Raw genomic sequence first — 55,004 nt, 5'->3', positions numbered from 1 at the left:
ATGCCCTAAATGTATAACATAAGATACATGTTTTGTTCACTAGATCGGTATATCAATAGCATAATTATAGTTCACTGTATTTGACTACCTCTTTTAGACTGAGTTTTACTATGTGTATTAGGGGTAGGGTTGAGATCTCACAAAACATGTTCAACCCCGCCGCATTTAGCGTCTTTCCTAAGTCAGGAGCCTCTGGCATTTGTTAACCTTGTGTGGTTTTTTGCTTTATAATTTTAGTTCATTTATATGTTTTGGAGTTCAATGTGACGTCCCTTTTCACTGAACTAGAACACAATTTTGTTTAGGTGTCATCTGAAGCCCACCTCCGTGTGCGGAACTTTCTTGATGGTGGCCTTCGGCTGTGTTCTGATTTTGATGGGATGTTGTATCTTTGACATATTCCCCATTTCCATTCTCAATTGAAGTGTGTAGATGAGATTAATCGATACATGATCATCTGAACCTAAATCTTATTTTATTGTTTGATTAAGTACCAGAATCGAAGGAAGAAACCATAATATGCTGGTGGTATCAGAGAAATACAAACTTGTAATCCTATAGCGCAGTAGCGGATCCAGAAAAAAAGGGGGGTCAAGTCGATTTGATTTTAAACACATCTTATTCATTAAGATATAAAAAGGATTGAGCAAGGGGTAAAGTGGATGAAACACCAACCTTTTTTGGCGAGTAATTTGACCTATAATGGCAGTTTACTTTTACAAATTGTGTCTTGGATTTAGAGTGGTCTCATTGGCACTCGTACCACATCTTCTTATATCTAATTAATAAGACTGATATCTCATATAGTTTATAACGGATATCTCTTATATTTTACAAGATATGTCATATTATTTTCTTTACAGTGGCAGGTTTAGAGGTGGCCCGCCCCCCCCCCCTTTTTTGGGGAAAATGTTGTTGATAATATAGGGAATTACTGAAGCATGACATGAGCGGGCCCTCTCTTGGCAGTCAGTGGACCCCACTTATGTAAATTTCTGAATCTGCCACTGCTTTATAAGATATCTTATAAATCGTTTTTTCGTCGAGCTTGCGACTTTTGTCGCAGAAATCTCAACATTGGGATAGTGATCCGGCGGCGGAGGTGGCGTTAGCTTACTACTTAAAAGCTTAATATTTCAGAAGGTGGGAGACCTGGAGGCTTCTAATTTGTATATAGATGCCTCATGCTACGAAATTTCCATCTGTCACATGTTCATTGTCCTTGGCCTCATTTTCATGGTTCAGTGAATACTTGAAAAAAAGTTGTATTTTTTTGTAATATTAATTTCTCTTATTATGAGTAATAAGATAACTATATTTGGTATGTGCGTACCTTGCAAGGTCCTCGTGCCAGTCAGACACTTGACCTCGACCTCATTTCATGGATCAGTGAACAAGGTTAAGTTTTTGGTGGTAAAGTACATATCGCAGATATTATAATTCAATTCAATTCAATTCAATATTTTATTTACGTCTCTCCTTATGTATAAAATTACACAATACATTTATAAAAGATACATTTTGTATACATAAGCCAATCTGTACAGATTTATGAGAGACGATAATCACTTAAAAGAATATGTATATGTACATAATAAATATTAAACCTGAATGGTAAAATTATACAACAAAAGTATTTAATTATTATTTACAATATAAAACTTCTCGGCGTCGTTTAAGAATAAAATTACAGGTTTTGGCACATAATCTTATAATATCTTGATTCGAAAATAAAAATACCATTTTCTGACAATCTGTAAAACTATTAAAATGTTCATCAATTTTAAGAGACTCAGTAAAAAGAACTTATAAGCAATAGGTCTAGTATATTTGGTGTATGGAATGATTGTAAGGTGTTCATGTCCAACTGGCAGATGTCATCTGACCCTGACCTCATTTATATGGTTCTTTGTGATTGGATTCTTGAATCAAAGGCTATGGAAGTAAATCCAGACAGAAAATCCGGGTAGATGGAACTCGATAGCAACAGCAATCGTCTAAGGGATGGAAACCCCTACAGAAAAGCTGCCGGTCCTCCGGGCACAGGGGGTTAAGCGTAGGGTTAATCACCCTGCCTTGGAAAAAAATATTGATTACAGAAACGACTACAATAGCCAATACTCTTTCTCGTCACAGACTGGAGGAAGAACATGTTTTTAATCGAAAACAGCAGATGACGCGAAGGCCGATGGAGCTGTTTTCAAACAAACTCACCACCAGAATAGGCACATGGAATGTAAGAACACTATACCAAAGTGGTAAATGTGCACAAGTAACAAAAGAGATGGATAGATACAAGATCGAAATTCTAGGACTAAGTGAAGTTAGATGGAACACATCAGGCATGACAAATTTGAATACAGGCGACACCATCATATATTCCGGAAACACCAAACAAAATGACCCACACGAAAAGGGAGTTGGATTTCTAATAACGAAAAGATCTAAAACAGCTTTGCTGGAGTGGAATCCCATCTCACCAAGAATTATCACAGCACGCTTTAACTCACGTTTCCAAAAAACCACCCTGATACAAGTATACGCCCCAACAAATGGTGCAGATGACTGTGAAAAGGAAGACTTCTACCACTCATTACAAACAACTATAGAAAAAGTGCCAAAAAGAGACCTATTGGTACTTATGGGTGACCTAAATGCTAAGGTTGGATCAGAAAGAAAGGGATGGGATAGAGAAATCGGCCCCCATGGGATAGGAAAAATGAACGAAAACGGTGACTTCTGTGCTACCAACAACCTTGTCATAGGAGGAACACTCTTCAAACACAAGAACTGCCATAAGGTAACCTGGGTGTCACCAGCAGGAAATGCAGAAAACCAAATAGACCACATAACTATTTCTCAGAGATGGAGGTCTTCACTGCAAGATGTAAGGGTAAAAAGGGGAGCAGATGCAGCATCAGACCATCATTTAGTTATAGGGTCAATAAAGATGAAACTTTTAGCCCAAAAAAAATCAGTTGTCAAAAGAAGAAAGTTCAACGTTGGGAAGCTGAAAATACCAAACATAAGAGAAGAATTCCAAATATCTCTTCAAAATAGATTCTCAGCTATAAGTGACCTGGATATAGAGGAAAATGATATCAACAACACATGGGAGCAGACAAAAAATGTAATACTAGAAACATGTGAGGAAACATTAGGATACATGCAGTATAAACGCAAAAACTGGATGTCAGATAATACATGGGTTAAGGTTGAAGAACGGAGAAAAGCCAAAGAAAAAGTCTTAAATGCCACCACAAGACAACAAAAAAGACAAACACAAGACCTTTATAGAGAGAAAGACAAAGAAGTGAAGAAGAACTGTAAACAGGATAAAAGAAACTATGTTGAACAATTAGCACAAGAAGCAGAAATTGCATGTAGCAAAGGAGACATAAAATCTCTCTACAACACAACTAAACAACTAAGTGGAAGAAGATCGAACTCAAATGCTACAGTTAAAGATAAAAATGGCAATGTGATAACAAAAATTGAAGAGCAATTAAAACGATGGAAAGATCATTTTGAAGAAGTGCTAAACAGACCCCCTCCAACAGACCCACCTAACATCGAAGGGAGACAGGTCCTGAATATCAAGACAGGAGATATAACTAAAACAGAGGTAAACACTGCAATAAAACAACTAAAGAATGGGAAAGCAGGAGGGATCGACAACATACCCCCTGAAGCTATAAAGGCAATGGATAACATATGTATTGATAAACTTCACCAAATACTTAACAAAATATGGAATGACGAACATATACCTGATGACTGGCGTAAAGGAATCCTCATTAAAGTACCAAAGAAAGGCGACAAATCAATCTGTAGCAACTGGAGAGGAATTATTTTGCTTTCCATTCCTAGCAAAGTCTTATGTCACATCATCCTAGAGGTTAAAGAAAGAAGTTGATAAGTTACTAAGAGACGAACAGGCCGGTTTCAGACAAGAGAGATCATGCATTGACCAAATTGCCACATTAAGAATCATCATCGAGCAAACCATTGAATGGCAGACATCCCTATACTTAACATTTGTAGATTTCGAGAGGGCCTTTGATAGTATAGACCATCAAGTACTATGGAACATCCTTAGACATTATGGAATACCCGAAAAAATCATAACCGTCATCCAACAGCTCTATGACGGTTTTACATGTCAAGTGAGCCATGCAGAGACTCTGACAGATCCATTTCCTGTATCAACGGGTGTCGGACAAGGATGTTTACTTTCCCCTCTCCTTTTTCTAATAGTGATAGATTGGGTGAGTCGGAAATCGTACAATACTCCATTAGGTATTAAATGGACATTACAGTCATGCCTTGAAGACCTGGACTTTGCAGACGATATCTGCCAGCTTTCCCATCGCCATGAAGACTCACAAAAGCAAGCAACCAACCTTGAAACAACTGCAAAACAAGTAGGACTTTACATAAATGCAAAAAAGACAAAATCTATGAGGGTAAACACAAACCAACTTAACAAAACCAAAGTGAGAGATGCTGAAGTTGAAGATGTCAATGAGTTTACATATCTTGGAAGTGTCATAAGTACATCAGGTGGGACAGATGAAGACATCCAATCAAGAAAAAGAAAAGCTCAACAAGCCTTTGCTATCCTAAAACCAGTCTGGAGGAGCAAAGAGCTCAGAACAAACACCAAAATCAGGATCTTCAATTCAAATGTAAAATCTATTCTTCTTTATGGGTCAGAAACTTGGAGACTGACAGCTGCATCTACAAAAACATTACAAGTTTTCATGAACAGATGCCTAAGAAACATCATTGGAATCAAGTGGCCAAACACAATCAGCAACAAAGAGTTATGGAAAAGGACAAGGCAAGAGCCAATAGAAAGAACGATAACAACACGAAGATGGAAATGGATTGGACACACTCTTCGTAAAAGCAACACAAATGTAACAAGACAGGCACTAGATTGGAATCCTCAGGGCCATCGTAAAAGAGGGCGACCAAAATCCACCTGGCGCAGAGATTTAACATCTGATCTTCAGAAAATTGGGAAAACATGGGGTGAAGCAAAGAAACTGGCAAAGGACAGGAAAAGATGGAAAGCTACAGTGGTCGCCCTATGTCCCCCATGGGACGAAGTGGATTAAGTAAGTAAGTGGTTATAGTTAAGTTTTTGTGTTTTGGTCTGTTTTTCTTGTACTTTATGCAATAGGTTTACTATATTTGTTGTATGGAATGATTGTAAGGTATATATATGTCTAGCTGGCAGATGTCATCTGACCTTGACCTCATAATCACTGTTCAGTGGTCAATTAAAGTTAAGTGTTTGAGATCTAGTCCTTTTTTCTACCACACTATGCAATAGGTCAACTTTATTTGGTGTATGAAAATATATTATGATGTGCATGTCAGTCTCGCAGGTTTTATTCGACCTTAATTGGCCTCATTTTATCGGTCCATTGCTCATCAGTGTTAAGTTTTTGTCACGGTTGGTCTGTTTTTCTTAAACTATAATTGCAATAGGTCAACTATATTTGTTGTATGGAAGAATTGTCAGCTGTTCATGTCTGTCTGGCATGGTTCATCTGACCTTGGCCTCATTTTCTTGGATCATGTTAAGTTTACGTGATAGTTGTAATAAGATTTATATTTAGGACTAGTTATCAACATAATTTCAATGATTAGTAAAGAAGGTGAGACATTTCAGCGTGTGCACTCTTGTTATATCTTATAAAGTGATCATATGCGATATCTTATAAAGTATATAAAATATCTTATAACAGTTTATAAGATATCTTAAATATATCACATATATGCGGATTAATTCTTATATCATATGAGATACTTGAAGTTATATAAGTTGAATATCTGAGTAGAATATCTTGGCAGCAAAACAGTGGCGGATCCAGAGGGGGGTGGAGGGGTTTCCGGGGGGTTGGAGGCTTTCATGAGAAAGGCTAACGAACTGTGGTACATGATGAATGTGTTTTAATAAACTTTGCCTAAAATTTAAGCCAATTTAATAATATCATTAAGTCATGCATCCATTTATGCTCAATATATAAATTTATTTCTGGGTATAATACATGTTGTACAAGTCCCAGATATTGAAGACTTTATTATCTTTATAGTTGGGTGCTAGAAAGAATTTCATTGGCTCATAATGGACACACCTACGGGAAATTTTAGGAAAATTTATCTGAACTCCCATCATTCAAACATATCAAAGATGTCTCGCATCATAATGCTGACATACAATTCCACTTGGACCTAATAACTAACAACAATTGCATTAGAAATGCGTGCAGAAATGCCGAAAACAACTTTAAAACATGACTGATATAAACCTATGCCCATGCGCTGAAAACGTAAATATTTATTTATAAAGAGATCACGTATCTCTTCATAACATAAACTACAATATCACCGAATGACAAACATTATAAATTAAATGGCATTACTCTTACAAACCAGATATGTAGTAAACAAGTTGTTCAAAGTTATACACGAACCCTATTCCAACCTTAGGTCAATTTCTCATGTACAAGACCTGGTTAGCGGGAAGAAGCACGAGACGTGGTCCAAGAAGAACCAATGCTGGCAACGGTCATCAATTTTTGAAAGGAAACGGATTTGTTCTTGTATCCGCAGAACCATGTCTGACTTTGCAGGAAAGGACCAAAATTTTGTTTTCAGACAGGTGAGGTAATTTAAACTCTCAACTTGACATAATTGTCGTACACAGCCGTCACAGGTAAAATTTCTGTCAACAGATTCAAGGGCGACTTTCGATTTGTTTATTTGTAAACAAGTCTGTTGGTAAACGTTTTTTCGTGTATTTTGTTGTTGCTTTGAAACTGTGGCTCTCACGCTCTTACGTATACTGTACTTTTTGTATTATGCTGATTTAACGAAGAGATACACGATAAAAACTACGTTTCCTATAAATATCCTTGTCCGTTCGCCCTCAATATTACGTTCGTCCCTATATCCGTCAGATCATTGGCCATGATTGTAACCCACGTTTGCTCAGATACGTGTAAATCAAATGTGGTTCAACTGCTGGCTAATAATCTGACGGATATTATCAATCAAAGTGTTAAAAATCCAACATGACCAACATCAAATTTGCCAAAATGACAATAAATCAATGATTCGAAAAGAAAGGGGATGGGGGCTAACTGTAACTATAAGCAGCCTTATGCTGCAGAAAATGTAAACAGTCTATGCATTTAAAAAAATATAATATGTATCTGAGACAATATCTGAAAAAGTCTAATTTTTGGCAATAAGAAAAACCCCCAAAAATGTCTTTAGACCCTGTATTTTAATTAATAGCACAAATCGAAGAATGCACATTGAGAATCTAGGAACTGTTCTCTGTAATTCAAACAATTGTTAAATGTGGTAACAATTAGGAGATAACATGTCGACAGTAAACAGGTATTTGCGACAATCAAATCCCCAATTGATGCCGTCGGAGCTTAAAATACAATATTGCTATCTCCATTCTAATGAAACTGACAGAAAAAAACGTTTAAACATGTATTTAAAATCTGTCATATACCGTCTGCGCTTGCTCGTACATTCCATAGCACCAATTGTCAATTGATGCCATGAAAATTAGTGATGTTATCCAATCAAAATGAACGTTATAAACGTTGTTGCATTAGAATGGCAATTTTAAAAATGGTTCAAAAAAAATCCAGTTCTTTCCTGTTACCAAAGTGAATCAATTTTTAAAAGTTTCTCCTGGGAATAAGGAATAATTAAGTTTAAGATACTATTTGTGGTTTACTAGTATATCCTGCAATAGTTTATCAAATGCCAATTATCTATTTAAGCATTTGCATTACAAAAGGTTAAGAAATATACAAAAATATAGTCAGATATATGTCAGTAACATGAAAGAATCTTGAGTAACAGGACAACAGTAACAGGACAGAGTTGGTTGATGGCCAACAGCTGTTTTGCCAGACAAGCTGGGGCCATGAGTTACAGGAAGGATTTTTTTCTCAAAAAATTGCTTTATTTCATAGTTTTTAAAAAAAATACATCATTTCAGATTGGTCACAATTGGAAGATAACAATAAACAATGTCATTTATCCTTGAAACTGTATTTGCATGATGAAAAATTTGCCTAGGTAATGAAAAATTCTAAAATAAATTCCTTTTTGTTACTATCTACTGTACTAGAATTGCACAATGTTCTCTGCTGTTATCAAAAGTAAAAAAACAATTTTTTCATTCAATATACTGTATATTATGTTGAGATTTATTTGATATGATGATCATAACTTAGATTTTTTTGGGGGGAGGGGTGGTTGAACATTTAAATTATAACATTTTATTAGAAGAGATATAAGAAAGAGTGTTTAATTGGCAATAGTTGGTGCATTATATATACTCTAGTTAATACTGAAACTTAAAATTTTCCAAAAAGATGCCTGAATAAAAAAATAATTGCTGGTGAAAGATGGAACATGGAAATTAGACTTTTTCAGATATTGTCTCATCTCCAAAAGATAATTCAGATCCCCTTTGCCACCCCTCTGAATCCAATTCTGAGAACTGGAAGGCTTTCGAACTTCTAGTTGCAATCAACAATAACTTGTTTTCCCAGTGTCCCTTGGGCTACTTACTTGCTTGAAAGTTTTGACCAATGCTATGTACATAGGAATATTCTATGAATAATGTTTCAAAGATGACTTGAGTATAAGCCTTTGGGTCTCTGTGGATCTATATGAAATTGTGCCACAAGGTTCTTTACCAAAAAAAGGAAGGTTGGGATTGATTTTGGAGGTTGGCCTAACCATTTAGGGAAATGGGGTAAAAAAAATATACTTTTATAATACTTTGTATAAATTGCTTATTTTTTGTCAATTTCAACTGTGTTTAATTCATAAATTGCTTATTTTTTGTCAATTTCAACTGTGTTTAATTCAAAGTTTTGAATTCTTAGGGATAAACATGTATTTAGAATTTAGATTGTGACCCATTTTTAAATTGGTCCATATTAAGGTCCAAATGGTCCATAATATTTAAAACTAAGTTTGATTTCAACAAAACTTGAATTATAGATTTTCTTTTGTTCAAATGCTGACTCTTAACATGCAATTGTCTGTCTGTCTGTCTGTCTGTCTGTCTGTCTGTCTGTCTGTCTGTCTGTCAAATTATTGGATGTCATACATTGGTATCACATCGTCCTTGTCTGCGTCGTCCGAAGACATTTGGTTTCTGGACAATAACTGTAGTATATATGTAAATAGAAATCTATGAAATTTAAACACAAGGTTTATAACCAAAAAAGGAAGGTTGGGATTGATTTTGGAGGTTATGGTTTTAACAGTTTAGGAATTAAAAGGGGCCAAAAAAGGGCCCAAATAAGCATTTTTCTAGTTTCCAGACAATAACTTGTGGAACAGTGTATGAATTTATCTGAAATTATGCCTAAAGTTTCCATACAGCAAAGGGATGGTTGTGATTGACTTTGGGTGGTTATGACTCAAACCGTTTAGGAATTCCTGGTAAATGGAGAATTTAAAAGCACTGTAAGGGAGGTAATCCAAACACATTTAAAGTACAATGTTGTGTATGTTTGGATTACCTCCCTAACACTGCTTTTAAATTATGTAAACAGAAATGTTGTATTGTCTTGAGGTGATTAGCTATCAATTTATATTTCAAAGTTACTATTAAAGGAATATTAATTTTAGCCATGATTATGTATGTCATTTTCTATTTTAAGACTTTTATGATGTATTTAAGTTGTAGTTATGGTTGCAAACTCCATTGTAAATTTGAATTGAGATTATGACCATATCTTGATGGAAAGAATTATTTTTTTGGAAAAAAAAGGGGGGAGGTGAAAACAAAATTTGGGAAAAAGAGTGGGGGATGTGTGTGTAAAAAAGAATGTCATACAACAATGAATTTTTTTTTTTGGAGGGGGGGGGGGCAATTTTTTCTTATTTCAGATTTCAGAAATTTTCAAATCATTTAGACAATTCATAGATCTTTTACTACAGTTATTCTTTGTCAGAAACCTGTTATTTGTCAAATACAATGTATTTATAACAATCAAAATTCAGACCTGTATCAAGTGCAAATATTGTGTACATTTTTGCCCAAACTGTTCTGGGTTGGACCTCTGTTGTCGTATCCAGCTGTGCTCAGCCAAGCATTTTATTTATGGGAGATGATCCATGTATGAGGGTTTGGATGGGGTTAAATGATTAAAAGAATAATGCCCTTAAAAAATAAAGATTAGAGAATAACGGGCCAAAAAAATGAAGATTAGAGAAAAAAGGGGTTAATTTTTTGAAGATTAGAGAAAAAAGGGGTTAATTTTTTAAAGATTAGAGAAAAAAGGGGTGAAAAATGTTTACGGAATAATAGACCCCCCCCCATCCAGACCCTCATGTATAGCCAATTACTTAAGAAATAATTCATGGGGGCTGGAATATATCGTGATTTTACAACAGGTTGGCCCTTTATCGGCATAAAGGGCCAACCCGTGGTAAAATCACGATATATTCCACCCCCAGGAATTATTTCGATTCTAATAGGACAAATACGGCAACTGTTTTGGATCAAAGCGCTATATGTAAAGACATTATTTGCTGTTCCCATAAATAAAGGCACCATTACATTGACGTAATAAAACGGAGAAAACAGAATAAGTAACATGCAAAAACTGTGTACAATAACATATTTAAATATATATTTATATGAATCTAAATGATAATTGTACTTATATGTCTTATTTGTATACAAAAATGGCTTATATAACACATTTTAGCATAGTTTGTGTACGTTTCCTTGTTGTGATGATTTTTTGGGTTCAAAAGTGTGTATTTTCCCGTAAAATGCTTATATTCTGACGTCAACATTCTATGACGTCGGGTTACCTCATTCATTGAAAAGCATATGCCGTGGGAGTACGATAGGAACAGCCCAAACAATATATTCATATTTTACCACAGGTGTGTACTCAAAGTGTTTGAAGGAAGTCATGTTAGAATCTTATTTAAGAGAAATCCTTTACAATCATAGTTAGATATAGGAAGATGTGGTGTGAGTGCCAATGAGACAACTCTCCACCCAAATAACAATTTAAAAAAAGTAAACCATTATAGGTCAATGTACGGCCTTCAACACGGAGCCTTGGCTCACACCGAACAACAAGCTATAAAGGGCCCCAAAATTACTAGTGTAAAACCATTCAAACGGCAAAACCAACGGTCTAATCTATTTAAACAAACGAGAAACAAGAAACACGTATAAATTACATAAACAAACGACAACTACTGTACATCAGATTCCTGACTTAGGACAGGTGCAAACATTTGCAGCGGGATTAAACGTTTTAATGGATCCAAACCTTCTCCCTTTTTCTGAAACAATAGCATAACATCACAACATAGAAAAACACACGATAAAATATCAATTGGCAGGCCTAACTCAATCAAAAAACGTAAATTAATACACTATGAACGAATAAATTTGATCGGCGATATCTGAATGCAATAGGTCTGTTTTATGTTCCTTTGGAATTTCAGTCAAAGATGAAGACGTGGATCTTCTACTGGTTACTCAACTTACATACCGGTAGATCTTAGATCTGGATTTGCCAAAAGCTCCATGAACCCTATTTTTAAAAAACATAATATGTTCTATCAGCACTCAAAAGCATTTTATTTATGGGAGAGCTTTTAAGCTACCTTTTTTATGGATGATGTGATCAGTTGTGGTTTCTGAGAATAATTCTAAAGATCTGTTGGAATAAATACAATGAGAATTCCTGATCTTCTGTTATTAAACTATCTTTGGAATTCTCCTACCTGAACATGAGCGTTTCTTATTTGAAATTAAAATTTAAAGACATTGAAAAAAATAGTCAAACTTATTTTCAAATAAAATGATGGCTTACTTTGATATAAATATCGTGGTGGAATCTAATTCTCTAATGATTTTTATCCTTCCTTTTCAAAAAAAATTGTGCTCTTTATATATGTGACACCATAAGACATGGCCACCTTTTGTCTTGATGTCATAATAGGAAATTCAGAAGAAACAAAGAAAATTTGACTACATAATTAAATATTGACCATTTGTTTGAAATATTTCACCAGTGAGAAGAACAAAATAACGAAGTGGTTGCAATTGGGAAATATGAAAATCTTAAAAAATGTAAGAAACTATTATTTTTGATTGAGAACATACATATTTACTTTGTTTGGTGGAGATTGTAAGTTTGATGGCATTCCTTTGGACAACAGTTGTCGTCCATCTGAACTGTTCCTTGTTGAATATGACAAATGTATCAGGTCAATTTTAAGTTCATCATAGCCTTGTGTGCAAAAATGCTGTGTTTACTCCATGAAATTAATTTATAGACAAATCAATGTAAGTGGAAAGTTTAAAGGCTTGGCAAGTCATAGATATATAATTTGACAACTTTTGAAGCAATGATAAAATAGAAAATCAAAATTCAGGAAAGTTTTTTATAAAATGCAAAATACATTTAGCTTGATTTTCTAGAACTTGAAAAAGATTTAAAAACTTTTCCAGATGCACAGGTTTGTCTGTAATGTATGGTAAAACACAATTATTTTTTTAAAAACATTTGACAAATAAACCTTGTAACAAAAGAAATTGAAGTCAATGAATGTGAACTTCCTATGTTGATATTATTTTTTTTTTCTTCAGCTTTTAGACTACAAGTCCTTTACATATTCTTATATCTTGGGAGACCCAGTCACCAAGGAAGCTATCATTATTGATCCAGTTATAGAGATGGTTGAGAGAGATGCAAGAATCATCAAAGATTTAGGACTTGAACTCAAATATGCAGGTAAGATGCAGAGGCAAAAAATTAGTCAAAGAAATCTGCAAATCCATTTCATGTTTTATTTTCATAAATATAAGGGAGCAGTCAAAAAGCAAATACCAGGCCCCACCAATAAATTGGAGTACTTCTCCATTAGTGTTACTAGTTTTTACAGTTTATGAATTATGCCCCTTTATTAACATAAAATTTGCTGAATTTTTCATTTCCCTGAACTAACTTTAGTTGGCCTCTATCAAATAATCTAAAGTTCAAAATTATGTGGCATCACTTTTAGCTTTCCTTAGTTATGCCCCTTTATTAAAGGAAAAATTGCTAAATTTGTCATAGACACTTTCTCCATTTATTGTATAATTGATTGATTGATTGTGGTTTCTTAACGTCCAGTGGCAAATAGTTCATGCATGTCTAAATAATTATGATGTCTGGCAAGGCTATTTTAATTTTTTTCTGGGACGCCTTCCTAGTTCAGGACAAGAAAATATTAGAATTAAAATCAAATGAGTAGGATGAAAGGGATAAATGGACTGCTGCTGAAAAGGAGGGTAGACAGAAATTAAACTTGCAAAAGGCCATCTACTGACCCCTCAAAATTTGTTGCAGGGCTCTTAACATGCAACTCTCTCTACACAAGACAGATTAAACGTCTCTGTTCTAAAGAAAAGGCTACAAATTTGTCAATCCAACACAACCAAACATTACAAAAATGTTACTGACTGTAGGAAAAAGACTCAGAGTAACCATATTTCTTGTACCCAATAAAACTGAAGATGTAAAGTCTAACTCTAAAGAGATGTAGAGTCTAGCTAACAGAGAAAATGTAGTCAAGCTCTGTAAATTTTAACTTCCAGAGCTGTAGATGCACAGTTCAGGGCTTTAGGTCCAAAGGGTCCAAAATTAACCTTAAGTAAAAATGTACTTAGATTTTTGATTATTGGCCCAGTTTTCAAGTTGGTCCAAATCAGGGTCCAAAATTAAACTTTGTTTGATTTCATCAAAAATTGAATAATTGGGGTTCTTTGATATGCCAAATCTAACTGTGTATGTAGATTCTTAATTTTTGGTCCCGTTTTCAAATTGGTCTACATTAAAGTCCAAAGGGTCCAAAATTAAACTAAGATTGATTTTAACAAAAAATGAATTCTTGGGGTTCTTTGATATGCTGAATCTAAACATGTACTTAGATTTTTGATTATGGGCCCATAATATAGTTTTCAAGTTGCTCCAAATCAGGATCCAAAATTATTATATTAAGTATTGTGCAATAGCAAGAAATTTTCAATTGCACAGTATTCAGCAATAGCAAGAAATCTTCAATTGCACTGTATTGTGCAATAGCAAGAAATTTTCAATTGCACAGTATTGCACAATAGCAAGAAATCTTCAATTGCACAGTATTGTGCAATAGCAAGTATTTTCAATTGCACAGTATTGCGCAATAGCAAGAAATATCTAATTGCACAATATTGCGCAATAGCAAGAAATTTTCAATTGGAGTTATCTTTGTCCAGAATAGTAGTTGAATCAACTTAAATCATTGTTTTATACAATATACAATGTATATTCACTTTTACTACCAACTGATAAATTAAAACAATCTTTACCATTCAGTGATAACTAGCACTTTTTTTACATTTTAATATTTTATGATGTATTTAAATGAGTAGTTATTGTTGCAAACTCCATTAGAAATTTGAATTGAGATCAGTTTTGGAATAAGGGAAAAGGGGATGTGAAAAAAAGGGGGGGAGGGGGGCTCAATTTTTCTCATTATTTCAGATTTCATAAATAAAAAGAAAATTTCTTCAAACATTTTTTTGAGAGGATTAATATTCAACAGCATAGTGAATTGCTCAAAGGCAAAAAACAAATTTTAAGTTTATTAGACCATATTCATTCTGTGTCAGAAACCTATGCTGTGTCAACTATTTAATCACAATCCAAATTTAGAGCTGAATCCAGCTTGAATGTTGTGTCCATACTTGCTCCAACCGTTCAGGGGTCAACCTCTACGGTCGTATAAAGCTGCGCCCTGTGGAGCATCTGGTTTTACCAATTTTTATGAATTTTAAAAAAACTGGAAGATCAAGTGAAACTATTTAGAGTGAAAGGGTCACTAAAATAAGAGCTAATAATAATAAATTTAAATGGCTGAATTCAGTAGAGAAACCGAGACATAGCAAAAAAAGTATAAAAATACTGAACTCTGAAGTAAATTACAAAAGGAGATGTGCATAAAAGTTGACAAAACCAAGTACTCAACTATATCAGCGAAGAGAACAAATGGAAAACAACTGTCATATTCTAGAGGGGTCTCGATGACAAGGTGGTCTGATTAGTAAAACTAGCAAGTCAACACTGAGGTTGTGAGTTTGAATCCTGCAGGATACAGGTGCACTTCACTCTAATCTTGATTGACTTGGAGTGTCGATTTTCTTATGGAAGGTTGTGGTTCTCTCTGTGCACTCCAGCTTCCTCAACTAATAAAAACTGTCTGCCACAAATTTCACTATAATGTTGAAAGTGGTATTAATCACCAATCAATCAATCAATCAATCATATTCCTCACGTGGTACAGGTATTTTCCCTCCAAAAAAAATGGTGTGTTAAACCTGATTTTGTAGCTAGCTAAACCTTCCATCATATTGACAACATCGAGAGAGATGCTAAAGACATAATTGGTTTATATGGGAAAATAATTTATATCCAGATCAGGACAAATAAGACAACCAGTAGACTGATATAATAAAACAATAAACAAAAACAATAGAATACTACAGATAGCAACCAAATACAACCAAAGTGACTTAGGACAGGCACATTAAGTGGGTGGCAGTGTTAAATGTGATTTTGAGTACTCATCCTTTCAATATCAACAATAAGTTTTAATGTCATGAATTATAATCTAGTCTTTAATGTTAGAAGATGCACACAGATCCAGGTGAGCAACACTGGTTCATACTACCTTTATAGTTCCTATGTTATATTTCATATTTATTAGATTATTTATAAAACATTTTCTTTAGGAAAATGAAATATTTGTTTTGGAAGTGTAAGTTAATTTTCAGTGTGTGTGTATGAGTTATCAATAAGGTAAAGCCAACTGTACATATAATATTGTGATGTTTTTCCAGTAAATACTCATGTTCATGCAGACCATGTGACAGGATCTGGAGAACTCAAAAAGAAACTTCCAAAGTGTGAAAGTATGATATCTAATGTCAGCAATGCAAAGGCAGATGTGAAGTTATCTGATGGTGACAAGATTGACTTTGGATCTTTTAATTTAGAAGTAAGAAGCACACCTGGTCATACAAATGGTGCGTTTATTTAGAAAGAATCTAACAAATTTAGTTAGAAATATTTAAAGTATGAAATAGTTATAATTTTGGATGAACACAGTTTTCATTGAAGTGTATGCTAAATTTTACAGGGCAAATAATAAATTGTTTGTTTAACAAGAATATGTTGAATAATATGGTTTAAATTATGTATTTTAAGTGTCAGTATGATAATAAGGAATATTTGGTGTAAATTGTTTGAATTATATATAACTTAAGATGGTATAGGTGTTTTTTGCCATCTTGGATTGTAAAATAGCTGAACATATGTCTAGAAATATAATTAGGTCAGCAAATTTCAATACAGGATTACAACTTATTAACAAGAATTTTCTTTAAAATGTACAAACTAATGTGATCATAGGTTATCATTACTCATGTTCTTTCAAAGGTGGAATATTTTTTTTGGACGATCAATGCATTTGAATGGGAGCATATAGTTGGAACTTGGACACCCCCCTTTACTCTGGGTTGGAACCCCCCCCCCTTTTTTTAATGGCTGGATCTGCCCCTGGTCAACAAGACTAAACTATTCTAATGTACTTATTTTCATGGATTTCTTTGGTGTGCCATGAGTAACTGTCAACTAAATTGTGAATTTAAGTATCCTCAACAAAACACAAATTTTCTAAGTTGCCAAAAACTAAGAAATAAAATATTTATAAACAAACAACTCTTCAAAACACAAAAATGTTATGACTGGCAATGACTATAAATGAATCCACAGCAGTAGAACAAATAAGATATGAACCAGTCATAGTTCTTTTAGTCAAAATTTATATAAACTGATTTTTAGAAATATAAGATGATGTGTTATTTCAGAGTGCCAATAAGACAACTTTTCATCCAAGTCACAATTTGTAAAAAGTAAATCAAAGTATGCCTTTAACACGGATCCTTGGCTCACACCAAACAGCAAGCTATAAAGGGCCCCCAAATGACCTGTGTAAAATAATTCAAACAGGAAAACCAACAGTTTAATCTATATAAAAAATGAGAAACACTTTTGAACCACATTAACAAATGACAACCACTGAACGACAGGTTCCTGACTTAGGACAGGTGCAAACAAATGCAGCAGGTTTAAACATTTTAACAGGTGCCAACCTTCACTCTAACCTGAAGTAGTAGTGTAACATTACAACAAAGACACATTACAAAATATCAATTGAAATGGCTAAACTCAATCTAAAAGGCATTTTAAAAAAACCAGTTAACATATACTGAACACTTGTTTTTATTTTATATAATTATATTATATGATTATAAACTGTTGCAGGTTGCTTAACCTTTGTATGGCATGACAAAGGAATGGCTTTCACTGGTGATGCCATTTTAGTAAGAGGTTGTGGGAGAACAGATTTTCAGGAAGGTTTGTACATATTTTAGAAAATATTAGTGTCTGGCAGATGTTTTAGAAATTTCAATATTTTTATCTTACAATTTGAAATAAGCCTTTGCCTGATGTGAATCATTATTATTCTTTTGCTGATGACCAGCAAGTTTAGCATGAAGATGTGTATGAAATGACTGTAAGGTGTACATGTCTGCATGATGGGTTTCATTTACCTTGACCTTGATTTCATTATACATGGTCAATGTTAAGCTTTTGTCTGTTTTTAAATAGAGACCATGAACAATAGATCTGTATTTGTTAAGATTTTGTGGTTTTATTCTTTTTCTCAGATACCTTATTCATGAGCAGTAGGACCTCTATATAAGCTGTACAGAATTGTTAAAAGGTTTACATGTCTTTTCTTGCAGGGTTCATCTGACCTTGACTTCTTGTCCATATTCATTGGTCAATATTATGTTTTCATGATGTATTGAATGATTGCTTGGTTTACATGATGTCTGCCAGGGTTCATCTGACCTTGACCTTGTTTTCATGGTTCTTTGGTCAATCTTCAGTATTTGTAGCAAGGTCTGTTTCTGAGGTGTTATATATAATAAGCAATAGGCAAACCCTATTTGGTGTATGATTTTAAGGTGTACTGTCTTTTGGTAGGGGGTCTCTGCTTTTTAAAAATTGTGAATAAATGTAACAGAAACTCCAAAAATACACCAAATATAAAATTAACAATATGACATACAATAACTTCTGACATCAGGACATGTTTCATTTAACTATCCTGATATCTGATGCAAAAATTTTAAAGAGAACAAACAACATTGGGTAGACTTATTTGAAAATTGAATTAATTTCACTAAATTCTTATGGACTTTTTATTAATCATGATTATTTGAAGAAATAGATAGAAACCCTACATTTTGATGAAAAAATATATTAAACATAAAAAATTGTCATTATAATGTCTTTTTTATTTTAATATTTTAGGAAATTCAGAGACACTCTATGAATCAGTCCATAAAAAGATTTTTAGCCTTCCTTCTAACTTTCGACTGTTTCCTGCACATGATTATACAGGTATTATTATAGACTGAATTGAAAGATCTGCTAAATTGTAGACTGTAGTTGTGTACACTGGTGTTTATATGATTTATCATACACAGTCAGTCTGTCATTCCTTTTGATATCAGGATTCTACTATATATATATATATATATATCACATTACCTTATTTGGATATATAGCTACATATAAGATTGTCTAGATAGGGTTTACAGAAACAGAATAATGGGGAAAATATAGAATAAAGGACCAAAGAAATAAAGAATAGATCCAAAATATAAAGAATTGAGAATTGGTGCTAAGGTATAAAGAATAGAGAAAAATGTCCTAAATTTTAAAAGAATACAGAAATAAAGGACCTCCCTCCCCATCCAGACTGTGAGACCCTCATATACATGTAAAATATGGAATAACAGATATCAGTCATGTCTAAAGTAACTGAAAAAAATATGCCAGCTTTTGTCTCTTTTCTTGTATATAGGGGGTCTGGGTTAGGTCAGCCACTCACTCAAGGTTTTTTGATAACACAAGCCCAAATCAATTCAGAAAGATATCGCGAGAGAAGATATTCTGCCTTAATTTTACAAAATTGATTAATTTCCAAGTATTTTTACACCACACATCATGTATTGGAAGAGATAATATTCTGCATGTCTGTGAGTGGATTATTGGTTTGTTCATTGTCTTTAAACATATTTATATAGATATAAAGAAGATGTTGTATGAGTGCCAATGAGACAACTCTCCATCCAAGTCATAATTTGTAAAAGTAAACCATTATAGGTCAATGTAAGGTCTTCAACACGGAGCATTGGCTCACACTGAACAGCAAGCTGTAAAGGGCCCCAAAAATTACTAGTGTAACAAAAAATGATTTTCTTCAGACAATTCCTTACATCAAATCGTAAATTCATGAAAATTTGAAGTTTTTGCAGTCTTAATCGCAATTCAATTGTTCTGCTTGAACTTCCCTTCTGTTACTTATATATATGCATTGCATTGAATCTTTATGTATAAAGTAAAAGTTCATAATCTTCTGTTCTGTGTTTTGTCAGGACAAACAGTAACTACAGTGGCAGAGGAAAAAACATTGAATCCAAGACTGACTAAATCAAAAACAGAGTTCAAAAACATTATGGAGAATCTCAACCTTCCATATCCAAAACAGATTGGTATGAATATTCATGCTTTATACTTAAATTATTTATTAATTGGTTGGTAGTTCTTTAGTGTCCAGCACTTTAAGGTGGATTATCAGTATATATTTCCTCAGATAGAATTTTTTTGCCAAAATTGAGATCTCACAATGCTATTTACCAGCCTACAAGTCATGCAAAATTCTCCAATTTTGCATAGATTATTCATGAAAAAAAACATTTTTTGGTGAATTATTTAATTTTGGCTGTAACGCGTCTTTTGATTGGCTAACGTTATTTTGTTATTAGCCCATAGACATAATTTAGTCATGTGACCGCGACGCCATCAACGTTTTTTCATGGTTTTCTACTGTTCAAAATGGAATTTAGAATTAAATTATAAGACATGACTGTAATACTTTTTCTGTCTATTCAAAATAACATAAAAAATGTGGTGCACACTGTTAAATAACCCGCTACGCGCGTTATTCAGTGTGCACCAAATTTTTTATGTTATTTCTTCATAGACAGAAAAAATATTACAGTCATTCCTTAAATAACATAATATATGTGAGATAGAATTTTGAAAGAATGTATGAGAAGATAGGTTATTTATATGCTTAAAGAAAAGATAAAAGAAAAATGGTTGTCATCAAATTTGTTTTCATGCTACAAGTGAAAAATTAAAATTTCATTAAGGTGGTATCAAACACCAACACTTGACTAAATTAATTTGGCTCATTTAATTTTTATACGACCGCAAAAATTTTAATTTTTTGGTCGTATATTGCTATCACGTTGGCGTCGTCGTCGTCCTGCGTCGTCTTGCGTCTTGCGTCAACGTTGTCGTTGTCGTCCGAATACTTTTAGTTTTCGCACTCTAACTTTAGTAAAAGTGAATAGAAATCAATGAAATTTTAACACAAGGTTTATGACCACAAAAGGAAGGTTGGGATTGATTTTGGGAGTTTTGGTCCCAACATTTTAGGAATTAGGGGCCAAAAAGGGCCCAAATAAGCATTTTCTTGGTTTTCGCACTATAACTTTAGTTTAAGTGAATAGAAATCTATGAAATTTTGACACAAGGTTTATGACCACAAAAGGAAGGTTGGGATTGATTTTGGGAGGTTTGGTTCCAACAGTTTAGGAATTAAGGGCCAAAAAAGGGCCCAAATAAGCATTATTCTTGGTTTTCGCACAATAACTTTAGTATAAGTAAATAGAAATCAATGAAATTTTTAAACAAAGTTTATGACCACAAAAGGAAGGTTGGGATTGATTTTTGGAGTTGAGGTCACAACAGTTTATGAATAAGGGGCCAAAAAGGGGCCCAAATAAGCATTATTTTTGGTTTTTGCACCATAACTTTAGTATAAGTAAATAGAAATCTATGAAATTTAAACACAAGGTTTATGACCATAAAAGGAAGGTTGGGTTTTATTTTGGGAGTTTTTGGTCCTAACACTTTAGGAATAAGGGGCCCAAAGGGTCCAAAATTGAACTTTGTGTGATTTCATCAAAAATTGAATAATTGGGGTTCTTTGATATGCCGAATCTAACTATGTATGTAGATTCTTAATTTTTGGTCCCGTTTTCAAATTGGTCTACATTAAGGTCCAAAGGGTCCAAAATTAAACTTAGTTTGATTTTAACAAAAATTGAATCCTTGGGGTTCTTTGATATGCTGAATTTAAAAATGTACTTAGATTTTTAATTATTGGCCTAGTTTTCAAGTTGGTCCAAATGGGGGTCCAAAATTAAACTTTGTTTGATTTCATCAAAAATTGAATAAATGGGTTCTTTGATATGCCAAATCTAACTGTGTATGTAGATTCTTAATTTTTGGTCCTGTTTTCAAATTGGTCTACATTAAAGTCCAAAGGGTCCAAAATTAAACTAAGATTGATTTTAACAAAAAATGAATTCTTGGGCTTCTTTGATATGCTGAATCTAAACATGTACTTAGATTTTTGATTATGGGCCCATAATATAGTTTTCAAGTTGCTCCAAATCAGGATCCAAAATTATTATATTAAGTATTGTGCAATAGCAAGAAATTTTCAATTGCACAGTATTCAGCAATAGCAAGAAATCTTCAATTGCACTGTATTGTGCAAAAGCAAGAAATTTTCAATTGCACAGTATTGCACAATAGCAAGAAATCTTCAGTTGCACAGTATTGTGCAATAGCAAGTATTTTCAATTGCACAGTATTGCGCAATAGCAAGAAATATCTAATTGCACAATATTGCGCAATAGCAAGAAATTTTCAATTGGAGTTATCTTTCTTTGTCCAGAATAGTAGTTGAATCAACTTAAATCATTGTTTTATACAATATACAATGTATATTCACTTTTACTACCAACTGATAAATTAAAACAATCTTTACCATTCAGTGATAACTAGCACTTTTTTTACATTTTAATATTTTATGATGTATTTAAATGAGTAGTTATTGTTGCAAACTCCATTAGAAATTTGAATTGAGATCAGTTTTGGAATAAGGGAAAAGGGGATGTGAAAAAAAAGGGGGGGAGGGGGCTCAATTTTTCTCATTATTTCAGATTTCATAAATAAAAAGAAAATTTCTTCAAACATTTTTTTGAAAGGATTAATATTCAACAGCATAGTGAATTGCTCAAAGGCAAAAAACAAATTTTAAGTTTATTAGACCACATCCATAACTTTAGTATAAGTAAATAGAAATCTATGAAATATTAACACAAGGTTTATGACCATAAAAGGAAGGTTGGGTTTGAATTTTGGGAGTTTTGGTCCCAACAGTTTAGGAATAAGGGGCCCAAAGGGTTATAAAATTGAACTTTATGAGATTTCATCAAAAATTGAATCCTTGGGGTTCTTTGATATACTGAATTTAAAAATGTACTTATATTTTTAATTATTGGCCTAGTTTTCAAGTTGGTCCAAATGGGGGTCCAAAATTAGACTTTGTTTGATTTCATCAAAAATTGAATAAATGGGTTCTTTGATATGCCAAATCTAACTGTGTATGTAGATTCTTAATTTTTGGTCCAGTTTTCAAATTGGTCTACACAAAGGTCCAAAGGGTCCAAAATTAAACTAAGTTTGATTTTAACAAAAATTAAATTCTTGGGCTTATTTGATATGCTTTATCTAAATATGTACTTTGATTTTTGATTATGGGCCCAGTTTTCAAGTTGGTCCAAATCAGGATTCCATATCAAGTATTGTGCAATTGCAAGAAATTTTCAATTGCACAGTATTGCACAATAGCAAGAAATATCTAATTGCACAATATTGTGCAATAGCAATTAATTTTCAATTGGAGTTATCTTTCTTTGTATAGAATAGTAGTTGATAATATATGTTGGAAATTTGCCAGACATGACTATGATGTCATTTTCTATTTTTATTTGCCAATTACTTTATGTAAATAACTTCATTGGAAATTTGCCAATATAAAATGTTGCTGATGAAGTTTTTTTTATTGTTTTATACAATAAACAATGTATATTCACTTTTACTACCAACCAATCTTTACCATTCAGTGATAACAAGCACTTTATTTTACATTTTAATATTTTATGATGTATTTAAAAGAGTAGTTATTGTTGCAAACTCCATTAGAAATTTGAATTGATATCAGTTTTGGAAAAAGGGAAACGGGGATGTGAAAAAAAAAGGGGGGGGGGGTTTAAATTTTTCTCATTTCAGATTTCATAAATAAAAAGAAAATTTCTTCAAACATTTTTTTGAGAGGATTAATATTCAACAGCATAGTGAATTGCTCAAAGGCAAAAAAAAACTTTTAAGTTCATTAGACCACATTCATTCTGTGTCAGAAACCTATGCTGTGTCAACTATTTAATTTTAGATTTAAAAAGTTTGAAGAAGAAATCTTTAATTGATTTGTAAAATCTTGACATTTGTTTTGTGTAAAAAAAACCCATGTAATGTCAAAAATTTGATCACAATCCAAATTCTGAGCTGTATCACGCTTGAATGTTTTGTCCATACTTGCCCCAACTGTTCAGGGTTCGACCTCTGCGGTCGTATAAAGCTGCGCCCTGCGGAGCACCTGGTTATAAAATTTTGACAAAATTAAAAAAAATCGTAAAACTAAAAGCACACTTCATCAAAAAAATTTCATCAAATATATATAAAGCAGTTTCGCAAACTAATATTGCCTTATCAAAAGAACGTGATTTAAATGTTCAGCTGTTTATTACAGAGTTATTTTCCTGTTGTGTTATGTTCCACCTTATAGATATAAGAAGATGTGGTATGAGTGCCAATGAGACAACTCTCCATCCAAGTCACAACTTGTAAAAGTAAACCACTATAGGTCAAAGTACGGTCTTCAACACAGAGCTTTGGCTCACACCGAACAGCAAGCTATAAAGGTTCCCCAAAAATGACCAGTGTAAAACCATTGAAACAGGAAAACCAAATGTCATAGGTGGATCCAGGGGGGGGTCTGGGGGGCCCGGGCCCCCTCTTTCGTGGGAAAAATTTGGTTGATTATATAGGGAATCATTGAAGCATGACTGGAGCGGGGGCCCCCCCTTAGGAAAAGTTCTGGATCCGCCACTGAATGTCTAATCTATATCACTTCCTTTTATAGAAATTTTACTATTATTCTTATCTCCCCTCATATGTCTAAGTTGAAAAATTGATTCATGATATTAAACAAAAATAAAAACACAATAAATCATTTATTTTCCTGAATTTAGATTAACAGTCTGATACATGAATTGCCAATATGTCTTAAAAAAGATAAGCAAAGAACTAGACCAATTGTGTTTGATTCATTTAATTCATTTCAAAAGTTTCAAGAGAGCTATACTGCTCAAAATGACACGATCTACTTTTCAATTTCAACCAAATAAAAGAAAGACTTCTTTAATCTATGTAAGGTTATAAGGCATGGTTGCCTATTCGTGACATCACAATGGGAAATTTGGAGCAAAGCAAGAAAATTTTTACCAATGAAGAACTGAAATAAAACAATCCACACATTGATTAAATAAAAATAATTAACAGGTCAGTGAAAGGATAACTAGTGTAAGAATTAGAGAAACAAGGATTATTCAATCATTAAAAAACAGTTATCTATTCAAAAGAGGTTATTATCTGATTAAGTTGTAAGTTACACAACAAAGCTTACACATAGGTCAAAGTCGTTTGAGTCTTTGAGGCATTATTTGTTACCTTTTTATTGGTTTTCTGTATAATATGTATCACTAATGATATTTTAACAGTTTCACAGTTCAATTTAGGTTATGTAAGGTAAAAAAGGTAAACATGCATGTAAACTGCATTTGTATTCCCTTGTATTTAATTTCGCAAAATTAGTGAAAATAATTACACCCCTGAAAAAGATATCTGTATTTATAAATATTATTATTAAATTAAGGAGATGTGGTATGATTGACAATGACACAACTAGTCTAAATGGATGCAGGCAGTTATACTGTATATGTCATTGTAAAGCCATAAAAAATTAGCAAAAGCCATACATTATAATTAGCATAGAGATTGTTCAGGCAAACAGTTCATTTATCTCAAATAAGTTTAGGTTCAGATTGTAACATCAAGAGTAAACTGTGGAGCTTATTTTTTTTCCAGATAAAGCTTTACCTGCAAATATGGTTTGTGGACTGCAAGATCTTCAAAGCTGAACAAGACCATGATTGACTTGCACTTAGTTTTCTGGAGCTTTATGATAACCAAGAGTCTTTGTGAACTATTGCTGTGGCTTGTGTCGTTGACTCTAAGATGATTGGATGGTTTACAGGGCATCCATGTGAAGTTTTGACTTATTATTGTCCCAATAATGTAAAACTATGTTCTCTTGTGAAAGGCTGTCTCCTAGATAATATAAATGTCTTCATCCAATGTACAATGTCAAACACCTTTGTGAAGGCACAGACCATGTTTTGTTTTAATGTAGAAAAAAGTTGATTAAGATATATATTTTATTCATATTATCTGGTGAGATGGATCAGAATTGGCTATTTACTTACTTATCACATGAAAATAGAGCAATATTAGTCCTACTGTTCCCAGGTCTACTGACACTGTGCTTAAACGGCTGTGGATAACTTAAGTTACCCACAGCCCAAGATGGCGGACTCTAAACTCGTTGATATTTAATTCATACAAAATGTACCTTTTGCGACGTTTTTCATGCAGAATGTAAATATTTATAGGATTATTAAATAAAGAAATGACTAACAATTACCATAAATTTGTTAATATAGAGTTCACTAAAGCGCAAGGTCAACTTTAAAAAATGCACAAGATGTCCGTAACTTTTTGATCGAAACTAAGCAGACTGTCCGTAACTTTATTTTTAGATGTGGGTAACTTTTGATTTAAAATTTTAAGAATTATAATTTCAACAATTAGAAGACAATTAACATCATATTTGTAACCTTCGCGGCCATTTATACTACTCATTCACCACCAAATGTGATTTTATTAACGCATCATACTTACACCACAGACGTTTTATGTGGGGTTTGTGGTACTCAATCATGGTTATGGTTTGAACTTTTATTTACTGATGTGCGTCTTATCGACATTTTTCGCTTGTCAGACCAAGGCTTTTCCATACTCTTTAATGTTTTGAGTTTAATTATATGTTTGCGGTTTACCTTCACCTCTGTTTCTTTCTATGTGTATTTTGATGAATACTCTTTGACGCGGCTCGGTATTTATACATCCCACCAGTTAGTTATAGTGTTATGATTTTTTGAATATGTTTCCTAGTATGTTTTTTTTCTCTCTTTATATGTTATCAGGGGTTGTTAGACTATTAAATTACCCTGTTGTCCTACGTAGTTATTTATATTTTTATATACTATGTCGAATTGTTACACTATGTTGACTGCTCTTTTCCTTTTATTGTCACTGACTTTTACCTATTGTGTCTTTTAGTTTTATTCAGTTTAATGAGATTTAATACAACTTGCATACAAATTAAATATGCAGCTAGCTGTAAAACTAGGTTTATTCATTTATACAAAATGTCCTTTTTTTAAGTTTTATCATTTACTGTAAATCTTGGCCAGGGTGCCGCAATATCACCGTGCGCAACGTCCCAGTGTGTCCAGATTGACACCCCTTTTATTTTACTGTCAATGCTGATGGGATTTGTTTTTGTGGGGATGAGAGAAAAGTGTTTTTGGCTTTTTCAAAAAGACGGAAAAATTTTGTGCACTTAAGTCTCGTATAGTCTATCCACTGCATGTCTGGGCAATTTGGTTTCCCCTCCAAAATCCCGGATTCACGCTATCCTTGTCGTTGCTGGCAGAAAATCAGTAAGTGTATACATGCTACATGTATGTGTAAAAAATACTTGTGTAGTCTACTTGTTCAAAAATAAAAACGAACAATGATGTTTCAACAGTTTATCTGCTATGATCGGAAACAACCCTCCGAACTAGGCGATTCGGGTACCCTGACGTTATACAAAATGAGACCCGAGTTTTGCGGATTTATCGTGATTTTTTTCATATTTTTCCCAATTTTGTCTTCCATCGATACAATGAATTATATCATACTAGACATCTGCTTCGTTTTGTGAATATGTATTCCATGCAATCTCTATCATCAGTTTAAACATTACATCCGCGTATGTCGATTCTTTGAAAGTTACGGACATCTCTATTGGTATGATGAAAAAAGTTACGGACAAGTTGTTTTGAAGTTACGGACAGCCTAAGTGTTTTTTAAAATCGTGCTGTGATCGTTTATTTTGTAGAATTTAATCACCGTTCCAGTTTAGGGGTTTCCCTATACGATTAATACAACTTTTAAATTCAGTTGTTTAATTGATGCATTCGTGGTATTGTTATTCTATAGAAAAAGTATCTAACCGACGCAAGGCGGCTCCATCTTGGGCTGTGGGTAACTTAAGTTACATTAGTTACCCACAGCCGTTTAAGCACAGTGACTGATAGGATTTCAAGCAAGAAAAATTATCCTTATTCAATGTGCAATTGTAGTAGTAAAAATTATGAAAATTGCTGTTTTACTTTAGTTTTATTAACAGTTATAGAAAATCAGTAATGGCAACATGTAGGTTGACTAGTTACAGTCATCACAGAATTCATTACTGATCATTTCTGAAAGGAAGCATCCATGGGAGGATACATGTCTTATTAAGAAAAATATGTATGTTTCAGATAAATTGTTTCATTGTACTTCTGAGAACAAAAATCATATTTTTATTCTGCCAAAAATTGTGCAAATATAAATTTTGATCAACATTTTTAGATTCCTTTTTCTTGAGCTGTAGTCATTCTATGATCATTTTAAATTTAAAATAAAATATAATACAACTATTGAAATTGCAGTTCAAATTATCAACATAAATGTATATGGGGTGTACTTCTAAAAGTAAAATCTAATATCCATGGACCATTATTGCTTGCAAACAAACATGGAACCATTACTATAAATAAAATATAAATGGAAAAATGTAATTTTAAGGTTTAAAATTAATGCTCATCTTTTTAGTAAACATTAATCTTATTTAATCCCAATTATGAAGTTTTATTATAAGCAAGGAAAACAAACTCCATATTTTTTAGTAATTGTTGTCATAGTTTTAAGTTACTTGTATTTTCTTTAAAATTAGAGTTTTCTACTCTATTTCAGATATCACATTATACACTTATTGACTGATTATAAGACAAATAGAAAGTTTGTTGTTCCAAAGATATATATTATGTTATGGCTCATGCATTCAACCAATGCTTCCACTATTTCTTTAACCCAGATTATTTGACAGGTTGCCCAAACATCAATAAATATTTTAATATTATTGGTGACATTTTTGAAGTGTTATTCAATTCATAAACATATGCAACTTTAATTAACTCTAAAAATTAAATAACTTTTACCTTCAATAGGTATTTGTGCAATCCATTCCTGGTGTACGCTACAGACTCATTGAAGCCTCTACTTTAAGGTGAGGGATACATAGCTGACCTATTAGAAATTTTCACTTAACTAAGGTATATCAAATTGCAATTCCCAACCATCTTATATTACATTCATCTGAACAAATATAATACATGATACTTTAATTATTTTGTTTTTAATCTTAACATAATAAATATTTACTTTTTTAACTATTTGTTGTTTCTCAAGACAAAAAGAATCTGTTATACAAGTGCACATGAACTCATTTTTTTTCTTTTGCTATCATATAATATTGTAAAGTTGTTAATTGTCATCCCAAAACATTTTTTTCCAGACAATAACTTGAGTATCTTGCTTTCTATGAAATTGTACCACAAGGTTTCCTATCACAATAAGAAGGCTTGACTTGATTTTGAGGGTTATTGATTAAGAATAAGAGTACAATATCACAAAACACAGATCAAGTATGAATTTAGGTGGTGTTACTTTTACCTTTCTATGGATATGCCCCTTTCCAAATGGATAAAATCCTGAATATTTTTGTTTCCGTTATCTAATGAAAGTTTGTTTAAACCAATTAATAGGAATCTATTACACAATGCTTATTAACACAAAACACAGATTGAGATAAAAAAGAAGATATGGTATGATTGCCAATGAGACAACTCTTCACAAATAACCAAATGACACAGAAATGAACAACTATAGGTCACTGTACTGCCTTTGACAATGAGCAAAGCCCATACCGCATAATTAGCTATAAAAGGCCTGGAAATGACAAATGTAAAACAATTCAAATGAGAAAACTAACGGCCTTATTTGTGTACGAAAAATGAATGAAAAACATATATGTAACATATCAAAAAACGACAACCACTGAATTACAGGCTCCTGACTTGGGACAGGCACATACATACAGAATATGGGGAGTTAAACCTGAGTTAGATTTCTGGTGGTCTCACTTAAGCCGTTCTAGAGCAATGTCAATATATAACTATGGACACATATACCAATTTATATATCATTTTTTATGCACCTTTCATAGTGGAGGGGGCATTGAGTTTTTACCTTTGTCCATCTGTATCTACGTTTGTCTGTCCTTACATCTCAAAGTTGTTTTCCGTTCTCTAACTTTAGTTTGCCTTAACCATTACCAAAATAAACAGACCCAGTTTGAATTTTGGGGATGTCACTTCTAATGTTCTAGAGTTACCACAGAACTCAGATCAAGTACAAATTTGGGTAGAGTCACTTTTACTGTTCTTCAGTTTATGTCCCTTTATAACTTTATATGATATGTCAGAGGACACATTCACCATTTATTTTTAGCCTAGACCAGGCATCTCACTTTTATTTATTTTAAACATTTGTTCATGACATTGCCTTTTATAGCTTGCTATAGTAGATTGTATGATGACCAATAGTAGCTTACACCACAAATATTTGGTATGTGATGTATAGTTGTGTCATTGGCAGTTATACCACAACTCTTTGTTCCAGTTCACCTGAGGCAAAGCAAGACAAGAATTAAACTTAAGGTCAAGATACAGTTAATGGGCTATGTCACAGATTTTGGTTAAATTTTGTAAACATCTGCTCGTTGAACTATAACTGAAAATCTAAAAATAATGCTTTTATCTCTTTTAATTTCTGAAATATTACTTATTAAATTCTTTCAAAATAGATTAATATTTTTTATAGAAAGCACATACAATCAGCGAAACATGTTCTTAAATTTGTATTCAAATCATAAAAACTCAAATTTCTAGTCAAGATATATATGGTTCATTCAAATGTTTAATCTAAACTTGTATTTAGATATTGGATTTTTTGGTCCAGTTTTCAAGTTGGTTCAAATCAGGGTCCCAAATGAAACTGTTTGATTTTAATAAAATTTAAATATTTATTTAGAGATGTATATATACAAGTGTGGATGGTAATGAATGGTAATCAGATCATCGTTTCTATAGTTCTATATCTTTTATTTTTTTACCATTTCATTCTATTCTCTATTCTTCTGCCAATTGATCTGTATTATAATTGTCCTAAGCATGCATGTAATGTTAGCCCCTGGACCTTAAACAACCATGCCACAGTCAGCTCTTTATTCTGTTATTTATATTTATTGGTCCCATTATTCATTTAAACCCCATCAGAGACTCTGTCATGAAGTCAGACAAAGACATTAAACAGTCTTCATATGCAAGTTTCAAAAACTACTTTAATTTGTCGATTTTTTTCCCCCTTTGGTATGATTTATGTTATTACTAAATATATACCAAATGCCAGCTTATTAGTTAAATTCTTTTGGTTTTAAACTATATTTTTTTTAATAAAATATAGTGTATTGCTCGGGTCCAGGACCGTTAGTACATGGAGGTAAACGGTCTCACATTTTGCGTCACGAGGGGTAGAGACATGCATGTATTAAAAAAGAAAAGTGTTTGCATATAATTCGGCCTTTATCTGATTCTGTGTAATTCAAACACACCTACTGTGTTATGATGACATATTACAAACTTGAGGTTTTCATTAATTTTGGTCCATATTTTAGTCTTTTAAGTGATGTGCATTTTAATGTTAGAAATAGAGAAATAGCCTCCAAGAAAACAAATAATGGAATATGAAAGACAGCTAGGTTACATGTTATTTATTTTTGTTTTATACGCTTAAAGCACAAAACTGGAAAAACACATTTTTGAATGCAAAAGGGTGAACCCGATTCATTATAGGATTTTTTTTTAAATAAAGTTGCACTGGAAAGAAATTCAAGAAAAAAATCATCAAATGTATTGTCGCGGTTTTATCCTTAAACTTGCATATATGAAGCCTCAAAATCTGCAACACGGAACATTTGGGAGTGGTGTTTGAGAAAACAGATCGCCGAAAATGTCTGCGTCTGCTTGCTGAAAAAAGATTATGGTTCTGTTCCTTCCATGCAATATACACTGAAATGCAGTCAACTTTAGCGTTTGATAGTTCATTGATACCATTCTGGCGTATCACAAACCAACAACTTGTATCGTCTCATTTCATTGGCCGAAAGATTCAAATACAACAACAATCGTAGTGTGCACGTGAATTGACACAGGTGACTGACTATGGAATGTACTATGTTACTATCGGAACGTAAAAACAAGAATTTGACAATGTATAGTTTACAAATCTTTGGTCAAAAGAATTAAATAAATGTTTCGTGAATTTCAAATAGTTGTGTCGAAATATTATACTGCAGCAACATAATTATCTTGTACCGCATTGTGCATAAGCCGCTTTTATACGGATGATTAAGGAACCACTTTTAATTTCTATCAATGTCGTAGTTACTTATAATAAAGATCTCATAATACTGATCCATTACAATAATTACAATAATTTATGATGGGTTACACATTCCTCTTTTAGTGTTTTCAATATCAATAATGCGGTCATTTTTATAAATTTCCTGTTTACAAAACTTTGAATTTTTCTAAAAACTAAGAATTTTCCTATCCCAGGCATAGATTACCTTAGCCGTATTTGACACAACTTTTTAGAATTTTGGATCCTCAATGCTCTCCAACGTTTTCCTTGTTTGGCTTTATAAATATTTTGATAAGAGCGTCACTGATGAGTCTTATGTAGACGAAACGCGCGTCTGGCGTACACAATTAGAATCCTGGTACCTTTGATAACTATTCATGCTATAAAACGAACATACAGAACGTTACACAGTAGCTAAGCGTTTGGTCATTCAGAAATTACGTATCATAAACGGAGCAAATTGTCCCCGAAATATAGTAACAAAACAATAATAATCGTATCATTTGTACACGTGAATGAAGACGAAGTATGCAATGTACTATCATGGTCATCACGAAATTAAAATGAATTCAGTGAAGGCATGTTGGTGTAAAAAGGATGGAAATGTTACATCGGCGAAGATTTTTTTCTTTTGTATGTGTGGAACTAAAAAAAAAAAAAAATACTTGTGAGAAATGTCGTAGTTTATAAGGAACAATATAAATATTGGCTGAACACTTATCTTTTAATTTCATACTGTAAGAATAGTGATTTGCATAACATTGTTGAACTATCCGCCAAAGTGGCGTGTAGTATGCATGCGTATTTAAAATGAAATACAAAATCATACATGTAAGATAAACTGATAAACGAAATATTAAGAAATTATTAATAAGGATGACTGAATGCATGTACAAGAAGGTACCCATCTCTTTATCAATACATTTAATGAATAAACACGCTGAAACGAGTGACTGGTGAAAAATAATGTTTATTCAATTATTGAACCAATGCATGTATTTATCATAAACTTAGTCTTCATTGCACAATGTTATCATTTTTTAAGCAAATATATCGTATAATCGTCAATTTGTTTTTCTATATGTCTGTTATAATGTGAAAATATGGCGGCTAATTATTTGTCGTGTTTTAAAGCCGAAGTTTACCGATTGTCACCTTATAGTGAACAATCAACAAAGAAGCATGGATATTGAGCACGTGTATAGCATGTACAATCAGATAATAGTTTATTTCAATGAGAGATCCATGCGTATTGCGATCACGGGATTTTTACGAGACGAGTCACGCTAAGGTCACTTTGCATACGGAAAATATGTCAGCGAATTTCTTCCTGGAAGCAAGCAATTAAAAAAAGTAAACTTTATCTAAATGTGGACAAATCATAGAATTTTCTTCAGAAAAAATATATGTACATAGGTTTTATAGTGAAAACTATCCATTTAGTTATAAAAAAAGTTGGTTACTTATTCCCTATTCCCTATTCGTTACCTATTCCCTATTCGTTACCTATTCCCTATTCCCTATTCGTTACCTATTCGTTACCTATACCTATTCCCTATTCCCTATTCGTTACCTATTCGTTACTAACTCCCTATTCCCTATTCGTTACCTATTCCCTATTCCCTATTCGTTACCTATTCGTTACTAACTCCCTATTCCCTATTCGTTACTAATTCCCTATTCCCTATTCGTTACTAATTCCCTATTCCCTATTCGTTACCTATTCCCTATTCGTTACCTATTCCCTATTCGTTACTAACTCCCTATTCCCTATTTGTTACTAATTCCCTATTCGTTACTAACTCCCTATTCCCTATTTGTTACTAATTCCCTATTCCCTATTTGTTACCTATTCGTTACTAATTCCCTATTCCCTATTCGTTACCTATTCGTTACCTATTCCCTATTCCATATTCGTTACCTATTCGTTACCTATTCGTTACTAATTCCCTATTCCCTATTCGTAACCTATTAGTTACTAATTTCCCATTCCCTATTCGTTACCTATTCATTACCTATTCCCTATTCGTTACCTATTCCCTATTACCTATTCGTTACCTATTCCCTATTCGTTACTAACTCCCTATTCGTTACCTATTCGTAACTAATTCCCTATTCCCTATTCGTTACCTATTCGTTACTAATTCCCTATTCCCGATTCGTTACTAACTCCCTATTCCCTACTCGTTACCTATTCGTTACTAATTCCCTATTCCCTATTTGTTACCTATTCGTTATTAATTCCCTATTCCCTATTCGTTACCTATTCCCTATTCCCTATTCGTTACCTTTTCCCTATTCCCTATTCGTTACTTATTCGTTACTAATTCCCTATTCCCTATTCGTTACCTATTTGTTACTAATTCCCTATTCCCTATTCGGTACCTATTCGTTATTAAATTCCTATTCCCTATTCGTAACCTATTGGTTACCTATTCCCTATTCCCTATTCGTTACCTATTCCCTATTCCCTATTCGTTACCTATTCGTTACATATTCCCTATTCCCTATTCGTTACCTATTCGTTACTAATTCCCTATTCCCTATTCGTTACCTTTTCGTTACTAATTCCCTATTCCCTATTCGTTACCTATTCGTTACTAATTTCCTCTTCCCTATTCATTACCTATTTGTTACTTATTCCCTATTCCCTATTCGTTACCTTTTCCCTATTCCCTATTCGTTACTTATTCGTTACTAATTCCCTATTCCCTATTCGTTACCTATTCGTTACTAATTCCCTATTCGTTACCTATTTGTTACTAATTTCCTATTCCCTATTCGTTACCTATTCCCTATTCCCTATTCGTTACCTATTCCCTATTCCCCATTCGTTACCTATTCGTTACTTACTGCCTATTCCCTATTTGTTACCTATTGGTTACTAATTTCCTATTCCCTATTCGTTACCTATTCCTTATTCCCTATTCGTTACCTATTCGTTACCTATTCCCTATTCCCTATTCGTTACCTATTCGTTACTAACTGCCTATTCCCTATTCGTTACCTATTCGTTACCTATTCGTTACTAATTCCCTATTCCCTATTCGTTACCTATTCGTTACTAATTCCCTATTCCCTATTCGTTACCTATTCGTTACTAATTCCCTATTCCCTATTCGTTACCTATTCCCTATTCCCTATTCGTTAGTAATTCCCTATTCCCTATTTGTTACCTATTCGTTACTTATTTCCCATTCCCTATTCGTTACCTATTCGTTACCTATTCCCTATTCGTTACCTATTCCCTATTCGTTACCTATTCGTTACTAATTCCCTATTCCCTATTCGTTACCTATTCGTTACTAATTCCCTATTCCCTATTCGTTACCTATTCGTTACTAATTCCCTATTCCCTATTCGTTACCTATTCGTTACTAATTCCCTATTCCCTATTCGTTACCTATTCGTTACTAATTCCCTATTCCCTATTCGTTACCTATTCGTTACTAATTCCCTATTCCCTATTCGTTACCTATTTGTTACTAATTCCCTATTCCCTATTCGTTACCTATTCGTTACTAATTCCCTATTCCCTATTTGTTACCTATTCGTTATAACCTATTCCCTATTCGTTACCTATTCGTTACTAACTACCTATTCCCTATTCGTTACCTATTCATTACTAATTCCCTATTTTCCCTATTCGTTACCTATTCGTTTTTAATTCCCTATTCCCTATTCGTTACCTATTCGTTATAACCTATTCCCTATTCGTTACCTATTCGTTACTAACTCCCTATTCCCTATTCGTTACTTATTCGTTACTAATTCCCTATTCCCTATTCGTTACCTATTCGTTACTAATTCCCTATTCCCTATTCGTTACTAATTTCCTATTCCCTATTCGTTACCTATTCGTTTCCTATTCCCTATTCCCTATTCGTTACCTATTCGTTACCTATTCCCTATTCGTTACCTTTTCGTTACCTATTCGTTACTTATTCCTTATTACCTATTCGTTACCTATTCGTTACTAATTTCCTTTTCCCTATTCGTTACCTATTCGTTACTAATTTCCTTTTCCCTATTCGTTACCTATTCCCTATTCCCTATTCGTTACCTATTCGTTACCTATTCCCTATTCGTTACCTATTCGTTACTTATTCCTTATTACCTATTCGTTACTTATTACTTATTCCTTATTCGTTACTTATTCGATTTTTGATATCTTTCCCCCTTTTTAATTGTTTATATTCTTATGTCTGGTTATAGTTCTAAATTTGTTGAGGTAAACCTTTTTATGACCTATTTATATGCGTTTGTGCTTAACCGATCCTGTTGCTCTATGTTAGATACTTATTTGTTTCTTATTTGATTTTTATACGTTCTACCTTTTAAATGTTTTATATTCGTATGTTTGAAGATCTTGTTCTTGGTTCGAAGAGGTGAAATCATCTTTTAGCACTTGTATAAAAATGAAGATGTGGTATGATCGCCAATGAGACAACTCCCCACAATAGACCAAAATGACACAGTGATTAACAACTATAGTTCACGATACGGCCTTCAACAATAAGCAAAGTCCATACCGCATGGTCAGCTATAAAACATGTTAGCGGGGTGTACATCGTTTTGGAGCTTGACTAATACCTTGTTTATAACACACGTATTATACGTTGCACCTTTTAGAAAACGATTTTCAATTGTGTTCTTATCTCTGGCGGTAACTATGTGTTCGTAGAGATGAAATAACACTATTAGCACGTATGTACCCGTTCCAGCGCTCGGTTTATACCCTGTTACTTATTCGTTTCTTAATCGCTTTTAATACGCGTGGGTATACGTTGCACCTTTTAAAAAAAGGATTTAAATTGTTTTCTTGTTGCTAGTGGTAGATTTCGTTTCTAAGAGGTGATATACCCCTATCAGCGCGAATGTAGCAGTTTCAGCGCTCGACTGATACCCTGTTACTTATTCGTTCCTTATTCGCGTATAATACGCGTGTTATACGTTGCACATTTAAAAAAAAATGATTTTCAATTGTTTTCTTGTCACTGGTGGTAAATTTGGGTTCTAAGGGGTGATTTAACCTTATAAGCGCGTATGTACCCGTTTCAGCGCTCGACTGTTACCCTGTTACTTATTCGTTTCTTATTCGCGTCTCATACGCTTGTTATACGTTGCACCTTTTAGAAAATGATTTTCAATTGTGGTAACAATGTGTTCTTAGAGATGAAATAACCCTATTAGCGCGTATGTACCCGTTCCAGCGCTCGGTTATTACCCTGTTACTTATTCGCTTATTATTCATGTGTTATACGTTGCACTTTAGAAATGGATTTTCAATTGTGTTCATGAGTCCGGTGGTAACAATGTGTTCTTAGAGATGAAATAACCCTATTAGTGCGTATGTACCTGTTCCATCGCTCGGATAATATCCTGTTACTTATTCGTTCCTTATTCGCTTATAATACATTTGTTATACGTTACACCTTGAAATAAATCGTTTTTCAATTGTGTTGATGTCTCTGGTGGTAATAATGTGTTCTAAGAGATGAAATAACCATATAAGCGCGTATGTACCCGTTCCAGCGCTCGGTTAATACCCTGTTACTTATTCGTTACTTATTCGCTTATAATACGTTTGTTATACGTTGCACCTTTTAGAAAAGGATTTTCAATTGTGTTCATGTCTCTGGTGGTAATAATGTGTTCTTAGAGATGAAATAACCCTATTAGCGCGCATGTACGCGTTCCAGCGCTCGGATGATACACTGTTACTTATTCGTTACTTATTCGCTTTAAATACGCGGGGTATACGTTGCACCTTGAAATAAATCGTTTTTAATTGTGTTCATGTCTCTAGTGGTAACAATGTGTTCTTAGAGATGAAATAATCCTATTAGCGCGTATGTATCCGTTCCAGCGCTCGGTTAATACCCTGTTACTTATTCGTTACTTATTGGCTTATAATACGTTTGTTATCCGTTGCACCTTTTAGAAAATGATTTTCAATTGTGTTCATGCCTCTGGTGGTAATAATGTGTTCTTATAGATGAAATAACCCTATTACTGTGTATGAAACTGTTCCAGCGCTCGGTTAGTACCCTGTTACTTATTCGCTTATTATACGTTTGTTATACGTTGCACCTTTAAGAAAAGGATTTTAAATTGTGTGCATATCTCTGGTGGTAACAATGTGTTTTTAGGGATGAAATAATCCTGTTAGCGCGTATGTATCCGTTCAAGCGCTCGGATAATACCCTGTTACTTATTCGTTACTTATTCGCTTATAATACATTTGTTATACGTTACATCTTGAACTAAATCGTTTTTCAATTGTGTTGATGTCTCTGGTGGTAATAATGTGTTCTAAGAGATGAAATAACCATATAAGCGCGTATGTACCCGTTCCAGCGCTCGGTTAATACCCTGTTACTTATTCGTTTATAATACGTTTGTTATACGTTGCACCTTTTAGAAAAGGATTTTCAATTGTGTTCATGTCTCTGGTGGTAATAATGTGTTCTTAGAGATGAAATAACCCTATTTAGTATTAGCGCGCATGTACGCATGTTCCAGCGCTCGGATGATACCCTGTTACTTATTCGCTTTAAATACGCGGGGTATACGTTGCACTTTGAAATAAATCGTTTTTCAATTGTGTTCATGTCGCTGGTTATAACAATGTGTTCTTAGAGATGAAATAATCCTAATAGCGCGTATGTATCCGTTCCAGCGCTCGGATAATACCCTGTTACTTATTCGCTTTAAATACGTTTGTAACACGTTGCACCTTTTAGAAAAGGATTTTCAATTGTGTTCATGTCTCTGGTGATAACAATGTGATCTTAGAGATGAAATAACCCTATTAGCGCGTATGTACCCGTTCCAGCGCTCGGTTAATAGCCTGTTATTTATTCGTTACTTATTCGCTTATAATACGTTTGTTATCCGTTGCACCTTTTAGAAAATGATTTTAAATTGTGTTCAAGTCTCTGGTGGTAATAATGTGTTCTCATAGATGAAATAACCCTATTACTGTGTATGAAACTGTTCCAGCGCTCGGTTAGTACCCTGTTACTTATTCGCTTATTATACGTTTGTTATACGTTGCACCTTTAAGAAAAGGATTTTCAGTTGTGTGCATGTTTCTGGTGGTAACAATGTGTTCTTAGAGATGAAATAATCCTATTAGCACGTATGTATCCGTTCCAGCGCTCGGATAATACCCTGTTACTTATTCGCTGATAATACGTTTGTAATACGTTGCACCTTTTAGAAAAGGATTTTCAATTGTGTTCATGTCTCTGGTGATAACAATGTGTTCTAAGAGATGAAATAACCCTATTAGCGCGTATGTACCTGTTCCAGCGCTCGGATAATACCCTGTTACTTATTCGCTTTTAATACGTTTTTTATACGTTGCACCTTTTAGAAAAGGATTTTCAATTGTGTTCATGTCTCTGGTGGTAACAATGTGTTCTTAGAGATGAAATAACCATATTAGCGTGTATGTACCCGTTTCAGCGCTACACTGATACCCTGTTACTTATTCGTTCCTTATTCGCTTATAAAACGTGTGTTATGCGTTGCACTTTAAAAAAGAAATACTTTTGTGTCTCTGGTGGTAACTGTCGGTTCTTAGAGGTGAAATAACTCTAATAGAACATTTGTACCCGTTTCAGCGCTCGACTGATACCCTGTTACTTATTCGTTCCTTATTCACTTTTAATACGCGTGGTATGCGTTGCACCTTGAAATAAATCGATTATCGATTGCTTTCATGTCTTTGGGGGTAATTATGTGTTCTCTGAGGTGAAAAAAACCTATTAGCGCATATTTACCCGTTTCAGCGCTACACTGATACCCTGTTACTTATTCGTTCCTTGTTCGCTTATAAAACGTGTGTTATGCGTTGCACTTTAAAAAAGAATTATGTTTTGTCTGTGGTGGTAACTGTCGGTTACCTTTTTCATATTCATATATTTATTACAGAGCATGCCAGTATTTATATTTATGTATTGTTCAATAAGTGTATTATTTTTGTAAAAGGAGACAGATTTGTAAAAGCAAATTGCTTGTTTCTGAATCCTTAATATTATATCATTGTATAATATGTTTAATGTTGATTTATCTGAATAAATATTGTTTAAACTAACTGTCGGTTCTTAGAGGTGAAATCCCTAAGAATACATTATAACCGCCAGGGACATGAACACAATTGAAAATCCTTTTCTAAAAGGTGCAACGTATAACAAACGTATTATAAGCGAATAAGTAACGAATAAGTTACAGGGTATTAACCGAACGCTGGAACGCCGGGGTAAATACGCGCTAATAGGGTTATTTAATCTCTAAGAAGACATTGTTACCACCAGAGACATAAATACAATTGAAAATCCATTTCTAAAAGATGCAACGTATAACAAACGTATTATAAGCGAATAAGGAACGAATAAGTAACAGGGCATTTACCAAGCACTGGAACGGATACATACGCGCTAACAGGGTTATTTCGTCTCTAAGAGCACATTGTTACCACTAGAGACATGAACACAATTGAAAAAGGATTTATTTCAAGGTGCAACGTATACCCCACGTATTAAAAGCGAATAAGTAACGAATAAATAACAGGCTATTATCCGAGCGCTGGAACGGGTACATATGCGCTAATAGGGTTTTTTCACCTCGGAGAACACATAATTACCGCCAGAGACATGAAAAAAATTGATAATCGATTTATTTCAAGGTGCAACGTATACCACGCGTATTATAAGCGAATAAGTAACGATTAAGTAACAGGGTATCAGTCGAACGCTGAAACGGGTACATATGTTCTATTAGGGTTATTTCACCTCTAAGAGCCGACAGTTACCACCAGAGACGCAACAATATTTCTTTTTTAAAGTGCAACGCATAACACACATTTTATAAGCGAATAAGGAACGAATAAGTAACAGGGTATCAGTGTAGCGCTGAAACGGGTACATATGCGCAAATAGGATTTTTTAAACTCAGAGAACAGATAATTACCGCCAGAGACATGAAAATAATTGATTATTGATTTATTTTAAGGTGCAACGTATACCACGCGTGTTAAAAGCGAAAAAGGAACGAATAAGTAACAGGGTATCAGTGTAGCGGTGAAACAGGTACATATGCGCTGATAGGTGTTTTTCACCTCAGAGAACACATAATTACCGCCAGAGACATGAAAACAATCGATAATCGATTTTTTTCAAGGTGCAACGTATACCACGCGTATTAAAAGCGAATAAGGAACGAATAAGTAACAGGGTATAAGTCGAGCGCTGAAACGGGAACATATGTTCTATTAGGGTTATTTCACCTCTAAGAACCGGCAGTAACCGCCAGAGACACGAAAATATTTCTTTTTAAAATCGGAACGTATAACACACGTTTTATAAGCGAATGAGGAACGAATAAGTAACAGGATAACAGTGTAGCGCTGAAACGGGTACATAGGCGCTAATAGGGTTTTCCCCCTCTTAGAACACATAGGTACCACCAGAGACAAGAAAACAATTGAAAATCATTTTTTAAAAGGTGCAACGTATAACAAACGTATGAGACGCGAATAAGTAACAGGATAACAGTGTAGCGCTGAAACGGTTACATAGGCGCTAATAGGGTTTTTCCCCTCTTAGAACACATAGGTACCACCAGAGACAAGAAAACAATTGAAAATCATTTTCTAAAAGGTGCAACGTATAACAAACGTATGAGACGCGAATAAGAAACGAATAAGTAACAGGGTAACAGTCGAGCGCTGAAACGGGTACATACACGCTTATAGGGTAAAAAACACCCCTTAGAATTCAAATTTACCACCAGTGACAAGAAAACAATTGAAAATCTTTTTTTTTTTAAATATGCAACGTAAAACACACGTATTATACGCGAGTAAGGAACGAATAAGTAACAGGGTATCAGTCGAGCGCTGAAACTGCTACATACGCGCTGATAGGGTTATATCACCTCTTAGAAACGCAATCTACCACTAGAAAGAAGAAAACAATTTAAAATCCTTTTTTTAAAAGGTGCAACGTATACCACGCGTATTAAAAGCGATTAAGGAACGAATAAGTAACAGGATATAAACCGAGCGCTGGAACGGGTACATACGTGCTAATAGGGTGATTTCATCTCTAAGAACACATAGTTACCGCCAGAGACAAGAACACAATTGAAAATCATTTTCTAAAAGGTGCAACGTATAATACGCGTGCTATAATCAAGGTATTAGTCAAGCTCCGAAACGATGTACACCCCGCTAACATGTTTTATAGCTGACCATGCGGTATGGGCTTTGCTTATTGTTGAAGGCCATATTGTGACCTGTAGTTGGTAATTTCTGTGTCATTTTAGTCTATTGTGGTGAGTTGTCTCATTGGCGATCATACCACACCTTCATTTTTATACAAGCGCTAAAAGGTGATTTCACCTCTTCGAACCATGAACCAGATCTTCAAACATACGAATATAAAACATTTAAAAGGTAGAACGTATAGAAATCAAATAAGAAACAAATAAATATCGAACATAAATCAACAGGATCGGTTGAGCACAAACACATATAAATAGGTCATAAAAAGGTCATTTTACCTCTACAAATTTAGACTATAACCAGAGATAAGAATATAAACAATTAAAAAGGGGGAAGGATATCAAAAATCGAATAAGTAACGAATAAGGAATAAGTAATAAGTAACGAATAGGGAATAGGGAATAGGTAACGAATAGGGAATAGGGAATAGGTAACGAATAGGTAACGAATAGGGAATAGGGAATAAGTAACGAATAGGTAACGAATAGGGAATAGGGAATTAGTAACGAATAGGTAACGAATAAGGAATAGGGAATTAGTAACGAATAGGTAACGAATAGGGAATAGGGAGTTAGTAACGAATAGGTAACGAATAGGGCATAGGTAACGAATAGGGAATAGGGAATAGGTAACGAATAGGGAATAGGGAATAGGTAACGAATAGGTAACGAATAGGGAATAGGAAATTAGTAAAGAATAAGTAACGAATAGGGAATTTGTAATGAATAGGTAACGAATAGGGAATAGGAAATTAGTAACGAATAACAAATAGGGAATAGGGAATAGGTAACGAATAGGGAATAGGGAATAGGTAACGAATAGGTAACGAATAGGGAATAGGGAATTAGTAACGAATAGGGAATAGGGAATAGGTAACGAATAGGTAAAGAATATGGAATAGGGAATTAGTTACGAATAGGTAACGAATAGGGAATAGGTAACGAATAGGGAATAGGAAATTAGTAACGAATAGGTAACGAATAGGGAATAGGGAATTAGTAACGAATAGGTAACGAATCGGGAATAGGGAATTAGTAACGAATAGGTAACGAATAGGGAATAGGGAATATGTAACGAATAGGTAACGAATAGGGAATAGGGAATAGGTAACGAATAGGGAATAGGGAATTAGTAACGAATAGGTAACGAATAGGGAATATGGAATTAGTAACGAATAGAGAATAGGGAGTTAGTAACGAATAGGAAATATGGAATTAGTAACGAATAGGTAACGAATAGAGAATAGGGAGTTAGTAACGAATAGGGAATAGGTAACGAATAGGGAATAGGTAACGAATAGGTAACGAATAGGGAATAGGGAGTAGGTAACGAATACGTAACGAATAGGGAATAGGAAATTAGTAACGAATAGGTAATGAATAGGGAATAGGGAATTAGTAACGAATAGGTAACGAATAGGGAATTAGTAACGAATAGGTAACGAATAGGGAATAGGAAATTAGTAACGAATAGGGAATTTGTAATGAATAGGTAACGAATAGGGAATAGGAAATTAGTAACGAATAACAAATAGGGAATAGGGAATAGGTAACGAATAGGGAATAGGGAATAGGTAACGAATAGGTAACGAATAGGGAATAGGGAATTAGTAACGAATAGGGAATAGGGAATAGGTAACGAATAGGTAAAGAATATGGAATAGGGAATTAGTTACGAATAGGTAACGAATAGGGAATAGGTAACGAATAGGGAATAGGAAATTAGTAACGAATAGGTAACGAATAGGGAATAGGGAATTAGTAACGAATAGGTAACGAATCGGGAATAGGGAATTAGTAACGAATAGGTAACGAATAGGGAATAGGGAATATGTAACGAATAGGTAACGAATAGGGAATAGGGAATAGGTAACGAATAGGGAATAGGGAATTAGTAACGAATAGGTAACGAATAGGGAATATGGAATTAGTAACGAATAGAGAATAGGGAGTTAGTAACGAATAGGAAATATGGAATTAGTAACGAATAGGTAACGAATAGAGAATAGGGAGTTAGTAACGAATAGGGAATAGGTAACGAATAGGTAACGAATAGGGAATAGGGAGTAGGTAACGAATACGTAACGAATAGGGAATAGGAAATTAGTAACGAATAGGTAATGAATAGGGAATAGGGAATTAGTAACGAATAGGTAACGAATAGGGAATTAGTAACGAATAGGTAACGAATAGGGAATAGGAAATTAGTAACGAATAGGTAACGAATAGGGAATAGGTAACGAATAGGAAACGAATAGGGAATAGGGAATAGGTAACGAATAGGGAATAGGGAATAGGTAACGAATAGGTAACGAATAGGGAATAGGGAATAGGGAATAAGTAACCAACTTGACGTATATACCGATTTCAGCGTGTGCATTCTTGTCTTTATGTCGTTGAAAAGCCGGGTTCTGCATTTCAACTTAATTGCAGTGCGAACTGTAAAAATCCGTTATGTTATGTAAATTAACTTATGAATCATTTTATAATAAACAATTTCCAACGAAATAGAATGAACTAAAGTCACATGCAATCATCCGCGCACTTTCGGATAAATTTCATCAATGATTGCACCTAGCTATCAACTGTGTCAAAATATCGCGGTTTACGGTAAGTGGTAAATAATATGATATTATTACGTAAGTATTTCTGTATTGGCCTTGTTATTGGTCCGAGGCTTGCTGTATTGGCCTGAGGCGAAGCCGAAGGCCAATACAGCTGGCCGAGGACCAATAACAAGGCCAATACAGAAATACACGTAATAATATCTTTATTAATTAACTACAGTGTTACAATATTTTTTTAATATCATTTCAAGAGATAAATATTTTTACCTTGAAGTGGAACTATCCAAATCTCAGTTTGTTTCTTTGTATTAGATGCAATACATAATGATCTGGTGCTGTTTCCAGGTGTCTTCAGCATTTTCTCATCTGATGAATTTTTCTACCCTTTTCAGTCACTATAAAGTGTTACAACTTAAATTTAGACGCAACACATAAATAGTAATTGGAAAGGTACTGCCATTGCATGTGTTATGCAGAAACTAATTTAAAATCGATGTGTACAATCGTGAAATTATGAGGTCGTCAAGAAATGAACTTTTGTGATAATCTACTCGTTCCCCAAACCTGAAATAGTTCTATCGTCTGCTTTCAAAATACCTTTTAAATGAATGTAACCGTCTTTAGCCTGAAATGTATGCCATTCTGACATTTTCAGCATGTTTAAGATCACTAAATGACAACTGCGTCTTCAAAACAACTGTTTACTTTCAGTTTGTGTTTATCGTGACTTTCGATGTAAAATCTAGAGACGTTCCGAATTCCTGCACTTGTGTCAACTCGGCCAATATAGAATAACTCGGCCAATACAGAAAAAAAATCTGTATTGGCCGAGTTATTCTGTATTGGCCTAGTTTACACATTATATTGCATAGGCAGTTTTCATCATATTAAGTCCAATAACAGTGTAGTTAATTAATAAGCGGTCTTAGTTGTGTATATCTGTTTTTTTCATATTTTGTGCGTTTATCGTTTGCTCATATGCCACTTAACTTATTTTTGTGTGAAAAGGCTACAACATTTGTGATTATTGATATATTTCGCGCTAAAAACTCACTGTATAACATTTATGATATTTGTTTGTCATCTTTTGGCAAGATTTGTGATCTTTCTTTGTAAATGCGAACCAAAATTTCATTATTTTATCATAAACCTTTTTCATAGGATGCTAGAATGAACTTTTTTAACACCAAGGAAATAGTTCAAGTAAATAAACCCTAAAAAGATACTCAGTCTGCATTTTTGTTATACTTTTATGTCATTTTTGAAATATATACATAACATAGCATTTACCCATCTTTATTTCAGATGTTTCAATGAAAAGAATGCTAAATTAAGTCTTTTTTCTCTTACTTGTATTTGTCAGGTCTGTATGCCTGCATACCACCCTGGTGTATGCTAAAACCTCACTGTATGCATATACAAGTATTTTTCAGGTCTGTATACTAGCATACCGACCTGGTTAATGCTAAACTCTCACTCTATGCATATACTAGCATTTTTCAGGTCTGTATGCTAGCATACCGACCTGGTTAATGCTAAACTCTCACTCTATGCACAATGCTAGTATTTGTCAGGTCTGTATGCTAGCATACCGACCTGGTGTATGTTAAACTCTCACTCTATGCATATATACTAGTATTTGTCAGGTCTGTATGCTAGCATACCGACCTGGTGTATGTTTAACTCTCACTCTATGCATATACTAGTATTTTTCATGTTTGTATGCTAGCATACCGACCTGGTTAATGCTTATTTCTCACTCTATGAGCTACATATCATTGCAATTAAATAAACATCAACAAAAACTAGTAAATTTGATATCAATTCCAAAATATTTGTGGAAAACTATGTATTCATTCGAAAGATTTTTACGTTAATGATTGAATAGCACAGATTTTTGAAAGTTTAAAAAATAGTGTTTTAAACAATCTTGCCTCACAAAAACTTGTCAAGGCCATGAAAAGAAAATTTGCGCGTTTATTACTTTATAGTAGTTACGATATAATCCATTCATCACTGAGCTTTTTATTGCATGGTGTTGGAATCCGGTGAAACACAAAATGTCCCCGTTTACAGTTCGTATCAAAAAGGCTTCCAGGATTATCTTTTTTGCCTAATGCTTAGAACATTATGTGTGATGTTTGAATAAAATAAAAACATGCCAAAAAATCCTAGCTAAAAATTTCGGTGGACCTCCTACGGCACCCATTAGTAGATACTTCAACAAATTAATTTATGACCTTTATGTATATGTCGCTTAAAACACGGTCATATACCAAATGGTCAATATAAATCATGCATGTAATTTGCTCTATGGGATATTTGCAAAATTTCAACGGAGGCAATTTCTTGGCATGGCGTCCGTCTGTCCGTCCATCCGTCTGTACGTCGACCGGCGTAAACATGTCGCACACCCGCGGCAACTTAATTGGAACGACTTATCCAAATTTCATGAAACTTTAAAATACAGATGTTTCTTATGATGGTCAAACGATCTGTATACTTTTTGGTGAAAATAAGATTGAAACTGTTTGAGTAACGGGACTTTGTAACTAAAACAGACAGGGGGTGTTCTTTTCACATGTCCGGCGCCCGGTATCCCCAAAACGATTTATGATTATTGCTTAAAACATTACACACTTCTGAGTTAATATATTAATCGAAAGATCTGTATACCTTCTGTATCTCAGAAACTATTTGTAATTAGGCAATTGCATAAAACTTAAACACAAGACGACGGACGTATCATGCGCTTATGACACAGCTGTTTATTACAAGTTAAGATGCCAAACGGATACAGACGACTTTTTATTTTATTCGGAGTGGCTATTTGTCCGGCTAGCCGGACGAATAGTGCTAGGGCTATTTGTCCGGCCATTGCAATGCGCATGTCAATTGATATCCGTACGGAAGTGCGTGTAATATTATCTTCAGCAGCACCAGGGGGTCGCGTGTAATCCGATCACTGATTTTCAATTTTCAGATCATGGCTGAAACGGCGATATCAATCAATATTTTTAATAAATTTTCCAGTTTTCGGAATTTGACAAGGGAATACGATAGTATGAACTTCAAAGAATCAATGATATTATTTTATAATAGGGACTCAAAAATAATTGAAATCATAAGGAAAAGGGGATATAAAAAGTAATTGCTCGGAGAACTATAATTTTACCAAACTATTCGACTCGCTATAGCTGTATACAAGTAAATGGTGGAAAAGATTATCAAATCAAGAGTAATTAAGATAGGCCTTTACAAAGGCATGCCTAACTTAATAAAATTTAATTATATTCTGAAAATGAATCTTGCAAGTAGCCATCGAACTCAGTGGAGGGGAACGACACGGCTTTCACGTTTTAAGTGGGATATAGGTGGGGTGGGGTGTACAAAAAGTGGAGACGTGGGATAATGGATAATAAAAAGTGGGGATATGAAATATAAGGGACAAATAAAAGTGGGATCTCGGGGGGAAAGAAATGAGGGATTTGGGAAAAGGAGCACCCCCTGTTACCCCGACCCCTCACGTAAATAAGATGAAATCCCACCTGGAATTTCTTAATAAGGTTTTTACAGTGTTGTTTACTTTTTTTTTGGGGGGGGGGACCTTGTAGAAAAATCTCCCACCTCTCACACAAAATATGGATATATTTATGTTAAGTGGGTCCATAACTCTGTTTGACAGCTTCAGACATAATAATTTTGTACCTTTTTCAACTAGACCAAATCCTTACGTTAACTTAAAATGTATGAGTCAATCACGACCCAAGTTTGTTTTACAAGTAATTGCTACCCTCTTCCTACAATGTGAAGCCATAGATTAAGAAATAAATATGGAATATATATGATTTTTTTTCTAATTATACGTTGTCCACATTGGACTATATATAAAGAAAACAACAATTTCACTGAATTACCAGTAACAAGATTGGGGCCTGACAATTTAAGATTGCAAAACATTGCTTTTTAGATATATATGATTTGCGACCCCCTGGTGCTGCTGAAGATAATATTTCACGCACACAGACATGCGCATTGTATTGGCCGGACAAATAGTCCTGGTACTATTCGTCCGGCTAGCCGGACAAATAGCAACTGCCTATTTTATTTGAAACTGTATTTTTCTAAAAGAATATAAATTTCCGACCGGGAACATCATAAACCGTGAATACTCGGAATATCAATACAAAAGTTAAAAGTAAAAGTTCATGGTCACCAGTGTCGCTGTTAATTACACATTCCCCTATGACCCGACAACATATATACTAAAAGACCTTTTCATTAAAAACAAAACTACGAGTAGATCATCGTCTGATATATAGATTATATCGGTGGCAAAAATGGTAACGTAGAGATTCAGATCCGAGCCGGTAAAAAGGGTCGAAACAACATATAACATACAGAACAGAATAGGATGAAAGGGGTCATTTTCTGTGACAAACTATACAAGTTTGGAAGGTTCTCTCAACCCTTTCGAAGTTTGTCAAACATCATAATGAAGAAGAATTCTACAGGTTATCTGTAAGTTATTGTGGGAATGAAACTTGTTTATTTAAAAATTATTTCAGAAGAAAATACTAAGGTTCCACTAAACAGCTAAGTCAAAATATAGGACACTTCATAAACATCTAAACTTGGCCTGTATTTTTCAATCTTTAATGAATAAATTCCTAAACTATGCGAATATATGCTCATTTAAACATACTTAACATATACACACTTAAATGAAGGAAAATTTACAAATTTGTTAGAAAATAATGTCAATGTTATTTTTAAGGGAACAGTCATTATTTATCAGTTGAGGGGGTCGGTGCATTTTAGGGGGGGTCATTACCAAAAATATAACACAGCTGGGGGGGGGGGGGGGGTTGCCATCAAAAAAATAAATTTATTGGGGGGGGGGGGGGGTCACACCAAGGATTTGTATAAATCCTTGGTCAACAAATCCTTGGTCACACAATGAAAGTTTTTTGTCGGTCAAGTATATATAAATTGTTGACGATATTGAAGAAAGCGTGCTTGTATAATTTCTGTCATTTTCAAATCTTTTGATAGTGTACAGCACCAGCAGGATGACCAATCTCTCAAGGGTAGTGTATCTAACATGTCTAGTCACTCATTTGTTATGGTTCATTATCCATAGGATGTGAAAATTTACAACCGGACTTCGCTTAAGATTTACAACTGAATAAAACATGAAAGGTTTCTGAACATGCAGTGGAACATGTGTATTTCAACTTTCTAAAGTGTTAAAATCATTTTGGTGATATTTCTCAGGATAGAAGTGGTACTGTAAAAGGTGTGTACATTCTAAAATCATTTGTAAAGAGGAATTTAAAATTTTTTAAGAGTGTTTTTTTAGAAAAAGAATATTTAATATTTAATTAATGGCCTTCAGTTTTGTTGGGCAGCATGGGCATTCACATAAACAAAACAATACACTCAGGGATTTTGTAAAACATTTCCATATTGAAATGATATTGAATGTTCTTATAATTATAAACCTATATATATATATATATGGAGAGTTGTCTCATTGGCACTCACACCACATCTTCCTATATTTATATAAATATAAGCTCCGAAATAAAGCATGTTCATATTTGAAGCAGGAAGGACCAGAACCATAAGTTGCACTTCCTAGAACTGTATGATTAGAAAACTAAAATCCATGAAACATTTATAAAACTTTAAAATTTTAAGGCATTAAATGAATTGCTGAGACATTTTCCTTTATTCTGTACACAAAGGTTCAAGTTAGATTGCAATCTATATTTTTTCATTCAAATGCTTATTTTGTCCATTTTCTTCTTCATGTGTCAGATATTCATGTTTCAGAAAAAAGAAAAAAAAAGAAAAATCAATGTGATGTTTCATTTATTCAGATTTTTCTCAAAGCCAAATAAAACTGAAAAATATTAACCAAAACCAGTTCCATCAGCTTCAATACGAAGAATATGGAAGGTCATGATGAACATCAAGACAATATAATATTTACCTTATAGTTTATCTGCTTTATCAAATAAAAAAATTGAAAATATTTAGAGAATATAAGTTATTAATGATCGCTAACATGCAGACAAACTAAACCATCTTTATCAAATTAATAAGTCCGGGCTACGTATATGAAATAATAGAACTATAATGTAGAATTTACTATCAAAAATCAGTACAAAACCAAAGGATATGACTGCAGTCAAGGAAAATCTCATTCTGCCATACTCAGAAACAGATAGTGTCAATGTCATACTTCTCATAGCTACTTTGCCCACTGTTAATTAATGGGGATTTTTTTTTTGGGGGGGGGGGGGTCATACTTATGAAACATCGTTCTAAGGGGGGGTCATTATGTGGTTTATAAATATTATGGGGGGGTTGCCAACACAACTTTTTGATGTGAACATTTGAACCAACCCCCTCAGCTGATAAATAATGACCATTCCCTAAAGGCAAAACATACAAACATGTATAATAATGATAATAAAAAACTTGTACTCGTACATTTGTACAATTCGATATTCTGTCATGACTGTACAAGGCTTATAAAAAAGTTACATGCAAACAATATCACTACATGGTTTTCTAGTATTATAAAAAAGAAGATGTGGTATGATTGCCAATTAATGAGACAACTATCCACAAAAGACCAAAATGACACAGACATTAACAACTATTTGTCACCGTACGGCCTTCAACAATGAGCAAAGCCCATACCGCATAGTCAGCTATAATAGGCCCCGATAAGACAATGTAAAACAATTCAAACGAGAAAACTAACAGCCTTATTTATGTAAAAAAATGAACGAAAAACAAATATGTAACACATAAACAAACGACAACCACTGAATTACAGGCTCCTGACTTGGGACAGGCACATACATAAAAGGTATATCGATTTGATGTCATTGGTTCATTGAAATGAAATTGAGGCAAAGATCAAGGTCATATTCTAAATTTTGACTTCTCCTCTGTCACATTTGAAGATATATATAGTGCAAAATGTTTCTCTAATTGTGATTAAGATATGATACATTTAGTCTGAAAAAATCCAATATCATCTTTAGTGTCCCCGAAATGATTCAATTTAAGGTAAATGATTATTACTCCAACTTGGTACATGAGAAAGCCGTGGGGTCTTTTGCAAACTGTTTATTGACATATGACCTTGACATATACCAACCGAAAGTGACCTTGAGTTAACCAGAAATAGCCTTTTATTTCATATAGAAACATTGGCGGATCCAGAGGGGGGGTTCCAGGGGTTGGAAACACCCCTTTTTTTTGGACAATCAATGCATTTGAATGGGAGTATATAGTTGGAACCCCCCTTTACTCTGGGTTGGGAACCACCCCTTTTTAAAATGGCTGGATCCGCCCCTGAGAAACTATATTTTTTAAATATGCATACATAAACCTATCATTTGAGACCAGAAGTGACATTTTTTAACCAGAATTTGACAATTATCTCCCTTATTTCAGACAAAAATATATAGAAACATTTTTTTGTTTGAATCAGTATGAAGAAACCTATACTTTGAATAAACCGGAAGTAGCTTCTTATCATTAATTTAACTTTCATATTATTTTATGGTAGAAGAATACCAAAACAGTTCATGGAACGTACAGATTGGCAGCTTTTATCAGCTGATAACAAGAAAGTTGAAGCCACCATGAGACACCCTGGTCTAGAATTTAGAGATTATGACAAAACAGGTAACAGATGTAATAGCCAACACCATCCAAGGTCAACCTTGTCTGAGGGATTTGAAACCTTACTTTCTTAAAAATTAATAAATTTTAATTTAATTTATTCATAGTTTAACTTTACAGCTGATACTGTTTACACTGCTTGGCCAAATCATTTGAAACTTTATAATACAAAAAATTACAATATCCTGAACTATAAAACACAGGTCAAGTTCGAATTTGTTGGTTTTGACTAAATCTTTTGAAATTTAAATACAGTGGGACTGACAATTAAATACAGGTCAACTTTAACTTAGTTGATTTTCAGATTATCATTTCATTTAGTTTCATTCCAATTAGTTTCTGTAATTATACCTCACACAATTGGTTGCGTTGGGTATAATGTTTTTGACCTGTCCATCTGTCTGTCAGTCATGTTCTTGTTATCGCAACTCCTCTGAAACCACACGACAGAATTTCATGAAGTTTTGTAATTGATAAGGATATAGTATGTAGATTTGCATATCAACAGGAAATTTTGATTAATTTTTTTCTATGAGTTATGCCCCTTTGAACTTATTGGCCTCAATATACTACTGCAACAGTTTGTAATCGCAACTCCTCTAAAACCACACAACAGAATTTCATGAAACTGTTGATAATAATGACATACGGTACTATGAAGATGTGCATATCAACAGGAAATTATTATTCATTTTTATTCTAGGAATTATTCCCCTTTGAACTTATTGGCCTCAATATACAACAGTCCATCCATCATAACTTTTAAGATAATAAGGACATAATTTGTTGATGTGCATGTCCACAAGAAAAAAATATAAGTTGACTTTTGCAGGAGTTATGAGTCTTTGAACTCAGGAATCTAGTGAGATCTTGTTTGCCCACTTACAATAATAAAAGTGTAATAATAAATCTTTATTACAGGTAATAGCAATAACAAATGTATGCATTAATTTCTGAATTTACAGAACCTTTAAACTATGATTTTTGTCCAGCATCTCTGCTTTACAGGCACAGGCACTTGTCTCAGAAAATGTTTTCCTATATATCCTTAATATAACACCTGTTATATTAAAGGTATATAGGAATAAATTTTCTGAGACAATTGCCAGTGTTTACAGGTGATAATGAAAGTACCATTTTACAAAATCATTTTAGAAATCAACATAAAACTTTCTGTATTTTCCCCATTGTACAGCATTAACAATTCAATTCAATTTAATTCAAAGTTTTATTGCCATATATATAAACTTGACAGTTTGTGACATATAACAACAACAAAAACAAATAAAGACAATAACTAAGTAACTCAATATATATACACAAATTCAGGTAAATATTAAAGGATCAATATAGTAGATGATTGAGATTGTAAATGGCATAGATTTGATCAATGTACCAAATGTACATTTTATCATTTTGTATTATAGGTAAACCAAAGTTATGGGAAATGATGAGTTTATGTTCTTCATCTCGTGTGTACATGCATCATGTTGCAATAGATGATATTGGAAGCACTTTTCGAGACTTTAAAGACTTAACAAAAGACCACATGACTTTCCTTGTAACTAGTCAACTGACTTTTACAAAAGCCTTATACAATATGTCCATTCTGAATAATCCTTTGCTTATAAAAGTACAAGGCGGTTATATAGGAAACACTTCATTAAATGCACTTACAACTGTAAGCTTGGATGAAAACAGCACAGAATTGATGTCAAACATAAATCAAGTTGTGTATATTGACCCAGAAACAAGGAAACCAACTCCATTACCAAGTTGGTGGAAGGAAAAATATGCTGAATCTGCCAAAGAAAAATCATCATTGATAATAGAAAAATTTAAAAGACCATTAAAAACAGGTCACCAAAAATTTCAAGTCACTTGGACATATACAGATGGCTATGAGCATGCAAATTGGACAAGTTATGCACGATATGCAATTGACAGTGCACATCTTTGTAGCAAAGAAGGAATATTAAAACAATTTGAGGAAAATATTGAAAACGGTGTTTCAAAGATTGAGTTGCACTACTATGGAGAATCACTGCAGGGTGAATATTTAGACATTTATACTTGGGAAGATTCAGAGGACTCAAAAAAACTTTATTTTGATATAAGCAAAGATGAAAAATCTATATTTCAGTGCGTCATGTATTTCTTTTGATATTGTAAGATTTGCATTACCTTACTGACTTACAAAAATCTGGTAATAGAATTGTACTTAGAATTGCTATAATAATGAATATACTTTGAATGATGTTTTAGTTTTTATGACAAAAATGCCACTGAAAGAATTTTGCATTGATTGTAGAAATACCTGAACCCTACCATAATTGAGGGATTTCCGTTGCTCCTTAATAGGGGTTTGTTGACCGAGCTCACCTATTGGCACCTTTAAGGTTGCTTAAAATCTGGTGACAAGTTGTACAATTTGTAATTATCATTTAATTAGGAACCTCTGGAGGATTAGTTGCAAGAAATGGGGATATCCTTTTTA

At 33.6% G+C, this 55,004-nt stretch overlaps 2 protein-coding genes across 3 annotated transcripts; both read left to right on the top strand.

Moving 5' to 3' along the window:
- The first annotated feature begins 6,369 nt into the window (after positions 1-6,369).
- On the top strand, positions 6,370-25,674 carry LOC143079734 (persulfide dioxygenase ETHE1, mitochondrial-like). 2 transcript variants are annotated; one of them, XM_076255281.1, is made up of 7 exons: positions 6,370-6,676; positions 12,689-12,833; positions 15,962-16,147; positions 17,448-17,540; positions 18,507-18,596; positions 19,637-19,753; positions 25,329-25,674. In XM_076255281.1, the coding sequence occupies exons 1-7, from the start codon at positions 6,428-6,430 to the stop codon at positions 25,379-25,381; spliced, it is 933 nt and encodes a 310-aa protein (XP_076111396.1). In that variant the 5' UTR covers positions 6,370-6,427; the 3' UTR covers positions 25,382-25,674. The 2 variants fall into 2 exon arrangements, with proteins under 2 accessions (XP_076111396.1, XP_076111397.1); XM_076255282.1 differs by lacking the exon at positions 6,370-6,676 and adding an exon at positions 6,739-6,795.
- A 23,466-nt stretch (positions 25,675-49,140) lies between these two features.
- LOC143079726 (uncharacterized) lies at positions 49,141-54,761 on the top strand. The gene is made up of 3 exons (XM_076255270.1): positions 49,141-49,318; positions 52,392-52,510; positions 53,935-54,761. The coding sequence occupies exons 1-3, from the start codon at positions 49,212-49,214 to the stop codon at positions 54,669-54,671; spliced, it is 963 nt and encodes a 320-aa protein (XP_076111385.1). The 5' UTR covers positions 49,141-49,211; the 3' UTR covers positions 54,672-54,761.
- The last annotated feature ends 243 nt before the right edge of the window (positions 54,762-55,004 follow it).

Source organism: Mytilus galloprovincialis, chromosome 6 (genome assembly GCF_965363235.1).
Source record: "Mytilus galloprovincialis chromosome 6, xbMytGall1.hap1.1, whole genome shotgun sequence".
NCBI classification, from domain to species: domain Eukaryota; kingdom Metazoa; phylum Mollusca; class Bivalvia; order Mytilida; family Mytilidae; genus Mytilus; species Mytilus galloprovincialis.
Note: the sequence above shows the minus strand (reverse complement) of the source record. Positions and strands in the feature narration are given on the sequence as shown.

What these genes read in the sequence shown, in the direction of transcription:
- LOC143079734 (XM_076255281.1), top strand. Translation starts at nt 6,428, where the DNA reads ATGGCATTACTCTTACAAACCAGATATGTAGTAAACAAGTTGTTCAAA. An exon ending in GAGAACAGATTTTCAGGAAG is followed by an intron (nt 17,541 to 18,506) that starts GTTTGTACATAT and finishes TTAATATTTTAG; the next exon opens with GAAATTCAGAGACACTCTAT. An exon ending in TCCATATCCAAAACAGATTG is followed by an intron (nt 19,754 to 25,328) that starts GTATGAATATTC and finishes TTTTTTTTCCAG; the next exon opens with ATAAAGCTTTACCTGCAAAT.
- LOC143079726 (XM_076255270.1), top strand. Translation starts at nt 49,212, where the DNA reads ATGAAAGGGGTCATTTTCTGTGACAAACTATACAAGTTTGGAAGGTTC. An exon ending in AAGAATTCTACAGGTTATCT is followed by an intron (nt 49,319 to 52,391) that starts GTAAGTTATTGT and finishes ATTTTATGGTAG; the next exon opens with AAGAATACCAAAACAGTTCA. An exon ending in TAGAGATTATGACAAAACAG is followed by an intron (nt 52,511 to 53,934) that starts GTAACAGATGTA and finishes TTTGTATTATAG; the next exon opens with GTAAACCAAAGTTATGGGAA.